The sequence below is a fragment of the Adiantum capillus-veneris genome, chromosome 16, assembly GCF_014529385.1.
Source record: "Adiantum capillus-veneris isolate H3 chromosome 16, ASM1452938v2, whole genome shotgun sequence".
In the NCBI taxonomy this organism is placed as follows: domain Eukaryota; kingdom Viridiplantae; phylum Streptophyta; class Polypodiopsida; order Polypodiales; family Pteridaceae; genus Adiantum; species Adiantum capillus-veneris.
The window spans coordinates 131,328,542-131,400,630 of record NC_140946.1 but is presented as its reverse complement, the minus strand read 5'-3'; the positions used below and the strand labels follow the sequence as shown (position 1 = coordinate 131,400,630).

General features: G+C 44.5%; 1 protein-coding gene across 1 annotated transcript; it reads right to left on the bottom strand.

Annotated features, from left to right (window-relative positions):
* Positions 1 to 12,681: 12,681 nt before the first annotated feature.
* LOC147439882 (uncharacterized) lies at positions 12,682 to 66,030 on the bottom strand. The gene is made up of 2 exons (XM_086485603.1): positions 65,152 to 66,030; positions 12,682 to 13,746 (listed from the first exon to the last, which is right to left on the bottom strand). The coding sequence occupies exons 1-2, from the start codon at positions 65,898 to 65,900 to the stop codon at positions 13,104 to 13,106; spliced, it is 1,392 nt and encodes a 463-aa protein (XP_086341729.1). The 5' UTR covers positions 65,901 to 66,030; the 3' UTR covers positions 12,682 to 13,103.
* Positions 66,031 to 72,089: the final 6,059 nt, after the last annotated feature.

Here is a 72,089-nt window from a genome sequence, read left to right as displayed (position 1 = left end):
TATAAGATATGCCCCTTTTCTATCGAAATATCACTCATTGGTGTCACGAATAGAGAGGGGTTATTGTTGATTCATGGTTGGTATTTTGAACTGGTAATGTATTTTAGATGCAATATTGCTAAGTCTTGTTGTTCCCGCTTCGATGGCAAAGCGTCCAACAATAATACAGAAGTGAGGACAGTAGGAGTGTCTATTTCATTTGTCTGTCGATCTAGTTTATCGCTATATATGTTAGGTATGCCGCCGTGCAGGAGGGACATATTTCTCGATTGTGAGCAAAGATGTCAGATTGCATGCTCCAATCTTTATACAATGCAGTAATTTTAAACCATGATCTAGCATATGGACGGTAAGCTAGTTTTAAGTTGGTTACAGTTTGCACCCTAGCTTATTGATACTTGGACTGTAATCTTCTAGGTCTTGAGAATTTCATACTAACACCTAGTACGAGAGAAATGAGGACATATGTAGTATGATATTAATTATTTCAACACCTAGTATGGTATCGATTATTTAGATCTAAAGTAAAGATGCACAAGGTGAATTCACTATTGTGATACACTACATGCATTCACTATTGTAATACATCACATGCATTGGCTAGCAACCGCATGTAAAGAGTTGCGTGTGTAACTAGCATGTGCAGAGATCGACATCAAGTGTATAGTCTTGAAAACGAGATCCAAATAAACCGAAGCAAAGGAAGTAATGCAAAAAATTCTAAAACAAGCAAATAGATAAAGCATAAATGTCTTGCAACAATAAATGAGGTGCTTTACTGACCTGCAATGTTGTACTGCTGCTTTTCGATTGTCCAATCTACAGGCAGATTTTTGAGTCGAGCTACAAAAAAACAATGTGAATAGTTAAACATATCGTCTTGCAATGAAATGTCATAGATTGAAAGTGCAAAGTATACAGTGCACGTCATACAGAGGTGCCATACAAAAGTATGGTGGAGAGTTGGCACTGTGGTCTCTCCAAAAAATTATAAGAAACGGAAGCCGTGCCCTGCCCCGTAGCATTTATGTGTTACGCCAAGCAAACGCATGCGCGTGGAAAATTGGATGTAGATAACGAACCTTGCAGTGTTGTCGAGCTGAAGTCATGCTTGCTATATGGTGTTTCTACCTCAACCGCTTGTTGCACAAAAGACCTTTGAGAAGATGTGAATAGATTATCACTGCCCCAAGGAAAAATGAGGGTTTGTGTTGGCTACAATACCAAACTGATGTTTGTCATCTGTGCAGCCATCTAAACTTGATCTGATAGCTGTTGCATACATGGACCTTTTCTCATAGGATCCGCCACCAAATCATGGTTATTAGCAAGAGAAGCTCTTTACATGCCGCAATATTGGCCATATTGTCTATAGAGTTTCTGCTATCCCACCCAATTGTTGAATGGCCAACAAACTGCTCCTGGAGGTTAATAGGTGTTGAGATATTGGTATGCTTGTCTCCAAAATTTCCATTACTCTGCAGTCCATGTTCGTCAGCTTCTCCAGCATCAAATCTCTTTGTATGGAAAATAGAATTAGCTTCTGCTTCTGCTCTTTGTCTATTCTTTTGATCATGATCAGCAGTGAGGCACCTACATGATTTACTACTTGACTTCCACTGCAATGTTGTTGCATCTCCTTGGAGCTACACATTAACCAACTCCCGCGGCAGCGGACACCATATTCTGCGTTAAATTGGTCATAAGAGATGTTTCTGTTTGTCTACAGATTGTTCCGAAATGCTTGCCTCATCAAATTTACAGATACGCTATCAACAGAGTTGGACGAGGAGTGCGACTGATGTCAACGGTTCATCAAACCATGACTTGCATTAGTGGAAATTTTCCCCAATGCCTTTCCCTCGACATTGAGCTATCTGCCACTAATCCCCTCACACACTTTGCTAAAAGTGCAAGCAGCTAGCACTGAAGCCACTGGCTTATAATTACTTGAGGATAACCATCAGAAGCTTTTGTATGATCGATCCTGCTAAGATTTTCTGCCCTCATGTCCACTTTAACGTTTACTCGTTCCATTTCTTCTGCCTCTGTTGTCTCCATCGCCAACAACCTGCAGATAGCATCAGTAGAAAAATGTGCTGAACAGGCTTGGGAAGGCAATGAGTGTTGGTGATCCAACTCCAGATTAGGCCAATTGATCATTGATTGAACTCTGATATCTTCTGTTTCAGTAGCACTAGAAGGCCGCGAGTCCTTTTGCAGAGCCAAGGCTTGGAGAGCTGAGTCCTCCTCCTTTACTTCTTGATTGTGGCGACCTTCAGAAAGGTAATATATGGAGGAACTACTGATTGAAGATGAGCTCGCTAATAGTGAGGACTTCATCAAGGCCTTCGGGCCGATAAGAGAGAAATCAGACGAGCCTTGGCGACTGCAGAGGCGAGTTGCAAAGCGACGACAGTCGTTGACGAGCAACAAGACAAAGTTCAGGACATTGCAAGGGAACCCATTGACGAGTAGAGCACAGGGAAAACTTGCAGGAAGCGAAGAGAACGAGAAGTGTCGATCAGTAAGAAGGGCTGAGAAAAAAGGAAGGCCAGAGGAATCGCTTACAAGCCACAACCACCTCCTTCTCTAGTTCAAAGTAGCATACTGATTGAGAAGCTCTTGAAGAGCAGTGTTGCTTTGCCTTTATCGAGACATCCACTTGATCAATCATGCTCTTCTCCTGCGCTTCATCGTTCTGGTTCTGGCTTGCAACTGCTTACTTGTTTATTTTATAGCAGCGCAGATAAAAAGCAGTGCGGATTGCAGTGTGGTGAAAAAAGCCTGCTGTTTTTGTTCTTTTTTTTTTTAATGATTGTATGGTCACGATTGAGAAAGTAATAATTGAGGATCTAGGGTCTGGATTGAGCCAAGTGGCTCAATTCCTTGGCCTTGTTTGGAAAAAAGAGCTTTGGCTCACCAAGTAAATATTGAATAAGTGCAGTGGGTAGCAAACTGTATTTTGACCATAGCTCTTTACTTGTGCATAATTTTTTGTGTAGCACATAAGAGAGAAAATGCTCAAAATGATGTGTTTAATCTTTGGTTCAAAGGGTTGGACTTGATTTATAGCAGTCTAGGAGATACAACCAAAATAGAGTCCCACACGTGAAACAAAAAGCGCTTTGTTTAGGTGCTTTGTCACACAAGATGCTAGATTTTAGCATAATTGGGTCATAGATTGTGGAGCCAGTTTCCATGTGATACCTCATAGAGAATGGTTCTCTACTTATGTACATACTCATAGTAAAATGAGCTTGGTAATGTCGATGAGCTTGAGATACATGGTGTTGGAGACATCAAGCTAGTTTTGCATAATGGCACAGAATTCATACTAAAAAATGTTAGACATATTCCCAAGTTAGCAAAGAGTTTTGGTCTGCTTGACAACTTGTGCTACACGACCACCTTTGGGAATGGTTCATGGACGACCAAGAAGGGGAATCTAATTATTCTAAGAGATCAAAAACATGGAACACTTTACTCTTTGTTTGTCTTGTGTCTAAAACTATATTGTATATCCATAGCCGAGGTACCGTGTACTAAGTTGTGGCATAGTTGGCTAGGCTAAAAGGGAATGAAAACCTTAGCACGTTTTGGTTACTTTCTTGTGTCAAGTTATTCCAACTTTTCTATGTGTGAGCATAGCATCTATGGTTTTAAAAACTAGGAACGCCTCATCGCCATTAAATAGGAAGCATTTGCAGCCACTAGAGCTTGTTCATAGCATTTGCAACCACTAGACCGTTTGCAGTTGATCAAGTACTTAGGAGGAGCTAGCTATTTTGTGACTTTCATAGATGATTCCACTAGGAAGGTATGGGTTTATCCTTTGCATCATAAGGATTAAGTATTCTCTAAGCATTGGTTAAAAAATCAACATAGTAAGAATACCAAAATTTTGAGACTGGTAATAGTGGATAGTATGTCTTTAAGGAGTTTAAGAATTTTTGTAGCAAGAGAGGAATTAAGAGGTAGCTTACTACTCTTTACACACCTAAATAGAATGGAGTTGCAGAAGAATGAATTGAACTATTTAGGAGCAAGTCATATCCATGCTTTCTATGGAAAATCAAACTCAAGATTTTTGGGTAGAGGCAATACTAACAACAATATATTTGAAGTACATAGTTTAAGGGGGATAGATTAGGCTTGCATTCGTGATGATGGTAATAGCATCATATGCAACCAACCAAACACAAGTAGGAAACTCGATGCACAAAGAGAGTAAGCACAAATTGGGTTGATAATTGAACTAGAAAGTGTCTCAGAGTACATCCACGTAGCACACTGCTCCATTTTCTTCATCACCAGATTCTTCAGTTATGTTTGACTTTATCTTTATCTTTTTTGTTTATCTTTATACAAACACCAATTAGACCCATGCTTATTTTTACCAAAATTCATAAAAGGATTGCTTTTGTAACATTTGTCGAACGTGTGGTTGGTTTGATTGTAGTGTTTGCACTTCTTCTTTTGTTGAGTTACTTGATGATGTAGCAACAAAATCTCCTCTTGAAGTCTTTGTATCTCAAATCTTCTTCTCGTTCTCTTGGAGCGAGTTGATGACATCCTTTTCTTTAAGTACGGCAATAATTTGATTGTAGTCTACATCAGGTATAGCTTTGAGTAGAATGTCTACTTGGTCTTCGCTTTCCATCATGCACTTTATGTATGCCAAATGGGTGCAAATGCTCTTCATTCTATTAACAAAAGAAAGGAGATCTTCTATTGGTTCCATGGTGAGACAATAGAGCTGCATTTTGAGAGAAATTTTGGTGTGTTTGGCTATGGCTCAAAAGTGTCTCTCAAGTGTGATCCATGTATCATGTGAAGTAGTGCATTTGTCTAAGTAGTGGATGTAATTCTCTCCTACAGTTGTGAGAAGAATTCCTAATTCTTTCTCATCTCGTGCTATGAATTGTACTTAAGACCGCCTGGTTTTGATTCTCTCTCTCTCCCCTAATTGATTGCCTGTGGACCACAATTGCTTCTTCATTAAATACCCCTTTGTTTTGATTTTCCAGGTATGGAACCCTTGGCCATCAAAACGGTGAGTGCTTCCTTGCCCATAGTGTATCCCAATGTGTTCTCTAGGGAAGGTCTTACCTCTTTGCTATAAGATAGTGTCTAATCTCCGTACAACTTGTGCACTATTCTACAACGGAATTTACAAAAATGAAAGAGTTTTGTGAAGCCACTCTTCACTTCCTGTGAAGTACCTTGTCACAAAGCTCATGGTAATGCTTTAAGGCTCAAACACTCCCTTGAATTAGGGCTTACAAGAGTTTAGTACTTTATGTGCACAAAAGGAAGGGGATTTCTTTTTGCAGATTTAGAGGCTATACAAAAGTGTGCTTCATTAGGAGTTTTACAAAACTATATATGTAGGTCCATGGGAACACTTGCTTGGGCGAGACTGGCTTGCAATAGAGACCGGGTGAAGGAACCCTTAATAGGGGTATACTTCAAAACAATGACCAGGTGAAGGCGCCCTTAATCGGAGTATACTTCAAAACCAAAAGTAGATGTAGTGATGATGCATGAACACCGCCAACAACAGACCCGCCCGTGTTAATGAATTGGATTGTATCTACTTTGAAGTCCACCCATGGCTCTAAACATAGACGCACAAATTGACCTCGCGACCCACGGTGCCAAAATAGGATGCTTTACTTAGACCATTTTTCCAAAGCTGTTTGCTTGTCTAGGGAGCCATTCACTATATATTATGAACTTCTTGTAGCACTGAGCCCAAGTGTAATGTGCTCAATTGAGCTCCAAAGAGAGCACAGGTCGACTCATTTGGAAGCTATGAGCATGCCCTATGTATATACACTCATTTTGCAGAGAAAGGTACCATGGATGATAACATGCTTGAGAAATTGAAGCACAAGTCTTTCTCTTTAAGCATTGTGGCAATTTGCCCAAAATCCGCATCAGGCTTAGCTTTGAGAAGCAGAGGAATTTTGTCTTCATTATCTATTGGGCATTTTATGTCTGTTAACTGCATGCAAACACTTTTGAATCTACTAACAAGAGATGATACATTTTCTCCGGGCTTCATAAGCAACCCATAGAGTTGCATTTTTAATGCAATTTTGGAAATAGCACCAAAATGTTGTTCTAAGTTGTTCCATGCCTCGTGTGCAATTTTGCAATCATCAAGATAATTCACAAAATTGTCATCAAGTGATGTGAGCAAAATGTTCATAGCTCTGGGTAGCTTTTTGAGTGCGAGAAGGTCTTAAGTGTAGATCTTGCAACTTCAACAAGGCCCCTCTTGCTCGAGCACCAGCAACATCAACGACCAAAACCAACAAAAAGACTATGGATAGAAGATCAACCAGTTCCCAATTAGCTCCCTATGCATGGGAGAAGTTCTCAAGGAAACCGTCTATTTGTTTGGCTCAAGATTGTGAAGCCAAAATCAAATGCACGAGTTGCTAGAGGACAAAGGCAAAGGAAAGCTTGACAAGGACATTAGTACCAGTACTCATTTAGTTGCCTTGATACCCACGAGGTACGATAATTATTGCTACAAATGTGATATGATGCTTTGTTTGTCTCGGGAGTTCGAAGCCAAAAGAAAAAGTGAAAATTCACAAAGAAACAATGGCAAAGGCAAGCTGGACAGAGATAATGGTGATGAATTGATAAAGCAAAAACTCACAAAGAAACAATGGCAAAGGCAAGCTGGACAGAGATAATGGTGATGAATTGATAAAGCAAAAACTCACAAAGAAACAATGGCAAAGGCAAGATGGACAGAGATAACGGTGATAAATATTTGATAGAGGAGGTCGGCATGGCACATGTGGTGGCGAGTCATGACCATAGTGGCCACGACACCCGATTTCTAGTCATGAAGCAGTTGCTGCCACTAGCTTCAACCAGAGAGAGGCTTGTGAGTGGCAGAGAGGGGCAAGCAATGCTCCCTATAAATAATTTGAACCATTGTGTTGGAGTTCAAGTTATCGGTGTTTGAACCCGTGGGTTGGAGTTCAAAGCACATGCATACGGCAGGGAACCAATCAGACGAATCTAAAATACTATGGATGAGTGCATCAATTTATTGTTGTTGCCTAGATTACGGATAGGATGTGTTCCAAAGTTCATTGTCTTGGATTATTTTGGACATGATGTGTTCACAGTTCACAAATAAGGATTCTTCGATGTTGTGTGATCTACAGTTCAATTTTCTAAAAGGCAACAAATGCTCAAGATGGCATTGTTCTAAGGTACAAAGTTGAGGGTCCAATAGTATGTTGTTGTTGAGGTGTCCATGGTAGCTTCTTCATCGACTTGGTCTCACCATTTATGTCCCCTATGAGCTACAGAGAGGGTGTTAAAGTTATGGCATCCCAAGTGAACTGCCCAGTGTGATCCCATTATTTATTTTGGCTTTTAGGTATTTATTTTACTTATTTGTCAAAGTCTAGGTAGGGCAATTTACTTAGATGGGCAACCCACTGTCCCCATTGTATAGTGTATCAGTTATTCCTTGTCAAGGTTTATTGGTTAAGGAGACTCTCTCTCTCTCTCTCTCTCTCTCTCTCTCTCTCTCTCTCTCTCTCTCTCTCTCTCATGCTTACTCTCCTTGGTCTCTACGCTTCCACATCGCCGACTTTGATAGCTCAACGCCTCACCTTGGCATTAGAAAGTGGCGGCCTGGCGGCCCGACTATAGTAGGCAAAGCCTATGGATGATGGCAGTTGACATGGTAGCAAGAGAATGTGGGGTTTTGATGGTCTACGTGCAACATGGATGATTGTGGGTTGGTAGGGCTGCATGGCCAAGTAGCCTCCTTGTTGAAGCATACTGATTTTTGGAGTTGCTTGCCATCGCATGCATTCCATAGGTGATTCCATTTATTCCAAGAGTTGGAGAAATTTGGCACTTGATAGCTTGTGGTTGCTTTTGGTAGGTTTGTGTACAGATCATTAGTCAAAAACCTGCGCATTTAAATTTTGAGCGCTAGTGTCCATGCGGCACTAGCAAAAGTCATTGATTCTACTGATCTGAAAATTTTTAATGGCCAAAAGCGCTCAAAATTTATCATCACTCGTCAAAAACTCGGGAGTGGTACTTCCTAGTAGCATGCAATAGTAAGTTGTGGGGCAATAGCCATACTTGTTGATAGTGATGACGTGTTGACAAGGCGCGTCTTGGCTTTTGTAGAGTGCAAGCTACCATAAAAAACAATAGCGCTGCGTGCATACCTTCTTGTTTTTTATTGAATGAACCCACCAACTATCCTTCTCTTTAATAAGAGTAGGGTCCCACACACAAAGGCTCTCACACACGCACAATTTATCAAGATAAATAGTAATGGCTAATAATGGACAAATTTGACAAAGGATGGATTTAATCAAACCTTGGAGGCTCAAAATTAAAGCATGAATAGTGTTATTAGCATGCATGCTTGAGCAATCAAAATGGGCTTTCATATTTCCAATAGACTTAAGTCAAAAATACGACCAAAACAAAGAAAAACTGATTTAATTATTGATACTTCTAATGCATCAATCACGATGCAAATATAAAAAAACGTTAAATTCTCTTTCTAATCAATTAATATGGGTAGTGGCACTCATAGCACATATCCAATTACCAAAGGACTTGAAAAGAAGAAAATTAACGATGTGATTAACACCATGATTAATATGCATTGCAAAGGGGTGTTAACTTAGCAATTGCAATGGATAATTAGAGGTAATTAGATTAGAAGATACTAATCTAGGTAATAGCACTGATACCAATTGTTAGTTTTGGTGATTTATTAGTGTGTCATTCATGGCATAAGGATGATTAAAGTAGGGTTAGCTTAGGGCTTGATTGGACACATAGTACAATAGAATATGGTTGTAAAATAGATTTGGACTTATTCGGCATAATATGTTTTGATATAGGCATATACAAAGGAGAAATATTTTGACACATAAGACATATATGTGATTGCTTATGCACAACAAAAGTGGCTATGCATTACACATGGATTGTAAGAGGTTCTTTACATGGGTTATTGACACATCACATTTTCAGGTGAAAGAGGTTGTTCTAACAATAGATGCAACAAAAGCCCGCATCCCACTCTGTATCTCAAGGCACATGAGTAAAAAACACTCACATGCAAGCAGTATGTCCAATCCCAACAAAGATATCTCTCTCAAAAGAACTCCAATACGCATATATCAATGCAGAAACCTCCCACCCAAACGAAGAACTAGCTTGGAAGCCTTGAATGTGGAAACTAACAAGCTCAAGCAAGTTGCAACAAATCGAGCAACAAAAATTGCAGAGCAGCACTGGTCATCCAAAAAACGGGCCAAGGAAAATCGGGATCTGCAAAAGGAGCGGTAAATCAAGGCTTGCAACAAGCAGTGTGGCCTGCTATAGCTGGAGTTTGAGTGAAGCAAGCAAGTCACGCGGCAGCACAATTGAAGATAGCGCTGGACTTTTAAAAGCTTTGCAAGGGTAGAGTGGAACAAGGGTAGCGTGGAATGGGGAAGAATGGCATCGTTGGAATCTATATCTTATCTATACTTCTACTAACATAATATGGCGGAGAGGACAACCCTTTACACGTGTCATTATCTGCGAGCTGAAGGCTATAAGCCAAAAGGGAGAGAAGCACGCGATAAAGAGGGGGAGCGAAAGAGAGAGAAAGAGAGAGAGAGAGAGAGAGAGAGAGGCCACCGAAGGCGGCTAGCCGTACTCGTAATAATAATGGGGGAAGGGATCCCGGGCCCCTCCCCCGACCAAGTGTCAAAGCAGGACAATGATCCGGTCAGTGTGGGCCTGCACCTCCCGGCTTGCGCGCTCGCGCGCGCACACACACACACACACACACACACAGAGGCGCGGCCGAAGGGCGCTGGCTAGACTAGTCTCTTTAATGTGGCAATGCGGTAGCGTCTCCAGAATCAAGCAAGAGTGGACACACGCACGCATGCACTCCTTGGCTGAGTATGTTGAACACATTTCAAAAAAGAAAATGAAGAGAATCTTGGACAGATTCTCCCTCTCTCTCTCTCTCTCTCTCTCTCTCTCTTTCGTGGTTGGAGCCGCGGAGGAAGGGGGAGCCGTTCTTTCTCTCTCTTTCTATTGTTGTGGCCGGCCCAGCTGGCTTCTCTCTCTCTCTCTCAGTTTGCATGCAGTGCTTCCTGTGACGACGTGGAGTTGGGCCTGGAAGAGGCAAGGGATGCACAGAGGGTTGATCCAGATTCTGGCAGCAACACAGCAACGTATGACCATTTATGGCATAGAGCAGGGACTACAAGCAGATCCAACACTTTTGCAGAGGCATGCACCGAGTAGCGATGGGGGAGCAGGTGGAGGCAATAACATGGGCATAGGAAGGTAGCGAACAAGATGGCGGCAAGGATCCCCAACGGGCAGAGTAGCAAGCATGCATGTACGGACAGTGGAGCGGAGGGCGCGACAATGGTAACGAGGGCTGCTAGTAGTCGATGGCAGAGAATCAAGCGAGGCTGGGAAGCGCTCGAGAAGGAAGACTAAGCTGTTTGGTTTTTTTTCTGGGGGGAATCTCAAAATTATTGAATTTTTTTTGAAGTAGCGCCAGTAGTAGTAGTAGGCTGAATATCAGCAAATGGAGATTTTTGTGTGTGAGAGCTTTGCACCGGCATTTTAGGCATCAGATTGGAGCGAGAGAGAGTCTCTCGGCTTCGCATCGATGGCTTCGGCATGGGAAGCCAGACATCGACATCTTCGTATCATCGCCTTCGGATTGCAGCTTCGACAAAGGAAGGCCACACCTCGACATCGGCGGCTCTGCCTGGCTACCTCTCTCACATCCTTCGGCTTCGACTCCGGCCTTATTGTACCTGGCACTCGTAAGTAGAGAGAGACAGATATTCTCTCTCCGGATCGACCTCCCTCGGCATCCTCAGCGTTAGCGACCTTTCCTAGCCTACCATTGGCACACTCCGACAATGTGGAGTCTTGCAGTGCGAGTATGTTTTTCGCCCTCACCAGCGTCTCTTGAAAGACCATATTCCTGAGCGCATCGCGAAGAGGTGGAGATTCGACACCGACATGACAAGTGGAGTGCGTTGGAGCTCCGCACACTCCGACAAATGTGCAGTCTTGCAGTGGGAGTATGTTTTTCGCTCTCACCGGGGGTCTCTTGAGAGACTAGATTCCTGAGCGCATCGCCGATAGGTGGAGATTCAACACCGACACGACAAATGGAGGGCGTTGGAGCATCAGCCGAGAACCATAGCATTTTGGATCAACATCGTATGTAGTACAAGAAACCACCACTCGTAAAATTCCATGTTTACTATTCCTGACGAAGGCTGATTTAGCATAGTGTGCATTGCATCTATAGAAAATCCTCAAGTAAGACACCAAGTGATTGGTGTGAACTAAAATCACCCTAGCATAGAACGAATCAATGGTAGGGAGCATTTCCAACAAGGCTACGACCAAGTGTTCCTAGTGGCTAAGCATTTGTGTGGGAGCATCAGGACCCAGGCTAAATTTTTAGCCCCTCAAGTAAATCTTGATCAGAATTTTGTACTCTCTCTCTCGAGTATTTGTGTATACAAGAATTTCAGAATAGTAGATTTTTGCATTAGTCAAATTTCAAATGAAAGGGAGAATAATCCATTGTAATAAAACTTACTGCAAATCATGGAGGGCAAAAACCAAAACATTTGAGGTCCTTGTTCAAGCTTGAAATATATTTGATTGTTAAGACAGCAATCAAGAGGAGAAGGTAAAGCTTACGGTCTCAAGCTGGTCGGGAATCCAGCTCCTTTGAAAGAAGAAAGAGCTTTGCCACTCTTACTAGAAGACCAGAAAGAAATCAAAGTCTTTCATGACCGAATTGATTCGCTTGAAGTTAATTAAGGTCGTGACGGGCATGTGAAGTTGAACTATTGTGCTAAATCAACACATAATCCATGTATTTGATTGACAATTCATGAAAAGGCTTGTGTCCTATCTATGCAGAGCTTTCAAGTTAACCTAACATATTTCGAAACGGGAGAATCCAAGTGGGGGAAAAGTGGGCCCGCTCCTTTCGAAACTCCCCACAAATTATTTTCTTTGGGGACTAGCGAGCTCTCGACTATACGCCTTACCAATATAATTGGGGATATGCTTGGGCCTTAATAGATGCCTTCCATTAAGGTGAAGACTCCTCGAGTTCTTACAAAGTTTTGTTTTACCTTGGTGGAAGATGTGACAACCAATGCAGCAATCTCTCTGTATCATCTGTCAAAGCATAATCTTCAATGCGGAAGCACACTATTTGGTCCCCATCATTAGAATCCCTAATACGACAACTGTTTTTTTAGCGGCATCATGATGCACAATGAGAATCTCCCTTGGCCTCCGTTGCTTTTGCAGGCGCTACCTAAGAGAGGGCTACATAATTGAGCAGCATCACTAGACAACCATGGGGGGTATGACTTCCCATCAAGCAATTGCAGACAGGATCCATAACATTGGAACTTATCAGAGACCCGCACATGGTCTATATGCATTCAACAGCGTATTCTCATACATTTGTGGTAGCTTGGCCTCCTTTTATATGCGCCCCCCGCCCCTCCTCCCAAATTGCTTTCACAGCAAGTTTCTATAATAGCACAAACAGAACCGTTTTTGAAGTTTACTATGTAGCTTGAAAACAGAAGTACAAGGAAGATGTAGTCACTGCATAAACTAACTCTTACCCACTAACGTAGCGTTACAAGGAAAGCAACTGTTCTTTTTTATGTCACAGGGCTCTGAACTTGTGTGTCCCAACTTTCCATTGAGAATGCAAGGCAGCATCTCAAAAGAGAAAACCCATAAACAAGTCACTGATCTAAGCTCATTACATCTCCAGTATGTCACACAGTTTGTCGGTGATACGAGTATCAGAAGGGTTTCACGTAAATTGACACCAGAATACAGCTGAGTCCATCCCGTGACCAGAAAATTGATCTGAACCTCATCTCTTGCTCCTCAAACCATGCATCTGAAGCACTTTGGAGAGCTACAAAAACTAGGCAGTCGTAAAACGATCAATTACTCGTTGCCCACAACCTTTCACACAAGTGGACCTGAATGGTCTTTGCCTTAGCCCATCATTCTGCCATGGCTGCACTACCATTGGCTTCTGGAATTTCATTGAACATAAACTGATCCTGATAATCCATCAAGAATTGAGTCGACCTTTTCACATCCATGAAAAGCTCATAAACCCTGCTCACATCTTGTATATCTACCTCCTTGCCTTTCCGCTTCTGGCATGCTAGTGCAGCAGCCGTGATCAAGTGAATGGCATAGCGGAGTGACGTTTCGTGCCCTATCTTTGTCAGAAGCAACTTTGCATCTTCTGACATTTCAACATCCTCCTCTTCGCACCTAATTTCCAAAATTTGACGAATTTCATCCTCAGTGTAGGGTTGTGTGGATATTATAAGCAGCCTGTCTAAAAGATCAATAGGCATCCCGTGAGGGCCCCTGTAGTTTGTTCCACGAATCCTTGTGATGCCCCTATTTGTAGCAACGACCAGAATAGGTGCCATTTCATTCTCAAGAGCACGATTCAGAAAAGAGAAGCACTCAATGTCTAGCATATGCACTTCATCTATAAACAGCACTCCAGGTATAATCTCAGCTTTGCCCTCTTCCCTCCATTCAGCCACTTTGCTATCAATCTGCTCCCGCACTTCAGAACGAATTTCTCCAGTGTCACCTGTAAATAAAGCCAAAAAGCCCTGCGTCCTGCAACAAAAATTATTGACAATCAATAGGAGCACAAATGAACCTTGAAAACTTTGCTAATAAAATGTATACAATAAACTCCAAAAATAAGGTAAATGTCAGGTGCAGCAGAGTAAGAGAATTAACAAGATCAGGCATCTTTCCTGTAACCTTGCGTTCATGTTGGTGGATTGTGTTATTGATTGTTATTTTCTGTTGATGAGATAATTTTTTTCTCAGAATGATTAGATAGAGAAATGTGTGTTAAAAGATATACACCTAGATGAATCCAGGATAAGCCCAGATTCGCCATTAAACACAAGTGCAGGGTATAGAGTCATGGTAGTCGAACTCCATGTCTCTCTTAAGTTCAAGAGTCAACAGTTTTTCAAGTTTCAAGCGTGTATATGCTGTTGATTCACCACCTCACCAGTGGCTTGCCGGCTACAGAGATATCAGAGCTTTAGGAGTCTTACCAAATGGCGAGCGAATATTTCCGAGCAAGGTAAAAACCGAGCAACTTTCCCCCAAACATAAAGCCATGCAAGGAAAGGTAAACACGCACACACACACAAAGCTCAAAAGGGTATAGTGAGAGAAAGAGATGAATATTACAATTGAGTGATTCTATAAGAGTGCTCATCATTATATGCTTGAGAGATGAGTCGTTATGTCTAAAAAGGAGAGAAAGAGAAAGAACAAGAGAGAGGGATAGTGTGGATTGAGAGAGCACAGATTGTGGAGACGGACACTATGTGGGTGGAAGGGAGAATGTGATCATGCTCCATATACGTACTCATTTCATTCAAATCTTTGATAAAGTCATGTCAGACAAAGACTAACCCTTTCTTCAATTACAAAGAGGTCCCTCAAAATAGAGAAAATTACTAAAAATATTCACAATAAAAGCACCATATAGCAAACATGATCGATGTATACTCTTAGTTTGCTCAAAGAAACATTAAAAAAACATGTTTATCTATATTTGCATTAATCACCATCAACTACATTATGTTTGTGATGTTGATCTTATGCATCATAATCAAGTGGCATACTCCACTAGGTGGAAATTTAACCTATTTTCATCCCCAATTTTTGTCTTTGCTACAACCTCATGTAAACGATGTGCCTTGAAGAGAAGACGGCCAGTTGCGTGCGTGAAAAGAGAGAGAGAGAGAGAGAGAGACAGAGAGAGGCGTACGTCATTTGCCTTGGCCTCATGATCCCAAGTATGTATGAAAGTAGAGATCAAATAAGCCCTATCTTTACAACTGATTTGATGAAAGGTACATCAAGACAGCAAGAGTAAGAAAATACAAGGCATATAATGAAGCAGGCTAGGTTTCTTCCACGAGTTGGATGAAACTCTTGCACCCCTAGAAGCCTATTTTAAAAATGCAAGGAGTGAGAGTCAGAGATGTTGCGAGTATTGCAAGGGTAGCGTAGCAACACATAGAGATACACTTAAGTTCAACTCTCCAATACCACAGTATCATTTAAAATCAGCATTTTTACAAAAACTATGTACTGAGTAGGTGCATAAGCACCTACCTGAATGTTGACCCAATTGTGTCCAAGGGGGCAACCTAGAGATTGGACGATGATTCCAGGCCTGAGGTTTGAGAGAGAGATTGGTATGAGGTTGTGAGGATGCTAGAGCTCCACCATTGGGTGATCTATTCCTTCATTCGCCTGTTGAAGGAAATAATGTCTATGTTGATCATGTGTGTCCATTTGTGTGTGGAGCGCTCGTATAGTGCTGCCAAGCCCTCGCAGAGCTCTCCAGAAACCTGCTGCCCACCAAGGAATACGAGCGTACTATTGTTTCCCACTGCCAAAAGCATTGTCAAGCCAACAAAACGTGAGTGAAGGTGGCTGGGCACGAATCCGAGCATGGACATGGAGTTGGAACAAGATAGTGACAACACTGACATGGAACTTGCATTGCTGGCCAAGCAGCTGCTGCATGGCACCAACCAGCAGTCCCGCCCACACTCCCTACCCGCCATCTTTGTGGGCGGCCAGCTCATAAACAGCCTGGACCGCACCATGGCCTGCCAATATGCAGATCTCGAGTGCTCTCATGTCACACAGTTTGCCCTCCACAGCAGAATATGATGTACCATAGTGGCAAAGCCAAGGTAGTTGAGAAGAAGACACTAATAGCAAATTGTCAACTTCTACGATGGCCATGCAAGCAGGTCACTGTCAAGAGAATCTGGACCACGAGGAAGTCCGCATTGTCTGGCTTGTATTCATGAACGGCAGAAGCAACTTCACCAACCGATTATTGCTGGATCAAAGGCTCATAGCGAGCGTGCATCTTGATCGATAATTATAAGCGTACTTTGGTATTTTACAAAGATCTAAAGACCTGGCCAATTTGCACCTCAGATTCGACTTTCACCATCCTTTGAAGAGCTTCCTGGGGCTATTTCTCACTAGAGGCTACTTGAGCATTCAAGAGGTAGGTGCCAAGTTTAGGAGCTACTTAGACGCATAGGGCTCTCGTAAAATGGTATAGACACTCCACCGTAGGGATGCACGGTGCCAATATATAGCAAATGGGAAGCTGTAACGCTTTAGGGAATCCTTACTTGTTTAGAGTCTCTCTCTCTCTCTCTCTCTCTCTCTCTCTCTCTCTCTCTCTCTCTCTCTGCCCCCCGCACCTGCCCCTGCCTGCAGCCCCGCGCGCCGCTGAGCCTCTCTCTGTGCTGCTCGCTGCCGCGCTGTGCTGCTGCCTGGCTTGCGCCCGGCCCCCCCGCCTCTGCCCTCGCGCCCGCCACCTTACACCCCCGCCTCTGCCCCGCGCGCCCGTCGTCCTGCACCCCCGCCGCCCTGCCCTGCTCGCGCGCTGCACGCTGCCCCCCAGCCTCTACGCGTAGCATGTCTCCCCCCCCTTTCCTACGTGTAGCATGTCTTCCCCCCCCCCCCCCCCCCACACCTCCCCCCCTTTTTTCTTTCATGCATAGGACATCCATCCTCTGCCCGTAGGACGTCTTTTTTTTTTTCTTTTTTCTTTTTTTTTTTTGACCCTGCCCCCGCCCCCACCACTTTTTAACTTTCGGGCCCCATAGGTCATTATGGCCTTTTGAGGACTTTAGTATAACATTTCATTTCATTTCTACCCCCCTCTCCTTCACTTTTGTTTTCGAGGCACGCGCGCGCGCACACACACAGCTGAACATATTGAGGGCACCGGGCCACACCACCTCGCGCTCCACCGCTCGTCGCGATCGCCGCGAGTGTGGGTGCACACATACATCCAGTGCCGCGGCCGCTACTAGAGTGGGTGCACACGCGCATCTAACCCCCTTGCGGACGGCGATCAAACATGAGGAAGACGAACGAAAAAGCCGACCCCCTAGAGGATGCCATTCGAAAATGCAAACGGAGACCATCAACAAGATGAACCGCAATCTCTGGGGCACAATAAACATTCTCGAAGGACGTGTGTTGATCCAAGAGAGTAAGATAAGCACGCTGGAAGACCGAGTGACGACCCAAGAGGAAGAGATCAAGTCACTCAAGAAAGAACTCGCCGAAGCCCGATCAAGAAACACACTGGAAGAGGGCGAACTAAAACCCTCAGTAATTGAAGAAATCAACACAATCAAGGAACAAGTACGGGCCATCAAAGAGGCAGAAGAACGGCACAAAGAAATGACGACTTCTTGGGTGGATGTTCTTACCAAAACCCAACAGAAGGCAGACGAAGCCGAGAAATGGATCAAGGTGGCCAAAAAAGGAAAAGACAAGGAGATAACGCCCACACGTCCACACCCAACAACATCATTAACCAGACACTAGAGAAGGAGCAGAGGAGAAGGGTGCGCGCTTTACATGTGAGAATTTGCGGTCTTAAAGACAAAGGCAATGTGGACGAAGAAGTAAAAGAACTCACAGCCTTGATGGGGATTCATGAGCCGACACACACAAGGGCATGGAGAGTGGGCAACATAAAGAAAAATGGAGGCAGTGGAGAAACCTCAAAAGAAAGAGCACTCATCCTCCGTTTTCCCTCCATGGAAGCAAAGAAGTCATTCTTGAAGAAAAGACCAACTCTTAAAGAGACTGGCATCTTTCTTGGGGACGATCTCACCCTCTCGCAGATCGCTCATATGCAGGAAGTAATGCCGGAGATTAGAGCGGCAAGGGAAAAGGCAAGATTGCTTTTTACCGAGACGGAAAAGTGGTAATACTTGAGCGACACTCCACATGACGGTGCGAGACTTATGCGACCACACTCAAAGTAGCTGCCTGGAACTGCAATGGATCTATGCGTCTTGATGTGGGTGCTTTTGAGGATAGCTTTACTGGAAGAGACATCATCTTCTACTCTGAGCACACCAGGCCCCTGAGCAATCCATGCCTCACATCAGTGGATATAGGTGGGAGACAGCCTACAGACAGGAGACACGCTCAGAGCACAGAGGGCGGGGCTCGGGAGGAGTGGCAGTGTTATTTAGAGAGGACCTGCAGCCATTGATACATATAGCCCGCACGGACGAGCAGGCTAGGTACATGTGGGTGAGACTGAAAGCAAAGACAGGCAGATACCTCTATCTAGCTATTTGTTACTTTCCCCCGAGTACATCAGTGTATGCACCACCCGAAGGACAGTCCCCTTTCTCTATTTTGGATGATGACATATGGGAGTTCTCTAGGGACGGTGACATTATCATCCTCGGGGACTTCAATGCTAGGACTGCCCATCACCAGGCAGTGTTTTATGATACTTCAGAGGAGATGCTAAGAGAGATAGATGTGGCAGAGACGGGCCTTTCCAGACTATCACACGATATGGAATATACTGAGTATGGGCGACACCTAGTAGACATGGGCACTGCACATGGATTGGCCATCTTGAACGGCCTACAGAGATTTCCTGCTGCGAGAGGCTTTACATGCTTCCCACACAGACATGGAGCCAGCACGGTGGACTATGTCATGGCACAACCGAATCTCATCTCTAGTATCGAGGATCTCACAGTTGGGCCCAGATCGATCGGGGTGGCGGTGGATCATGCTCTGGTGTCAATGACCATCTCCTTCCATTTCAGTGCAGCACACAGGCCACGAGTAGCAGTCCCTACTCGCTACACATTCACAAGGGAGACGGACTCTGTATACATGGACGGAATCTACAGACGCCTATGCACTAAGCACTCAGGGTGACCTCTGGAGGAGCTAACTACTATACTGACACAGACATTACATGAGGCAGCAGCTGAAGCATACCCACACACCCAGCCTGAGCAGAGCCGCCGATTTGGAAGCATGCCTCAGAACAGCTGGTACAATGAGGAGTGCCGCCAGACTAGAGCCAGACTTCAGAGGGAGGTGCTGTTGGGGGACGTCACTCACAGACAGTCACAGATGGACTTCCGACGCTTGATACGGCGGAAGAAGAGGGCTTTTTTGGCTAGACTCGAGCAAGATCTATATCAGCGATTCTTGAGTCAAGACTCGCGTGAGGCGTGGCGGCTCATTCATGAGCAGTCCCCCCCCCCCCCCCCCCCGCTATTTCCTCCACAGAGACCTGGGGTCAGTACGCATTATCTCTGTACACAGTACTTGGACAGCCGCCCCTCCCCAACCCCCCCGACCCATGCCCACATACATGTGTCTTTTTCACTGCTGAGATGGTGAAGAAAGCCATTGACAGGATGAAGACTGGGAGAGCATATAATCATGAGGGCCTAGTAGCTGAGCATTTCATGCATGCCAAAGACCTACTAGCAGAGCTTCTAGCAGTTATGTTTAACCGTGCCATGTGTGAGGGCCTACCGGACACTTGGAGCCTATCTACAATCGTACCTATCTTCAAATCAGGAGACCCCATGGAGCCTGGGAATTATCGCACTATTATGATTGGGCACACACTGGCACGGTTGTATGCATCCATTCTTGAGCAACAGCTGAGAAGATGGGCAGAGAGGGAAGGAATGCGTGCAACTGGGCAGGCAGGATTCAGGAGAGGCTTCTCTACTTTTGACCATATCCTAACACTCAGGGCCATCATCGAGGAAGGCAGATCTCATGGGAGACGGATCTATTGTAGCTTTGTGGACTTCCGCAAAGCTTTCGACACGGTACCCAGAGCTAGACTGATGCGCAGATTACAGGAAATGGGAGTACCCACAACTCATTTGGGGGATCATGGCATTGTACACATCAGTAGTAGGGCATATACACACCCCGGAGGGACTTTCTACACCGGTTCACTCCACTATTGGGGTGAAGCAGGGCTGCCCGCTCTCTCCCACTCTTTTCGGTATGTATGTGGATGAGATTTCTGACTACATTGACAGCGATGGGGATAAAGGTGCTCAGTTGGCAGGGACATGGATTCCACTTTTGTTATTAGCTGATGACATAGTGTTGATCTCCGAATCCCCAGAGGGAATGCAACGTCAATTGGATGCTCTGCATACGTTTGCCCACGAAAGTGGTTTGTCTGTCAACCTGGGTAAAACTAAGGTTATGGTGTTTAATACCACCCCACAGTGGATCAGGAGGTCAGCACCTACACTCACATACGGCCAGGAGACTGTGGAGTACACAGACGCTTACACTTACCTTGGAGTGGTTTTTAGCGGACCTACATTCTCGCTCAGAAGAGCAGCAGAATCCAGACTTACTAGAGCCCACGCAGCATTGGGTAGATTGGAGAGGATGTGTTCGTCGCAGGTTCAGTTTCAGGAGCCCCGGACGAAGCTCTGGCTCTTTGACACCTTGGTGGCTTCAGCATTGCTCTATGGAACCAAGATATGGGGACCTTCACTGGATCACCACGGGAGGACGGGTCGCTCAGACGGATGGGGGAACATGGAGAAACCTCTCGTCTCTATGATCTCGCGGCTCATTAGAGCCAAGGCATCAGTACCACGGGCCATTATCCGAGCAGAGCTAGCGGTCCCCCCCCCCCCCCACTTGTGGTGGAGGCGCTCACCAGATCAGTCTCCTTTATAAACCGCACATGGACACTTCCTAGAGACAGATATGCTCGCATAGCACTTGAAGCCTCTCGACAGTTAGCCATACAAGGAGATACGACATGCTGGTATGGGGAGATGACATCATGGTTTCAGGCACATGGGTTCAGCATAGACCGGCTGCCACCATTCCATTACTCATTGGATGCACCATCTCTCACCCTTACACAGTCAGAGATCACCAAGCTCATACGCCAAGACCTGACCCAGCTAGACACCAGAAGGACATGGATACAACCAGCACAAGAATTGGGCACGAAGATGGCTTTTTACAAAGACCACCTTCTCCAGCTTACGGAAGATGGTTTTGTGGCGAGACCCAGATACATGGATACCCACTTGTCTCATGGGATACGATGTGCTATTGGCCAGTTACGCACATCTTCTCACCAGTTGCGGATTGAGACGGGGAGATACAGCGGAGTACCAACAGAGGACAGGACATGCCCGTTGTGTAACATGGAACCTGAGACAGAGCTACACTATACATGTCGCTACCCCGTCTACTACGAGATACGAGGCCGCTTCCATTGCTTGTTCAGAGAAGGTTTTGGACCACTCTCAAGAGTCATGGGATACGAAGATTAGAGATGTCTGGGTTTGTTCTTGCTCGAGCTGCGCAGACACAGAGATAGCCTGATGAATGGCGAGGCTAGACAGTCTCAAAGACGGATCACAGACTTCTTCAGAGCAGACATGGGACAGCCGCAAGAGCCACTCCCACAGCAGAGCTCGCCCTCGTCTCATACCAAAGGCACACTGATTGATCGAGCGATTGAACTAGGGAAATCCAGGCGCCCGCGTGACTGCGAAGAACTACACAACATTGACGGAGGCTACGACAGAAAATTCGGAGCACACTGGCCAGGCATGCACAACGTCCGGTCAGACTACTAACCATGGAGGAAATTGATGAGATTCGCCAACGACCGATGCTAGATCTCTTGTGATTCAGCTATCCCAACAAGCCGCCCATTTTTTGCTTGGTCTTTTGCTTGGTTCACATCGATCAACTTAGGACCCCATAGTATATATCTTTGTTTTGTACTGTTGTTAGGTTATTTTGTTACTCTGACTTTGTATCAGATCCACCACTTTGTAACTTTCGGGTCTCATAGGTCATTATGGCCTTTTGAAGACGTTAATATAACATTTCATTTCTCTCTCTCTCTCTCAGATTCTGACAGAGACGCTCCATCAGAGACATATCCCCACAGCCAGCCTACACGCAGACGATCCGGGAGCATTTTTCAGAATAGTTGGTATGATGAGGAGTGTAGAGAGACGAGGATCGTATTACAGAGAGAGGTGCTCATGGGTGGCTAGGCTATATGCATCAATTCTTGAGCATGAGTTGAGTGGATGGGCAGAGAGAGAGGGCATACGGGCAACAGGACAGGCAGGGTTCAGGAGAGGTTTCTCCACTCTTGACCAAATTTTGACACTCAGAGCCATTATTGAGGAGGGTAGACACCATGGCAGGAGTATTTATTATAGCTTTGTGGATTTCCGCAAAGCCTTTGATACAATGCCACGAGCCAGACTCGCAGATTGCAAAACATGGGGGTGCCCACAGAGCTGATTTGGGGGATCTTAGCTTTATATAGGACAGTGGTAGGGCGGGTCCGCACTACTCAAGGCATGTCCGACATGGTGAAGTGGGGTGAAGCAGGGTTGTCCCCTATCTCCAACTCTCTTTGGGATATATGTAGATGAGTTTTCAGATTATGTACAGACAGAGGGTGATAGAGGTGCTCAGCTTGAAGGGACATGAATTCCATTGCTATTATATGCTGATGATATTGTGCTGATCTCAGACTCTCCAAAGGGGATGCAACATCATTTGGATGCATTGCACGTATTTGCACAGGACAGTGGATTGTCTGTGAACCTTGGTAAGACCAAGGTAATGGTGTTTAACAATACGGCGCAGTGGGTAAGGAGGTTTGCCCCCACTTTTACGTATGGTCGAGAGAATGTGCAGTACGCAGATACATATACTTATCTTGGGGCGGTTTTCAGTGGTCCAGTATTTTCCCTGAGGCATGCAACAGATACGAGATTGACCAGAGCCTATGCAGCATTGGGGAGACTTGAGAGGGAGAGGATATGTGCGCAGGTTTAGTTCCAGAAACCTCGGACAAAGCTTTGGCTCTTTGACACTTTGGTCACTTTGGCCATGCAGTACGGAGTGGAGATATGGGGCCCCTCAGTTGATCATCATAGCAGAGCTGGCAGTACTGATGGATGGAGATGTATGGAGAGGCCCTTGGTGTCTCGGATGATTAGGGCCAAGGCCTCAATACCACATGACATTGTTAGGGCGGAGCTCGCTGCTCCTCCATTGGTAGGGGAGGCACTCACTTGATCAGTTTCATTTATGCATAGCACCTGGGCTCTCCCTAGAGACAGATATGCTCGATTAGCACTAGAGTCTTCACAACAGCTCGCGTTGCAGGGAGATAGATCATGTTGGTATGCAGAGTGGCATCTTGGTTTCAGTTACATGGCTTTAGTATAGATCGGCTGCCCCCATTTCAGTACTCTCTGGATGCACCCTCCATCTCCCTCATCAAGGCAGAGATTTAGTTGGATGCGAAGAGGACATGGATACAGCCTACACATGAGTTGGGTACGAAGATGGATTTCTATAGAGAGCATCTTCTCCAGCTTACGGAGGATGGTTTTGTGATCAGACGAGGATACATGGATATTCATCTATCCTACGGGATACGATGTGCTATTGGTCAGATACGCACATCCTCACATCAGCTAGAGATCGAGACAGGCAGATTTAGATTAGTACCCGCTCAGTCCAAGATTTGTCAATTGTGCCAGATAGAGCCTGAGACAGAGCTACATTACATATGTCACTGCCCAATGTACTATGAGATACGAGGCCGCTTTCACTGTCTATTCAGAGAGGGTTTTGTACCACTTTCTAGAGTTATGAGATACCAGGATCGAAGAGGGGGACAATGAGAGATCCAACGATAGCGGTAGATTACAGATTTCTTTCAGCCACAAACAGAGGAGTTCGAGCAGCCCCCACAACATAGCAGCACTAGAGGCATACAGCTTGATCGTGCGATAAGCATAGTAACAGGGAATGGCCGTTTTCAGGTCTCCGTTCCCCGTTCCGATTCCAAGTTCCCGTTCCGAATCCCTGTTCCGTGTTTCAAACGTGAGTACTCGTAACAGGGAATGGCATTTTTTCCGCGTTCCCGTTCCGGTTTCCCGTTCCTGGTAACTATGGCGATAAGAGTTGGGGCAGTCCCGTCGCCCACGAATGAGGGGGCCCTCTCGACATTGACGCAGATTGCGACAAAGGATCCATACCATACCAACGCGACATAGGAGCCGACAAAGTGCTTACCTTGGAGGACATTAACCTCTATAGCGTTTTGGATACCGATGTATATGTACATGATGCCTCTACTGTTAGAGAGCTCCATTGTATCAACTCACCCCTTTGTATTCCCTTTGTATCAGTTTTCACCCCACCCCTACCCACTATTTTCTTTTCAATTCTTTGTACTTTTTGTACCCATACCTAGTATTAGATTCACCACATGTAACCGTTTGGTCTCATAGGTCATTTTGGCCTTTTGAAGACGTTAATATTACATTTCATTTCATTTCATCTCTCTCTCTCTCTCTCTCTCTCTCTCTCTCTCTCTCTCTCTCTCTCTCTCTCTCTCTTTTTTTTTTTTGGGAAAAATCAGGGCTGTATATTACTGAGTACAATATAATCCCCAGCGGATGCCAAAATAGCCTATCACGTGGGGTGTACAAGTTGAATGTAAGGGTGAGAGCCACTATAGTGACAACTCGACTAGAACAATCTCATGGTGGTCTGTGTGATGAGTGGAGGAGAAACCACCGAGGGGGGACATAATGCCATGTAATCTGGCCACCTGTAAGTGTGAAGAAGAGTGGAGATCAGGCCCAACGCCGAAGGAAGGCAAACCGACGAGCCTCGGCTGCTCGAGATGTACCTGAGGAAGAATCCCACTGCCAAATCAGGGTGTGAATGATGTCCAGCCAAATGGCAGTGAGGGTATCCTGAAGGAGCTCTGGAGCCGCACTGAGAATGTGAAGACAACGAGCTCTCCAAACATTCCATAGTGTAATGCTAGTGATGACTGAAAAAACTTCATCACGTGTCTGAGGATCCCCCTGCCAAGCAATCTGTGGTAACATAGCCAAAGTCCCTCGCCGATAACCAGTCGAGGTAAGCATAAGAGCTGGATCTGTGTCTGAGCCCTTGTAGAAAAGATGCGGTCCAGGCATCGGCATCAACCATGAGACAGATCCCCAAGTGAGAAATCCATGCTGAACACCAGCTCTGCTAAGTAAAAAGCAAACTGCTAGCCACACTACATGAGAATATGAGCATGACCAAAGACAGTGTAACAAACTTGGACACTCCAAGTCAAGAATCAACCGCGACGGCACCAAATAACCACTTCAAAACAATTCACAGATCACAATAGATTTGCACTGGCCCGGCGGAGTTCCGTGCCTAGAGATATTGGTCCCAAAGACTGGCGCCCCTTTCGGTATTTCTTTTTGTATTAATCAATCATCAAAGTACAAGAGAGCGGTTAGCGTTTCACTCTCAGACTCTCCGTCTAGATGCTCTGAGAAGTGAGGCCCTCACCACTAATTTGAAGGTTACAAGGGATGCCCAAAGGCAGAGCCCCAAAAGCTTTAAAAATCAAAGCATCAGTTCTCTCTCTTAGAGAGAGTCTCTTTTTTTTTATTAAAAAAAAGCAAGTTCTGTCTCTTTTATGCAAAAAGCAACGCCCAAAAGCTGCCAGCGCAAATTGTGGCGCAATTTCCGGAAAATCCGTACAACCCTGCCACGTGGCACTGGCGCCAGAAATTAGGGTTTCAGCCAGCATTTAGGGTTTCCAGAAATTAGGGTTTGCTGCGAATTAGGGTTTCTGGCAGTTTTTAGGGTTTGCAAGAACTTTAGGGTTTCTGGCAGAAATTAGGGTTTCTGCTGTCCGCCACGTCATCACTTTGTGACATACCCCCCTCTTGAAAGCATTGTAATCGACCGCGATTACGCCTGCAAAACCGACAAAAGCCATAAACCGTCTTAGCAGACACTGACTGTTAGTTACCTACGTACTAGGAACACACATCTAGCACATGTACAAAATCGACAGTCACATCACACGACATCACAGGACATCACCAGACATCACAAGACATCACATGACATTCAACATTCATTCGGATCTTAGACCATGATTTATCGGCAATGTAGCTAGCAATCACATCTAGGTCCAATCAGGACCTCATCGGTGTCCGATTGACTAACCCCTATTGCAACCATGTCTATTCAACATCAATCAGACCAAAATGCTGCAGTCATTTCGTCTATGAGTTCTTGCACTCACGAGAAGTCAAGAACAAATCAGTATCATAATCAAGAATTCCATTTCATAAAGTCATCCAGCAGAATACTGTCAGCTCTCAGTATCCCTGAAGCTCAAAGAGACATCAATGACTTTAGTATCAAAATCGAGGCATCTGTTGACAAAGAAGTGGAGTAACTCCCCTCTTGTGCATCCCACTGCACCAGATCTTCGGCCAAGCTGAATTCTGGGTTCCATTTGGAGTAGACTATGCTAAACCAAAAGCATCGAGGTAAAGTTTCACAATCTGAGGAGTATCTGCTAGGTCCTCCTCCTCCATCCACTTCGCATCAAGTGCAGGATAATTCTTGAACTTAACCAAGAACCGCCTTCGGACTTTACCCTTATTCTTCGTATCCTTATGTGCCAAAATCTGTTCAGGAACAAGGATCTCGTTTTCTTCCACTTCGGGTTGCTCATCAGGCTCCCCATCATCAGGCACATCACCTTTAAAAGGTTTCAAGAGATTCACATGAAATGCATTGTGAATCCTCCAAGTATCTGGCAGTTTCAATCGGAAGGAGACTTCATTAATCTTTTCAGTAATCTGGAAAGGGCCGTAGTATCGCATACTAAGCTTTGGAAAAAGCCTCTCCTTTCCCTTGTTCTTTCGTAGGCGTGCGCCTTCTCAAAACGTAAGAGCACCCAATCATCCTCCTTCAATTTCATGTCGCGACGATGGCGATCCGTTGCCTTTTTCTGTCGTTCTTGAGACTTCTGCAAAGTCTCGCGAACCTTGGCAAAAGCCGTATCCAGATCTCGCGTATATTCATCCGCTTCAAAGATCTTATCTTTCGTGCTCAGGAAGGGTGGAACCTTTGCAGCACCTTCAACAATCTCAAATGGCGCCTTCCCCGTCGACGAGTGTATCGTGTTATTGTAGGCAAATTCCACCAAAGGTAAATATCTTTCCCATTGAGTCTTCTGATCTGAGATATAAGACTTCAATAAATCTAGAACAACTGAATTGGCAATCTCGGATTGCCCATCAGTCTGCGGGTGGAACAATGACGAGAACTGCAACCGCGTGCCAATGTTCTCCCAAATTGCCTTCCAAAACAAACTCGTAAATCTGGGGTCTCTGTCGGAAACAATTGTCTCAGGCATGCCATGTAATCTGAAAATCTGGGCCACAAACAGTCTCGCTAAGTGATCCGGCTTGACTGTTTTCTTCACTGGAATGAAATGAGCCTGTTTGCTAGATCTGTCAATAACAATCCAGATACCATCGTGACCACTCTGTGTTCTCGGGAGATCAAAAATGAAATCCATCGCTATACTTTCCCAGGGGCGCGTGGGTATGGGTAAAGGCTGTAACAATCCCTGTGCTTTATGCCTGTTAAACTTGACCTTCTGGCATACCAAGCAACTGCGCACAAACTCTTCCACATCTTTCTTGAGTCTCGGCCAAAAGAAATATCTCTCTACCCCTTTCATGGTGGTAGCAATGCCGCGGTGACCCGTAAAAGGTGGACAATGGCATTCAGTCATAACCTTTTCCCTCAACGGCTGTGTAACGCACAACATAGTCTTTTTCATCAAGTAGCCTTCCCGAAGGGATTATCCAGCTACTATCTCCCCATCCCGTATCCGTGTGAAAATATCTGCAAAATCTGTATCTGTGGCATACTGATTGAAACCGGCCTGTTCAATCCAAAAAGGGCGGTAGACTTTACTTCAAACCTTGATTTAGCTTTCACCCATTATTAGTCGTCTATTTTACCTGTACTTTCAAGACACAACAAAGGGGAGAGGGATACAGGCTGCTAGATTGCACCTGTATGAGTAGACCGACACCAGATTGGCCCCTAACTTAGGCGCCCCTTTCGGTATTTCTTTATTGTTCAAAAGAGGGAATAAACGCTGTGGTTCCCTACAAGCTGCCCCGCACAAACTCGGCTGAATTTCCACTGTTCTAGCCTGATTTCGGCAACATAACTGTACTAGAACCCTTCACAGTCAGTATTCCCACGCATTGACTGACTTTCCCGACGCATACGGGCACTTTGCAAAACCTGGCGAGAATCTGCAGCACGCTGAATTCTCTGTTTTCAGCCCTGAAAACGCGCCAGATCACCTGTACAACGGTCCCCTTGCGTCCCCGAACCTCCTGGGGGTATTAGGGTCCGTTTAGGGCCAAAACCCTAAACCTGCAAAAATACACAGCAGGCTGTAATTCACTGTTTCGGGCTCCGTTTCGCGTGCCGGTCGCATCCGTAGCAAGTCCTCGAGCTCCCGCACTTGTAGGGCTACTTGCCCTTTGAATCGGACGAGATTTCTGGCGTGAAAGCTCTCCGAATTCACCTGTACCTGCGGGGGGATTAGCCGCTAGCTAATCCAGTACCTGTGCAAGAGGCTCTTGCCTCGGCAATCGCGCATGAACCCACACAACTGTACATTGGTCAAATGAAAAGCCCACTAGAGGGGCATAACATACTGCAAAAGGGGAGAGAGAGGGCAGTGCGTAGCGTGCAGGGCATCACTCCTGGCACCGCACTGTGCATAAGAGGGAAAGCAAGCACTCCATAGCTCTTAACCTGTGACAAAGACTTGCAAAATGAGCCTCCCAGCTATAAATCACGTTTTTGCCTTCTCTATAGGTAGTAAACTGGCCTCAGAGTGCCAAGTGTCACTCATTTGTGCATTTTCCCGCTTTAGACCCTCGGGTCTAAAAATATCTCACCTGCAGCCTCTGTTGACTTGGCCACAGAGTAACAAAATGATCCCCATGTCAAACTGCACGTAATGACGCGAAGACATTTTCAGGTCCCAAAATAGCAATTCCCTAAATTTTAGGAGATGCTGCCATTGTATCTTTCTAGGTCATCCGACCCTCTTTGTACACTGCGGCCACATCCAGAACTGAAATGTAGCCTCTGTAGCAAAGGATTCCACTTTGGCTAGTCAATGACCCCACTTGGCTAACCATAGTCCTTGTCCAACCTTAGTGCTCTCTTGCCCTCAGGCCTGGACTCCCTCTGGACAGTTCCACACTAGCTATGCAATGCAGGGCAGTTAGATTTCCCGAGGGGTGTTTCCAAAAAGTGAAAGTAAATAGATAATAAGAAAGAAATCAACAAAAAGGATAGATAGTAGTCACACGCTGGTGACATACCCCCCTCTTGAAATCTCAAACGTCCTCGTTTGCATCTATGTCGTTCATGCTCCTAGTCAACACTGATGTATTCAACACCTGTTGACACATGTACGACACATACATGCTCATTGTCAACCCTGGTGTATTCAACACCTCGTCGACTCATGTATTGCTTGCGTGTGAACCCTGTCCCAATGACATAGTGGTAGCTTCGTACTCTGCCATTGCTTTGAGTCACTAACTTTCCAATGACAAAATGGTAGCTGCACATTTTGCCACTGTCTTATAGTACACGTTGGATCCCGTAACACTTTCGAGCATACCCAAACCGATAGTTTAAGAATGCAGTTACACATGTACTCTTCAATAGAAGCAATCACTGTATCCTTGACAAACTGACAAGAAACACTCACTTCTATAGCACTAACCAACTTTTGGACATTCCATAAGAGCAATTGCCAAACTGACAATCTGTACAGCTCTAACATTCATGTAACAGGTATTTGATTTGAGCTCACTTTAAATACCATGTACATCATTTGTTTCAGAAGCCATTGTCACACTGACAATCCATGTAGCTTTGAAACTCAAGGGGTCAAGGTAGGTTGCAAATCGAAGGCTTCCAGGTAAAGTGATAACACAGTTGGTGACTCTGCAAGTTCACCTTCTTCCATCCACTTAGCATCCATTGGTGGATAGTTTCTGAACTTTACCAAGTAACGCCTAGCAACCTTGCCTTTCACTTTCCTTTCTTTGTGTGCCAAAATCTGTTCAGGGACCAAGATCTCGTCAAGTTCCTCGACTTCCGACAGATCTTCAGCTGGCATATCTTCTGGCACATCACCCACATAGGGTCTGAGAAGACTCACATGAAATGCATTGTGAATCTTCCAACTGTCAAGCAATTTCACCCTATATGCAACATCACTGATTATGTCGCATACTTGAAAAGGCCCATAGTAACGCATGCTGAGCTTTGGAAACAGTCTTTCCTTGCCCTTCATCTTCCTTAACCTTGCCTTTTCAAAGCGTAAAAGCACCCAATCACCAAGTGAATATACCACTTCACGACGGTGACGATCAGCTGCTTTCTTTTGCTTTGCCTGAGTCCTTTCTAAGGCCACTTTGACCTTCTTGTACATTTCATCCATGTCTTGAACATACTTATCTGCTTCAAATATCTTGTCCTTTGTATGCAGTATGGGAGGAACTTTCTTGCCACCTTCAACTATCTCAAAGGGTGCCTTGCCAGTTGATGAATGCACTGTATTATTGTATGCATACTCCACCAATGACAAATACTCCTCCCACTTTCCTTTATGCTCTGACACATAGCACTTCAGCAGATCTAGGACAGTAGAATTTGCCTCTTCTGACTGCCCATCTGTTTGAGGATGAAATGACGAAGAGAATTTGAGCGTGGTGCCCATATTCTCAAACAAGCCTCTCCAGAACAAACTTGTCATGCGTGGATCACGGTCGCTGACAATCGACTGTGGCATGCCATGATACTTGAAAATATTGCTCATAAACAAGCGTGCCATCTGATCTGGCTTTATCTTCTTCCTGACAGGAATAAAATGAGCCTGTTTGCTGAATCTGCAAATAATGGTCCAAATACCATCGTTTCCTGTCTGCGTTCTCGGAAGATCAAAGATAAAATCCATAGCAATACTTTCCCATGGTTTATCTGGAATAGGTAGTGGTTGCAATAACCCTGGTGCCTTTTGCCTGTCAAACTTGACCTTTTGGCATATTAGGCATTCTCGCACAAAGGCATCCACATCCCTTCTCAATGTAGGCCAATAGAAGAATGTCTCAACCGCTTTAACTGTAGCATCAATACCACGATGCCCTGCATACGGTGGGACATGACTCTCTTCCATAACTTTGCGTCGCAATGGCTTTGTGACACACAATCTTCCATGCATCATCATGAACCCGTCTTTAAGAAGATAGTGTTCATGACGTTGTCCATCCATTAGCTGCTCGAAGACCCTTGCAAAATCTTCATCATTTTCATACTGTTCTCTCATATCATCAAGTTCATGATGATAAGGAATTGACACAGCTGAAATTTGTGGCTTCCTTGACAAGGCATCAGCCACAACGTTCTTCTTGCCTTCTACATGCACAATCTGAAAATGGAACATGGACAAGATATTTGCCCATCGCATATGCTTCTCAGATAACTTTGTTTGTGTCAAGAAGTATCGCAAGGTCTGATGATCCGTTTGGACAACGAAATCTGCACCTAGCAGGTAGTGTTTCCAACTTAAGAGCGCATGAATCACAGCCAGTAACTCTTTCTCATAGACCTGCATGGTCATCTCTGGCCCTTGCAAAATTCTGCTCTCATAGGCTACTACCCTGCCATCTTGCATTAGCACTGCACCAATGCTACTACCGCAGGCATCACACTGGACCACAAATGACTTCCTAAGATCTAGCAACACAATGACTGGATCTGAAGTCATCTTTTCCTTTAAGAGATTAAAAGCTGAAATCTCTTTCTGTGTCCATCTAAAGGTGACTGCCTTCTTTTGAAGAGCATGTAAAGGTGAAGCAATCTCAGCGAAATTTCGGATAAACCTTCTGTAATAGGAGCATAGTCCCAAAAAGCTTCGGACATCATGCACCGTCTTCAAATTTGGCCATGACTTGATCGCTTCAACTTTTGCAGGATCCATTCTGACACCATCCTTTGAGACAATGTGTCCGAGAAAGTGAATCTCTTCCATAAAAAACTCACTTTTCTTTGCATTGATGAGCAACCTATGACTGCGTAGCTCTTTGAACACAATGGCCAAGTGATGCCTATGCTCCTCTTCATTCTTTGAGTAGACTATCATGTCATCAAAGAATGTACCAACAAACTGCTGGTGTGGACGGAAAATTCTGTCCATCATCCTATTGAACGTAGCAGGAGCATTTGTGAGACCAAAGGGCATCACTAAAAATTCGTAAAGGCCAAACGTCGTTCTAAAAGCAGTCTTGTGCACATCCTCTGATCTAATGCGGATCTGATGGTACCCACTCTTTAGATCTATCCTGCTAAACATAGCTGCTCCTTCTAATTTGTCCATAATATCATCAATTCTAGGTATAGGGAACCTATTCTTGATGGTATTCTTGTTCAGTGCACGGTAGTCGATGCACATACGCCATGAGCCATCCTTTTTCTGCACCAACAACACTGGAGAACAGAATGGACATGAACTGGGCTGAATCGGCCCCTTTTCTAACAACTCCTGTACTTGGCCCATTATCTCTTTCTGCTGAGCCGCACTAACCCTGTACGGAGGCTTATTTGGTGGGCTACTGCCTGGCACCAAATCTATCGCATGGTCCTCGGGTCTCTCTGGCGGTAATTGAGACGGTAATGAATCGGAAAAACAGTCACTATACTGTTGTAAAAACATTGACCTTTCTTTATCTAGCACAGATAAATTTGATTCATCACAATCTGACACTTCACGTGCAAAAACCAAGTACGCAAAAAGATGCTTTTTCATTACAGAAGTAATAGCAGAAGCTGATACAGTAGGAATAGACTCTCCTTGAAGCTTTACATCCAGAATGTGAGTCTTTCCCATGCTCTGTACAGTGATCTTTTTGTTGTAGGCATCCATGACTCCCTGTACACGAAACAACCAAGGAATACCTAACAACACATCACATCCGTCTAGTGGCATGATGTAAAATTCTTCAGCATCTACATAGGACTGGATATGTAGACGCAACTTTCCAATGATGGGCGTCACAGCCTCTGTATGGCCAGGACATGCCAAACCTACCTCTGCTGTATACCCCATCTCTTTAGGTCTGATTCCCAACTTTGAAGCCAATTCTGGGGAAATAAAGTTGGCTTTTGCACCTGGATCAAAGAAGATAAGCATTGTTTGATCCCTGACCTTTTCCCATGCTCTGCAAAGCTCACTTGCATCCGAATTTGGCTTATCGCCCACCATATCTGGCACTAGACTAGCCATGGGCTTCTTTCCTTTCTTGTCTTCCTTGTCATCAGAATCAGGTGGCCTTTTCTTTGTAGGACAGTTGTAAGCAATGTGGCCAGGCTGCTCACATATAAAGCATTTGTTCTCTGTCCTCAGGACCTTCTTTTGCTCTTCTGACTTGCGAGGAAAACGTCTTTTCCATTTCTTTGCTGGTCCTTTTTCTGATTCAGCCGTAGCTTTATCTTTCCCTGCGTTGGCTGACTCCTGAGTCCCTTTAGGAGCCTCATTGGGAACGTGCTTCTTGGCTGAATTTTTCTTGCCTGATCCTGCCTTGACGCCAGTGTTAAATTCACAATCTTCTCCCTTGAGCAAACCATTGCCAGTGTTTGCTACCTCGATGAGCTGCGTCAAAGTAGTGACTTTTGTCTTCGTGCAGTACTTTCTCAATCCTTTGGGTAGGCCACAACAGTATTTTTCAATCTGTTCTGTCAATGGCACAAACCTATAGGAAGTTACTGGAAGTAGAGCTTTCCAAAACTTCCGATTGTAATCATCTAGATTTCTGCAAGTGGCAGCATTTAGCTGGTGCCATTCTGTCATGACATCTGCTTCGAAATCATCAGATAACCATGCTGCTGCAAAAATCTGCTTAAAGTAAATCCATGTGGACGGAGCTTGCCCTTGAAGCAATAAAGTTGTCCACCATTGTCCCGCATTCCCTGTCAAGAAAGTGGCTGCCTTGCGGACCTTTGAAGCCTCTGTAAAGTTTCCCCCTGCATAGGCCTTGTCAAACTGCTGGAGGAATGAAAGAGCCTTCTTCCTGTCATCAAACCCTGTAAAGGTCGTGAATGTCACACCTTTGCCACCTTCTCTGTATGGAGTTGGCCTCTCCAACGGCGTTGAATTGTCATATGGAAGTGACTGAAACATGGGAACACTATTAGGGTTCATCTGTGTTCCTTGGCCGCTATTAACTTGACCTCGAAATGCCATATTTGGCTGCTGATTTGTAATTCCAGCCATACCAAAATTTGCCTGTGGCATCCCAAATTGGCCCTGAGTGCTCTGAAACCCTGGTTGCATACCCATGACACTGTACATGGGGTTAGGCATCATCGTTTGAGCACCCCCAAACACTGTTCCTGGCGTGTAAAACTGATTTCCAGGTGCATGACCAGCCATGCTCTGGAATACGGATCCACCTCCAAAATAGCCAGGGTGTACTGAAGGTGGTGGGAAGACTTGTTGCATAGCCTGTAGGTTGCTTCCATGCCCATTAGAACCAGCTATAGGCTGCTGAAAGGTGGCGGGCTGAACTGGTACAGCTTGAAAGACTGGCATCTCAGCCACCTGTTCTTGCACCTTAGGCATAGGTTGTGGAGACTGCATGTTCTCCGTCAAGTGTACAGGTGTTTCCATTGACTGTGCGGTATGAATCACCTGTGCTCGAGCCTTAACAGGCTTTTCAATATGATCCAGTGACCCAACTTGCTGAGACGGAACAAGAGGTTGCAGAAAGGCTAAAAACCTTGGGTTCTGCATTGCTTGTGTGAACATAGCCACAGCAGTAGCCAACTGGGTCCTGAATATATCATCATCTGTCTGTGGTGGTCTTGAGGACTCACCCACTTCATGTGTCTGTTGACCCTGTGAAGAGGAAACCTCTTCAGTCACATCATCTGGTCTGTCAGCCATAATTGCAATTCCCTGTGTCTGGTCTATGATCCACTGTGTCTTCAAGCCCAAAACTGACCAAGGCTCACTTCTATGGGAAAAAGTGATTTAGTCCCGTCGATGGAACCATGAAACCGGCCTGTTCAATCCAAAAAGGGCGGTAGACTTTACTTCAAACCTTGATTTAGCTTTCACCCATTATTAGTCGTCTATTTTACCTGTACTTTCAAGACACAACAAAGGGGAGAGGGATACAGGCTGCTAGATTGCACCTGTATGAGTAGACCGACACCAGATTGGCCCCTAACTTAGGCGCCCCTTTCGGTATTTCTTTATTGTTCAAAAGAGGGAATAAACGCTGTGGTTCCCTACAAGCTGCCCCGCACAAACTCGGCTGAATTTCCACTGTTCCAGCCTGATTTCAGCAGCATAACTGTACTAGAACCCTTCACAGTTAGTATTCCCACGCATTGACTGACTTTCCCGACGCATACGGGCACTTTGCAAAACCTGGCGAGAATCTGCAGCACGCTGAATTCTCTGTTTTCAGCCCTGAAAACGCGCCAGATCACCTGTACAACGGTCCCCTTGCGTCCCCGAAACTCCCTGGGGGTATTAGGGTCCGTTTAGGGCCAAAACCCTAAACCTGCAAAAATACACAGCAGGCTGTAATTCACTGTTTCGGGCTCCGTTTCGCGTGCCGGTCGCATCCGTAGCAAGTCCTCGAGCTCCCGCACTTGTAGGGCTACTTGCCCTTTGAATCGGACGAGATTTCTGGCGTGAAAGCTCTCCGAATTCACCTGTACCTGCGGGGGGATTAGCCGCTAGCTAATCCAGTACCTGTGCAAGAGGCTCTTGCCTCGGCAATCGCGCATGAACCCACACAACTGTACATTGGTCAAATGAAAAGCCCACTAGAGGGGCATAACATACTGCCAAAGGGGAGAGAGAGGGCAGTGCGTAGCGTGCAGGGCATCACTCCTGGCACCGCACTGTGCATAAGAGGGAAAGCAAGCACTCCATAGCTCTTAACCTGTGACAGAGACTTGCAAAATGAGCCTCCCAACTATAAATCACGTTTTTGCCTTCTCTATAGGTAGTAAACTGGCCTCAGAGTGCCAAGTGTCACTCATTTGTGCATTTTCCCGCTTTAGACCCTCGGGTCTAAAAATATCTCACCTGCAGCCTCTGTTGACTTGGCCACAGAGTAACAAAATGATCCCCATGTCAAACTGCACGTAATGACGCGAAGACATTTTCAGGTCCCAAAATAGCAATTCCCTAAATTTTAGGAGATGCTGCCATTGTATCTTTCTAGGTCATCCGACCCTCTTTGTACACTGCGGCCACATCCAGAACTGAAATGTAGCCTCTGTAGCAAAGGATTCCACTTTGGCTAGTCAATGACCCCACTTGGCTAACCATAATCCTTGTCCAACCTTAGTGCTCTCTTGCCCTCAGGCCTGGACTCCCTCTGGACAGTTCCACACTAGCTATGCAATGCAGGGCAGTTAGATTTCCCGAGGGGTGTTTCCAAAAAGTGAAAGTAAATAGATAATAAGAAAGAAATCAACAAAAAGGATAGATAGTAGTCACACGCTGGTGACATTGATCGACCATATCCTCGAAGCTCCTATGATGTATCGCGGAAATAGCCAGAACCAACGGTTTCCGAGACAAAGCATCTGCCACCACATTCTTCTGTCCCTGCACATGGACAATCTGGAAGTGGAACTGTGACAAGATGTTCGCCCACCGCATCTGTTTTTCCGAACGCTGCTTCTGTGACAAGTAGCGCAAACTCTGATGGTCTGTAAAGACAGTAAAATCCGCTCCGAGTACGTAATGCCGCCACTGAGTAAGAGCATGGATAACCGCCAAAAGCTCTTTCTCATAGATCTGTGCTATCATCTCCGGCCTAGAGAACAAACGGCTCTCGTAAGCTATGACATGGCCTTCTTGCATCAAGACCGCACCCAGACTACGACCACAAGCATCACAAAATACTTCAAATGACTTCTGCAAGTCCGGCAAAGTCAAAATAGGTCCCGTAGTCAATTTCTCTTTCAACGTCTGAAAGGCAGTCACCTCTGTGGGTCCCCACGAAAAAGGTATCCCTTTCTGTGTCAAGATATGCAAAGGGGAAGCAACCTCTGCAAACTTTTGTATGAGCCGCCTGTAGTACGAACACAGTCCCAAGAAGCTTTTAACTTCATGGACATTCTTCAAGTCGGGCCAATTACGGATAGTCTCTATCTTGGCCGGATCCATTTGCAATCCTGCGGCTGACACAATGTGTCCCAAAAAGTGTATCTCTGGTAGGAAAAATTCACTTTTCTTTGCATTAATCACTAACTTGTGATCTCATAATGCCTGAAAGACCTGGAGCAGATGATCTCTGTGTTCTGCCTCATTCTTGGAGAAAACAATGATGTCGTCAAAGAAAGTGCCAACAAATAGCTTGTACTCTCGAAAAATCCTATCCATCATCCGGTTAAATGTCGCAGGAGCATTGGTTAAGCCAAAAGGCATCACCAAAAACTCAAATAACCCAAAAGTCGTCCGAAAAGCTGTCTTGTAGACGTCTGCCGGCGCTATTCTGATCTGATGATATCCACACTTCAAGTCAATCCTGCTAAAGCATGAGGATCCCTGTAACCTGTCGAGTATATCATCGATCCTAGGAATCGGAAATCTGTTCTTGATGGTGATTTTGTTGAGAGCTCTATAATCGATGTACATTCTCCAAGATCTGTCTTTCTTCAAAACCAACAATACTGGAGAGCAATACGGTGAAGTACTAGGCTGGACAAGACCCTTTTCCAAGAGGTCTTTCACTTGGTTCATAATCTCTTCATTCTATGCTCGGCTCACACGGTAGGGTGGCCGGTTCGGTGGTGTACTACCAGGTATCAGATCAATGGTATGATCTTCAGGACGAGCAGGTGGTAACTCTCCTGACAGGCCTTCTGAGAAGCAATCGGCGTGAGAGTGTAGAAAATCTTGGCGTTCTTTATCAAGTTTAGACATATTTGTCCTATCATCATCACTCAACTCTTTCATAAAGATCGAGTAAACAAACAGACTGGATTTCATTAATTTTGAAATGGCCGAAGCCGATATAATAGGAACAGACTCGCCCTTCAGTTTAATATCAAGTACAATTGTTCTGCCCTTTTCTGTAGTCAAAGTCGCTTTTCTCTCCCGATAATCGACCACGGCGTTGTTCTTGTGGTACCAGGGAATCCCTAAGAGAACATCACAACCCTCCAAAGGCATTATGAAGAAGTCCTCATGCCCCAAATACCCCTGACAATGCAACCGAAGTTTGCCAATGACAGGTGTAATGGCTACGTCCCTGCCGGGTGCCGCTAGAACTACCTCTGCAAGTGGTCCCATCCGATCGGGAGTAATCTCGAGCCGCGCCGCCAATTCCGGTGAAATGAAGTTGGCCTTGGCTCCTCCATCAAAGAAAATCAGGGCCTCTTGATCTTTCACTTTGCCGCAAGCTCGGCAAAGTTCTGTACTCTCATCCATGGTGTCGGGATCAGTACCCACACAATCTAGAACCAGTCTTGTTTTCATCTTGCCTTTTCGTACACGGTCCTCAGCTGCTCTCGAACTCTAAGGCCTTTCGTCGTCCTTGTCATTTTGTTCTTTCTGTGCCTTTTTAGGGCACTTCGCGGAGATATGTCCAGTTTCCCCGCATCCAAAGCACTTCCCCTCCCTGATGTAGCGAGTCCGCTCCTGAGAAGTAAGTCTGGGTCGTGCATCCTTTTTCTCTGGGTTGCTCTTTCTTTTTCTACTTTCATTCCCAGAAGTCTGTCCGGTTCGTTGTGTCATGACCTCATCTGTGGGGTAGGTCAGACTGCCAGAGTGAATTGCAAAGCCCCGCTTCGCATGACTCATCAACTCCTGAATAGAAGCTGACTTCTGTTCCAAGCAGTGGTCTCGGATCTCTGTAGGTAGACCCAATGTAAACCGCTCAATCTGTTCTCTGAACGAGATCTTCTTGAATGAAGAGGCAGGTAGAAAAGAGTTCCAAAATCTTTCACAGTAAGAATTCACTGTATCGCTCTTGGTCATCCGGAGATGGTTCCAAGCAACTCGTATATCTCGCTCAAACTCTTGAGTCAACCAAGAAGAAATAAAAAGCCTCTTGAATTTCAGCTATGTAATTGGCACAGTCTTGCTTAATAGAAGCGTGGACCACCAAGTGCGAGCATTCCCCTTAAAATAAGAGGCAGCTCTCCGAATCTTGGAGTGCTCTGAAAAGCGTCCTCCCGCGAAAGCGATGTCAAACTACTGTATAAAAGACAAAGCCTTCGAAGCATCGGAGTATCCCGAAAAAGTATCAAACTTAAGTGCTTGGCCACCTTCCTTAAACTCTCGGACTTTCTTGCTTTTATCTTCGAGAAAGTCATACTGGTTGGCTTTGTAAAAATTCCTCTTGTTTGCATAAAAGTTTCCGTTGTGAGAGTCTGAACTGTCCGTAGACGAGTCCTCTGTAGAAGTGTCACTCACTGGGCGAGACCTAGATTTCCTTGCCTTTTTCTTGCCCTTTCCGAAGCGTTGTTTCTTGCTTCGCTTTTTGCTTTTCCTGTCTTCTTCGCTCGAGTCTGAAGAGCTAGAAGAATTGTAAGAAGAAGAAGAAGAACTGGGTAGGCCTTCAAACTTGACGCGCTTCTTCAGTTTCTTTGCTTTGTCGAATGTCGACTGACGACCCAAATATCCCGAGAAGTCGGTACCTTTGTTCTGCTTTTTGCCGTGCTTTTTGCCTTTCTTTTGCGCGTCGAAAAGCTGAGCAATCCGTGCATCAACCACGTTCTCCAGTTCCTTCTCCGTATATTTCTTGGCGGGTTTCGGGAGTGGTGTTGTGGTTCTCTGCCACTCCCTCTGTACCTCTTCCAAAGAGGTCTGGTTCATATATTTTGCCATCTTCGGGTCCTTGGCAAAATTGAGTATCATCTTTGTTGCATCGCCAATCAATTGACGACACCTCCATCTCTCTTTGCTCCGCCTGAGTAGGCCGAGGCGGGCCATACTCTCTGTCTGAATCTTCGTTGTGATCCCAGCCCACATCTCCAGAAGCAGAGGGAGTCGACTGATCATTGCCTGAAGCCATAGGTGCCGCGGAAAAAAAATTCGGGGATTGGATTTCCCGTAGAAGAGAAATTGGCCGTGCTCTGATACCACTATAACAAACTTGGACACTCCAAGTCAAGAATCAACCGCGACAGCACCAAATAACCACTTCAAAACAATTCACAGATCACAATAGATTTACACTGGCCCGGTGGAGTTCCGTGCCTAGAGATATTGGCCCCAAAGACTGGCGCCCCTTTCGGTATTTCTTTTTGTATTAATCAATCAACAAAGTACAAGAGAGCGGTTAGGGTTTCACTCTCAGACTCTGCGTCCAGATGCTCTGAGAAGTGAGGCCCTCACCACTAATTTAAAGGTTACAAGGGATGCCCAAAGGCAGAGCCCCAAAAGCTTTAAAAATCAAAGCATCAGTTCTCTCTCTTAGAGAGAGTCTTTTTTTTTTATTAAAAAAAAGCAAGTTCTCTCTCTTTTATGCAAAAAGCAACGCCCAAAAGCTGCCAGCGCAAATTGTGGGGCAATTTCTGGAAAATCCGTACAACCCTGCCACGTGGCACTGGCGCCAGAAATTAGGGTTTCAGCCAGCAGTTAGGGTTTCCAGAAATTAGGGTTTGCTGCGAATTAGGGTTTCTGGAAGTTTTTAGGGTTTGCAGGAATTTTAGGGTTTCTGGCAGAAATCCACGTCACCACTTTGTGACAGACAGTGTGCAGGTGACTCATGTAGTCGCAAAGGACAGCGAGTATATAACGGATCATGACCCATAGTAGCTAGCCAAGTCCCAACTGGAAGTCCTGCATATGCAATCATCCACATGAAAAAAGAAATACGACGAGCCGCATGTAAATCCCAGATGGCTGACCAAAACTGTTGTAGATAGGCATGGGAGAGACTTGAATGTAACCAGAAACGCATACGAGTGGGTTGCTCTGGGTGCTGTCTCATCAATGCTAATCTTCCAATTCTGACAGTGTACTCAAAGAATGATACACGTGCACCGGTGGGGTTAGAGTGAGGCCAATGCCACTCTCCTGGGTCCCAATAAAGTTGAGATAGGGCACGACCCTCCCACACCCAAAGCCTCAAAAGTGCGGCATCAGCGGAAGCGAAACGGGGGTCAACACAACGACGCTTCCCGCGGGAGCCAACTACTCGTATGGCCTCCCATCGAGCGCCGGGGTAGACAAGGTGCGGAGAGGTGGTATCATATGTCAATCTAGCATGAATCCCCTGAGAGTAGTCAGTATCAACTGTGAACAGCATGGTGTCTAAACGAACTAATAAGAGAGTGCTCTGAGCAAAGAGGCATTCCCGGCCATGTGAAACCATCAGCTACCCCCCAAGTAGGTATGTCATGACTGCCAACAAGTAACCCATAGGATTTATGCCAGTTAATGCGTGCACCACTGGCAATGCAAAAAACCTCCAGGGCCTCCCGCATGGCATCAAGAGCTGCTAGCAAATCTCTCTCTCTCTCTCTCTCTCTCTCTCTCTCTCTCTCTCTCTCTCTCAAGACTTCTCGTTTAAGATCTTTAAACAATTTTCTTTTTTTGCAAAATTTCAAAAATAATCCTAACATTTGTGAAAATTACAAAATACCCAAAGATTCGGAACATTTCAAAAATAACCTTGTATCAAATTGTGAAAATTACAAAATACCCATAGATTCGAAACATTCCGAAAATAACGTTGTATCAAATTAGGATGAATTTCAACATTTTTTGTACACCCTACGCTTTTTGCCAGTTCACTAAAATAAGCCAAGAAAGAGAGGTATTTGTGTCATAAAGTAATAAACCATTAAAGATTCTACAAGACCATACTAGTTATGTCGTCTTCTATTGAGGGAAAACCATTCTTCCTATGAAGAGTTGCCAAAGAAAAAGTCTTCAAATGTATCTGCAAGATTAACGTCAAGGGTATTTTGGAATTTTGGAAAATTTGTAATTGCAATTTGAGGATTACTACAAAATATGATAGAGAATTTTGGCCATTTTTTAGATATGAGAGATAATTTAAGTATTTTCCAAATTACTAGAAAAATAATGGTAGATCTGTTTTTTTGTTGTCTCTTTGTGTATCTATAAGTAGAAAATATATTGCATATTGTTGATTAATGATTTTAAACTTTTAGAAAATTTTCTGAACATGTCTATAAATAGAAAATGTCAAAGATTCTAGTTTGTTGTAATAATGATTAGTCTAGCTCCCACCCTCTCTGCCGTTTCTAATAATATCAAGGTGCTTAGCCTAACGTTGCCCGGGTTTCCATAAGCTCGGAAAAGTTTGCTCGGAAATATAGTTGTGTATCTATAAGTAGAAAATATATTGCATATTGTTGATTAATGATTTTAAACTTTTAGAAAATTTTCTGAACATGTCTATAAATAGAAAATGTCAAAGATTCTTGTCTGTTGTAATAATGATTAGTCTAGCTCCCACCCTCTATGCCGTTTCTAATAATATCAAGGTGCTTAGCCTAACGTTGCCCGGGTTTCCATAAGCTCGGAAAAGTTTGCTCGGAATGTGGATTTCCTCGAGCTTTAGCAGATTCTTCTTCTAAAGAGGATTTGATCCCACTTTTTGCAGCACATGCCATAGATTCTGACAGAATCTGACATAGAACACGACAGCAACACAAAATCTGAAGAGAGATTCCAAGCATGAATCAAAAGATAAAGCAGAGGCATCTCACAGAGAACCCGAAGAAGAGGAAGCCGTTCATGAAGAAGAGCATCAAGATGACGAAAAGCAGGCCGAGGAGGTTGAGTATGACGTTCAACCAACGAAACCAATTGAAGGAGGCAATCTAGCATTCAGAATTAGCCCCGGCTACTGCAAATTTCAAGAGAAAGTGGAGATGGCGACTTCTCGGCTTTCACCAAAGATCCTCTTTATGCCAACATATACAAAATCAGTAACGATGGTATACAGAAGTGGCAAAGTGTAGCCAGCCTTAAACTCAAATCTGCGATGAAGCTTAAAACACTAAAAATGGCACCTTCCTTAAGCAAGCAAAGTTTAAATTCTCCTATCATAGCAAAGGACATTCACAGGGAGATAGAGCATCAAGTGAGCAGACATATGAAGAGCTTGGGGGCGTTCGAAGAAAGAATTCAAGGATGGTGGTCGAGTGTCAAGTTTGATACTTTCTCCAAGTTCAAGGATACAAAGTGTTGTCTTTCATCGAGCAATTTGACACCACTTTCTCTAGAAGCACCTTTACAGAAAGCTTCTAGGAAGCAAAAAGCAGCTTCTCATCTTAAAGGGAAGGTAAAGACTTGGTCATCAACCCTACTGTTGCATGGCAAAGCACCTGGAAATTGGGTGGGGTTTAAGAGACTACTCCAAAATATGAAGCAAAGGCTTTGATGGCATGAAACCATCTCAAAATGATTGAGGATAAACTTTCAACTTACAATCGACGATTTTAGGACACGTATCCTCTTTTAGAAAGGTCTCTCTAAAAGAGCACATGGAACGCTATGTTGTCGTTTACCGAACAAGCTCCAAAGTTATTCAAGCCGGGGTCTAGCAGTGTAAAACAACTATCGACACATGTTCAAGACGGCTACTCACTTATTTGACATTTTAGTATCCAAAGCTTCAATGAAATAGACTTCCAAAGGGCAAGAAACCTGTACACAGGAAGAGTATATTGTCCCTTAGAGAGTGGAAGGCAAAAGATTTCAAGCAAGGGAAGTGTTACGGTTGTTAAGAAGTGGAACACATTTTGGCCAAGTGTCTTAAGGAGGAGGAAAGCCAAAGGATAAACCAAAAACTTCAAAAGCGTCAAATGAGCGTGTAGCTGAGAAGGGAAAGACTAAAGCATTACTTGTGCCAAATCTCATGGAGACGTCCAACAATCACAAGGCTGAGAGCACCAAACTCTGCGAAGTGTGGGGCAAAGTACAAGATCAAGAGGCCTTGATTTTCTTCGACATGGGAGTCAAGGCCAACTTTATCTCTTCAGAGACGGCAGCTTGTCTTGGAGCCAAGCCTGAGGATATGGAACCTATTGCTAAATGGTTTTTTAAGTAATTTCTATTTACAAAAATTAGGATATGTAAAAGTGAGGAACTGTAGATCTGTTGGAATTGATAAAAGCCATCAGGAACGGACAATTTTGACATGTCATATGATAGGTGACATTAAGCATCGTGAAGGAGTTGTATCGTTAATTCGGCGGAAGAGACCAAGAAGTGGGTATTCCTGATGCGTCGCATGATGGGTGACCAAAGCATCAGATAGGAAATATTCCATTGGTCTGGGAGGAAATCAAAACTAGATAAAGAATCACACGGAAAGACGCAGGCACAAGAAAAAAGATGGGCTCTAAGAAGCTTTTTTTCTAAAAGGAAGCGGTAAATTTTTTAATTCTTTCCTGGAAAGCAAATGTTTTTCCGCGAGGAAATCTATGTCTACATTGCATATGTGCATGAGGTTGCATCCAAGGATAGTGTTGTGTAGCACCAGTTTTAAGCTCACAGAGTTTTTTATTGAGTTTTTAACAAGTTCACATTCTTTTATTAAGTGATTGGCCGCCCACTCAATAAGTGGGCAACGACTTCATTAAAAAAAAGCAAGGCTTATTAAAAAAAACCAATGATGCCACTTACGGCTCAAAACAACGCAAGCCCTACTATTGCTGCGAGAAATCTGTCGACTATTCATGCCACCCTTCGGAGCCTATAAAAGCAACCTAGCGCCCCTGTAAGGCGCAACAGAAGTGAATGTTGATCTTGCTCAAAATGAGTGCTCCGAACTGTGCTAGGGTTCCTTTTACTTACGGAAGGAAGAGCCTTCCGTTCCTTTGGTGAGAGAGTGCAATGATCACAAACAAAGTCAATGCTATTGTGAATCAAGGTGCTAAGAGAGAGAGAGAGAGAGAGAGAGAGAGAGAGAGAGAAGCATACGACACCGGGCGGTTCTCAAACCCTCCTCCAAGGGCCCCCTCTCTATGGCGAGAGAGGTCTATGCTATTGATTGCACAAATCTGGTACAATGGTCTAGATGCAATGGACTTGCCGACGATGTCGACGACAATGATGACGACGACAAGGACGGGATGAAATCTAAAAATGCTAGGGCTGAAATCTGCAAACTCTGACTTTTTGTTGACACTGTGTCGGCGAGGATGGCGATGGCGATGACGCGACGACGATGCGCTGAAAACGTAAATGCTGAAATCTGCGGACAGCGGGCTGAATCTGAAAACGCTGGCTGACTCGACGGTACGGCGAGGATCTGCTGCGGGTAGGCAAGATCTACGAGGCTAATGGCTGAATCTGCGGTGTCTAAGTGCTGAAAACTGAAAACGCTGATGCACTGGGGCTGATCTGACGCCGTAACCTGCAAACGCTAGGCTAAGTGCTGCAAACTGAAAGCGCTAGGTGGTCTGTAGCAAAAACACCAAGGCTGATCTGCAACCTGAATGCTGAATCTGTTGGCTGGAAACGCTAGGGCCCCCTGCCGGTCTTGCTGAGAAAGTACACTGCAAGTTGCTGAAACTTCTTCTGCCTCTTCTTCCAAAAAGTGCTAGCGCTAGGTTTCTTTTATAGTAGCTTAGCAAATTTGCCCTACTCACTTTTCCAACAAAGTCACTTATTAAATAATAAGTGAAAAATGAGTAAATAGGGAAAATGGGTTATGTGCACTGTAAAATGCTCATGATAGGTACTGAATGTCATGTTGATGATCATGCTGTGTGCAACCAGAGGATATGCAACTACTCTAAGTGCCTGGACATGCACGGCTTGCGCACAGGCTCACAAAGGTGCCATAACACTTCCTAAGCTGACCTGAACCCTAGACCTGAGATATCTTGTCCACATGCACATAGGGTTAGATGTGCACGTGACATCCCCTCCTTTTCAAAGTGAGGTATTGGTACCGAGCTGTATGGCTTCCTTGTAATCTGCCCACAACTCTCGATAATCTGCAAAGAACTCTTCGTCGGCCCACTCTCATGTGTGGGTTGTGCGATACTTGAACTTCATGAAGGTCTGCAATGCTTGCTTCTTTGGACCGCGCCGAAAGCGACACAAAGTGATTTGTTACTGCTTCAATGCTCCAATTGCATGTATGGACGTGGATCTACCTTCATTGTCACAATTGTGACTATGTTGCAGTATTACATCTACTCCTAGTTGTAGATAGGCGAAGTGCCATGCCAAGGAGGACCCCTGTTCTCGAACGATCACAACCCTTCATCCAAAAGTCATACCTCTTTACCAACAGCCACACTCCTTCGACGACCAGTCATGTCCCTTCGACCAATGGTTGCGGCTCTTCATCGAATGGATGTGTCCATTCGCCTAAAGACATGTCTATTCGCCTAAAGGATGTGTCTCTTCGTGAAGGGTCATACCTTTTCATATGTACCTGTTCCTCTCCTATATAAGGAGCCCTTGTATCACACTTTCAATCAATCAAACACAGAGTCTTCTAAGTCTTGTTTCTAAGTTCAGTTCAAGTTTCTTAAGTCTTAATCATGAGTTTAAATACTTGATTAAGGATTAGCACCTAGAATCCTTACAATGGTATCAGAGCAAATTCTTTTCCCAGGACCAAAAGGTTGTGAGCCTCTCACCCTCGCCGCTACCCTCTCCCCCCTTCCCGAAGTTGCATGGAAGCAGAAGAAAGATGGAATTCCACTTCTTCGTTGATGGTATAAGATAACATGAATTTATATGTTCCAATTACATAAAATAAACGACAAAAGAGCTGTGTTGTGCGGCGTATCCGAAAACTCGCACCCCTTTGTCGGGTTACACCTCTTCATCCTGTGTGCTCGCACCCTTTTCTATGAAAGGACATGCCCTTGGCAGCCAAGTACCTCCTCGCATTCACACCCCTTCATGCGAAAAGATGTGCCTCTTGATGCTGGACTGCTGAATCAATGGGCTGCATATGCTGAAAACGCTGGGTTGAACATGCTGTCAACGTTGGGCGGATGTGTTGGGCTGAAATGGCACTGCAAATCTGAAACGCTGGCTGGGCTGCACCTCTTCATATACACCCCCTGTGCACACCTCTTCGGTTGCCAGAACGCTGCAATTCAGCCACGCTGCCCCTTCAATTCATTTGACGCAAGCTGCCTTTTCACGCCATGCTTGCCTTTTCGCTGGAGTATCTAAACAAGCAACAGCGTTGAACAACATCTTATTAAACTCACTTTTAATACATTAAGGTGACTGGCCAGCCCAATGTGAAAACTCCTTATAGGTGTACCTCTTCAAAATTAAACTTACGTAATCCAACAACATGGCACGCTGCTCTACCCCATCACTCAGCACTGGCCTAGTGCGTGCATATCCTGCGCGCGGTACATTTTCCAGCCATGTCCGACGAACCTCTTCTGTACATCTCGTACATTGACGAACTCTCAAAAGAGGTTCTCCCGGAAACCAGCCCGCACTTTGTTCCTGAGGTGCCTCTCCTGGCATCGGAACTAGAACCAAAGCCTCTCGCAGAACAAGTACCAGAACTTGTTCCCGCATTGGCACCCGCAACAGAGAGCCCTCTTCAAGAACCGGTTCCACATGTCACAAACTGCTGGCCGAGGGGCCTAAACCCTAAGAAGAACAAGTAGCAGAAGAAGAAGTCGTCCTACCAACTTATGGGGACCCCGTCCAATGGGGCCCCAAGTGACATAAAGGATCAAAAATAAAGCAGAACCCACACACACTGAAAATTGCGTAGATGCTGATGATGTGGCAAATTTTCGAAAAATCACGTTGGTTGATGACGTGGCATGTTGTACGGAATTCTGCGTTTTGCGTTGGCTGATGACATGGCAGGCTGTACGAATTTCCGTAAATTACGTTGATAGCTTTTGGCATTGTTTTTTGGACCAGAAGCTTTTGAGTTTGAAGGCTTTTCGCTATAAACTGCTTTTGGGGCCTAGGGCCTTTAAATATGAGGTTAGGGCTCATTCTTTGGCATGCTTCCACCGGCTTGTACTGTGTTGATGCAATATAAAGAAATACCGAAAGGGGCGCCAAGGTTTGGGGCCAATACTATCTGGGGTGGAATTCCGCCACTCCATGTCGCGTGTCGTCTCTCTCTTAGTTCTGTATTTATTGAAGTGCTAAAAGTCTGTTCAGTCTCTTCTTTTCTATTGGCACGTGGTGCTCGTCTTGTGACAGTGGTATCAAAGCATTAGGCGTGTGCTTTTTTGAAAGCATACCAGTCCTACAAAAGAGTAGACAGAGCTATTGGAGTTTTATTTGAGGTATCTTCGGCTCCAACCCGGACTTAATTGGAATTTTATTTGAGGTATCTTCGGCTCCCAACCAGACTTATTAGCCACTCCCACCCTTACTTCATCGCGCATCAGGCGCGCTCCCGTCTTCACCGCTCATGTCTTACAGGGCATAAGCCATTAAGATCACTTACAAGAGAAGGATCCAAGATTTGTTTCGAGCTACTGTTTTTCTCAGCGGCAGTGCCATGCAGATGTTGATAGCTACCAAGCAACATACTCCAAGTACTTGGCAAGCTTTCAAGAAAATTTTTGCCCGAAGTTATATGGTTTCTGACATCTTCCTTCGAAGTGCAACTTCTGGCAGAGTGGGGTATCCTGAAATGCTTGCCATGGAAAACCTAGCAGATTATATCTTGAAATTTCTCAACCTCTCTCAGTAGATGTCTCTTCTCGAGTTGATAACCTTGGAGGTTCAGTGCGATTGCTATCTTGGGACTACCATCGCCGCCAAAGAAACGCTGTCTGTCCAAGAGCTCATGGACCATGCTGTGCTCGGCTACGACCTTACGGAATGAACCTAACCCTAATTTTTGGTGCAGGTTGCAGGATGGAAAGTCAATCGATTTTTCGAGCTCGACCGATGTCGAGATTGCTTTTTAAGTTTGAAATTTGTTTGAGAACTTGTTTGGTGATCCTGCTTGAAATTTGTGTAAAAAGGATGGTATCTGTTTTGAACCTGTTTTGGTGCCGATTTGAAATGTTTGACTCTGGTTTTAATACTGGTTTCATTGATTGGTGATTTTACTCCCGGGTGGAGAAGTGAGAAATACTGTTTTGGTATTGTTTGAACCTCGGAACAACGCAGGCCGACGCCTGGGGAGCGTTGCGTTGTATGCTAGAAAACTTCTAAACGACGCAAGCCGATGCCTGAGGAGCGTTTGGTTGTATGCTTGAACCTCCAAGCGACGCAGACTGTGGTCTGGGGAGCGTTTGGTTGTACAGTCCTCTGAGCTCATGGCTCGGACCTTTTTAGGTTATTTGCGGAGGGAGTGACGAGGTAGTCGTTGAGTAGCTTCATACCGCAGACCGTTTGTCTCGGGGGAGTGCTCAGCGGCGCTGTTTGTTGTGTCTTGTAACATGCATATGTAAGCATTTGTGTTGCATTGTGATGTGCCAATTAATGAATATTCCTAATTGGATGAGATTGCCTGGGTATGTAATTTTAGTGCATCAAGACACCCATGGAAGATCAGTACGGTCTGGGTGTGATGACTAATTTTACTACGCCGGAATATCAAGAGTTCCGACCTGGACGAAAGGAGAAGCTAACTCCTTGATCAAAAGAGCCAAAAGGAGAAGCTAACTCCTTGATCAAAAGAGCCGAACGGAGAAGCTAACTCCTTGATAAAAAGAGAGCCAAAAGGAGAAGCTAACTCCTTAACAAAAAGAGCAAACGGAATGTCCCTCGGAATGACCCTCTGAAATTTTTGCGCTAACTTGAGTTGTTTTGCAAATATGCTATAATCGCGGACGATTACTCTCTTTCAAGAAGGGGAGATGTCACAAACTGCTGACGTGTCAAAGTCTAAAGAATGGAGCCAACTTACAGATGCCGGCCGAGGGGCCTAAACCCTAAGAAGAACGAGTAGCAGAAGAAGAAGAAGTCCTACCAACTTATGGGGACCCAAACTTATGGGGACCCAATCCGATGGGGCCCCAAGTGACATAAAGGATTAAAATAAAGCAGGACCCACACACACACTGAAAATTGCGTAGCTGTTGATGACATGGCAGATTTTTGAAAATCACGCTGACTGATGACATGGCATGCTGTACGGAACTCCGCGTTTTGCGTTGGCTGATGACGTGGCAGGCTGTACGGATTTCCGCAAATTACGCTGACAGCTTTTGGCATTGCTTTTTGAACCAGAAGCTTTTGACTTTGCAGGCTTTTCACTGTAAGCTGCTTTTGGGGCCTAGGGCCTTTAAATATGAGGTTAGGGCTCATTCTCTGGCATGCTTCTTGGAGAAGGTGCAGAGTCTGGAGTACCGGCTTGTACTATGTTGATGCAATATAAAGAAATACCGAAAGGGGCGCCAAGGTTTGGGGTCAATACTCTCTGGGGTGGAATTCCGCCACTCCGTGTCGCGTGTCGTCTCTCTCTCTCTCAGTTCTGTATTTATTGAAGTGCTAAAAGTCTGTTCAATCTGCTCTTTTCTATTGGCACGTGAGCCCATTATCCGCTCCAGAGGCCAACCCCATCTAGCAGGAGTATTGTGGGTATGTAACATATCATCACGCCACACAATTTTAATTACTCCTGCTGAGCAATCACATGGCCAGATCACAAAATGGCAATGACCATAATATGCTGGAGGACCGGATAGCAGTTTTCAAAGCACAGATGGCAACAATTTCAACAAGCCTCGCATCGATTCACACTCGCTTGGATCAGATGCAAATACAAACCTCTTCTCGAAGTCACCCAATTGCTTCTCGAACAATACATGCATCTTCTTCCAGATACAAAATAAAGCAGATACAAACTCTTGCAGCACGACTTTAGTCGCTGCAAATGAATCTTTGGACACAACTTGTTCTATTGATAAACTTTTACAGATAGATATACCTCCAAACACTACTCTGTCTCAGTCTACGACATCCCTTCAAAAGGATTTTACTGTTCTAGACAAACCAATGGAATATCTTACAGATTTACAACCAATGGTGATCACTCAACAGAAAACTCAAGTCAGTTTACCAATAATTTCACTCGAAGCAGATACAGATTCAATCATTTATTGGACAAAGCTCAAAGTTACAAAAGACTTTGACAAAGACACTAATCAAGTTGCAGATGTGATACTCATACTTTTGACAAAGATGAGACAAGTTACAGATATGATCAATTTTCAGTTTGGCAAAATAGTCATGGTCAATAACAGTGCCATGACATGTGACTTAACAGAAAGAGCTTTGGATGCAAAAGCACAACAATACATTTCCTTTTCCCGGAGTTTCTTCAACTACCCTAGGTTTTATTTAAAGAGGGAGGGAATGTCACGATTGTGACTATGTTGCAGTATTACATCTACTCCTAGTTGCAAATAGGTGAAGTGCCATGCCAAGGAGAACCCCTGTTCTCGAACAGCCACAACCCTTCGTCCAAAAGTCATACCTCTTCACCAACAGCCACACTCCTTCGACTACCAGTCATGTCCCTTCGACCAATGGTTGCGGCTCTTCATCGAATGGATGTGTCCATTCGCCTAAAGACATGTCTATTTGCCTAAAGGATGTGTCTCTTCGTGAAGGGTCATACCTTTTCATATGTACCTGTTCGTCTCCTATATAAGGAGCCCTTGCATCACACTTTCAATCAATCAAACATAGAGTATTCTGAGTCTTGTTTCTGAGTTCAGTTCAAGTTTCTTAAGTCTTAATCATGAGTTTAAATACTTAATTAAGGATTAGCACCTAGAATCTTTACATTCATCAAGAATCTCCGAGGAGGAAAATTCTTGAAACCACTTCCAACACAAAATCATTATCATACCCATTCCATGTCGAGTAACTGGTGTAACAGACTTGGACACTCCAAGTCAAGAATCAATCGCGGCAGCACCAAATAACCACTTCAAAACAATTCACATATCACAATAGATTTGCACTGGCCCGGCGGAGTTCCGTGCCTAGAGATATTGGCCCCAAAGACTGGCGCCCCTTTCCGTATTTCTTTATGTATTAAGTCAATGTCAAAGTACAAAGAGCGGTTAGGGTTTCACTCTCAGACTCTGCGTCCAGATGCTCTGAGAAGTGAGGCCTTCACCACATATTTAAATGTTACAAGGGATGCCCAAAAGCAGAGCCCCAAAAGCTTGAAAGCAAAAGCAGATTCTCTCTCTCGATGAGAGTAAAAATAAAGCATATTCTCTCTTTATCTCTCTTCCAATTTCCTTGCAAAGCCAAAAAGCAGGGATTTGCGTCGCTCAAAAAAAAAGAAAAAAAAAGCACAAAAAAAAATCCCATTTCCGGAAATTAGGGTTTCTGTTGTCGGTAGCCACGTCATCACTTTGTGACATACCCCCCTCTTGAAAGCATTGTAATCAACCGCGATTACGCTTGCAAAACTGACAAAAGCCATAAACCGTCTTAGCAGACACTGACTGTTAGTACCTACGTACTAGGGACACACATCTAGCACATGTACCAAATCGAAACTCACATCACATGACATTCAACATTCATTCGGATCTTAGACCATGATTTATCGGCAATGTAGCTAGCAATCACATCTAGGTCCAATCGGGACCTCATCAATGTCCTATTGACTAACCCTTATTGCAACCATGTCTATTCAAGATAAATCAGACCAAAATGCTGCAGTCATTTCGTCTATCAGTTCCTGCACTCAAAAGAAGTCAAGAACAAATCAGTATCATTATCAGGAATTCCATTTCATAAAGTCATCCCGCAGAATACTGTCAACTCTCAGTATCCCTGAAGCTCAAAGAGACATGAGTGACTTTAGTATCAAACTCAAGACATCTGTTGACAAAGAAGCGGAGCGACTCCCCTCTTGTGCATCCCACTGCACCAGATCTTCGACCAAGCTGAATTTCCGGGTTCCGTTTGGAGTAGACTATGCTAAACCAAAGCATCGAGGTGCACAAGGTCAACATTTTAGGCACAACTCACAAACATGTTACAACTTGAGTACCTGAGAGAGAATATCTAGAGCTAGCTTGCAAATTTGTGGAAGACCTGAACTTCCATAGTTCTGCCACTAACTGAGGCGAAGCTTGGTAGCCTCGAGTCTCACTGCAACACTCCTCATGAAAGTAGGACCCAAGTTGTTCATGAGGCTTGACATCTCACCATCTATGATCAGCTGCTCATCCTCACTAAACATGAGATTGAGTTACTCCGAACAAAGGGTCAGCAAGGCCATGTTTCCAAAAAGCTCGGGCTTCTTGTAGAAGGGATGGAATATAGCCGCCATTCCATGAATGGGACGACATATATACTGCCATCGACTATCTACAATAGTCGGAATGTCGTTCCGTCTGCAAGTTCAAAAAGAACAATCATTGAATCTGAGATTTAATGATTATTACCCCTCTAGAGATAAGACTGCACGTCTCAACGTGTCCTCTCATCTGCATGAAAAGATGCAATACTAGACCAAGGGTAGATCCCTCCATATCTGTCACACGTAAGAGAACAAAGAGAGGTTGAAGAGCCACGGCAAAGCTATGCACCTCTGTCACGTGACACATCCCAACCCTATGTGTCCGTGGACAAGCTACACTACAGCAGGGTTCAGTCAGTCAAGTCAAGTCTAGATTAGCAGTGATCTGGCACTTTTGTGAGTCTATTCGTAGACCGAGCATGCCCAGTCACTTAGCATAGATGCATATCCTCTCCGGTTGCACACAACATGATCATCGGAATTCCCATAAGAATCCATTAGCATCAGTTAGGGGAATTTTCCAGTACATTTAGCCTATTTTCCTATTTATTGGGATTTTCACTTATTATTTTTAAGTGACTTTCCTACAAAAGTAGGTAGGGCAATTTTGCTAAGTTAATATATAAGCAAACCCAAGTTAGCACTTTCTGGAGGAAGAGGCAGCAAGAGCACCTTGCTCAACAGGCAACTTCTCAACAAGACCAACCCCCGCGACTACTCTGGCGTTTTCTCCACAGAAGACCTAGCGTTTTTGCATCAGATCAGCCTTGGCAATTTGTGCACAGCAGATCAGCCCCGACGTCATCACGACACAGCAGATCAGCCTAGCGTTTTTGCATTTGCAGAACCCCGGCGACAGAAGGACCAATTTCAGCCCCTGGCGGTTTTGGCTTTCAACAACAAATTAAGACCGGCATTATTCACCTAAAGTGTAGCAGATTCAGCCCGTAAAGACCATCAGTTTTCAGCCCTAAGAAACCTCATTTTTCAGCCAAGAAAACGCAACCAAAACAGTCATTTTCAGCCACCAAAACAATCCCGAAATTCAGCGATTAGAAGATCTCAGATTTCAGCAATCGTCGTCGTCATCGTCGTCGTCGTCGTCATCATAGACCAAGTTGCATAGTCCATTGCATACGCATTGTACACCTTTGTGCAATCAAAGAATAGACCACTCTCATCGGCCTTCGGAGGAGGGTTTTTCAACCTCTCCGGTGTCGTATCTCCTTCTCTCAATCTCATTCATTTGCAAGCACAACATCCACTCTCTTTGTTCGTGACCACAGCACTCTACAAGACGGAAAGCTCTCTCTTTCCCTAAAGAACTAAAAGGAACCTTGAGCAATAAAGATCACTAATCTTGAGAAAATACAACATTCATTCCGCTACACCTTACATTGGTATCAGAGCTTTGGAAGTGTTTTGCATTACTCAAGGGAAGAACCACAAGAACCACAAGAATTTTTTTGCTTGTTGTGATCGCACGAACCCAAGTTTACTTGGGCGTGGCGATTCCTAATCATGTTTTGTTGAAGAGTGACAGGAATCCCAAGAAAGAAGGGCTTGTCCAGCCTCCCCTTGTGTCTCTTTTCACTCATTGAGAGCGGACCGCGCACTTAGCGGCCGGCCAATCGACATGAGGTGGGAAAAAGCAACCTTGGTGTGAGCGCAAGGCCGCCAAGGGGTGCGCCCGCAGAAAAGGGTAGAACTCCGGTGAAGAGAAGATCCTTCTCCAACGCGATTTGCAAGCGAAAAAAAACCTCAAGAACCCAAGAACCTCAAGAACCCTAGATTCTCACGAATCAAGGACCTCAAGAACCTCAAGACCCGCAAGAACCCAAGTTCCTCGTGGACTTAAGAATCCAAGACCCCAAGAACCCACAATAACCCACGATTGTAGAATGGTCATCACTCGAAGCGGAATGGATACTTCGCTTGGAGGTGATGAGCATGAGAGAGGCGAAGAAGAATGTTTCCCACCAGGAGGTTTTTCCGACCCTCCCCCTTTCCCGTCTACGACAAAGTTTGCACTAACTCCTATGGAGGCTTTGCAGCAATTTTTTCTGAAACAGAAGTTAGAATGAGAAGTAAGAAATGCAGAAAGAAAAGCAGAAAGAAAGCGTGAACACGAAGAAAGAATGGCAGCCATAAAGCATGAGTACAAAGAAAGGAAAGTCGCTTTGTCTTTTCTCAAGTGCCGGCACCGATGCACGAAATTCGGGAAAAGGAGACTCTCTCCGTTTCTAATTCTCCACAGCATGACACACAGGATTTGCATGATTGTGTGAAGCATGATGATGATGATTTGATTGATAATGATTTGCATGATGATGAGAAGCATGATGAATTGAATGATTATGAGAAGCATGATGAATTGAATGACAATGATTTGCATGATGATTTGAATGACAAGCATGATGATTTGAATGACAATGATAAGCATGATGATTTGGATGCCAATGATTTGCATAATGATTTGGATGACAATGACAAGCATGATGATTTGCATGATCAAGATGTGATTTCTCACAAGCATGATGATTTACATGAAGATGATGTGATTGTTCACAAGGATGATGTGTTAGTTGATGCTTTTTCTAGCGAAGCTAACCTCGTTGTAGATTCGATCAATCACCAAGAATCGATCTTGGCTTTCGAGTTGAGGTCCACAAATCCCCCACAAGAAGATTCAATAGATCCCGAAGAAGCGATCTTGGCTCTCCAGCCTTGGTCCAAAGAACCATCACAGGAAGTATTATGTGTTCGCATGATTGATACGCACGCATTGTTCGAGTGTTTCATTCGTGAAGGTTTCCTGTATTTTAGTCAGCATCGTTATGTGATCCCTTTTCCTATGCATGACATATTGTATGTTGAGCACGTTTCTCTCATGGATGAGCACGGATGTATGCGGATTGTTCATGAAAAGTTGACAAGTTTGTATGTTAGGAAGGCGCATTCCATGTCTCTTCCTTGGCATGACAAAGTTTCCGAAAGAGCACATGATAGTATGAGCACCAAGCATGGGCATTTCCATTGTGATTTGCCACAGTTGATTGTTTTCGATCAAACAGAAAAGATTCGACCGCATTGTTTGCATGTGTTTGATGAACGGGTTGTCACTCCGTCTCTATGTTCATCTACATTGCATGCATAGTCTTTACAGAAGAAAAGATTTTTTTCCTTCACTTTACATGGAATGGGTATGTTCATGGTTTTGTGTTGGAGATGCTTTCAGGAATTTTCACCCATGGAGATTCTTGAAGACGAAAGAAGCAGGACTCTAGATGAAGTTGACGCAAGAAAGGAGATTCAAAAGACTATGTCGCTTTCGGCGCGGCCCAAAGAAGCAAGCGTTGCAGACCTTTATGAAGTTCAAGTATCGCACGACCCACACAGCAGAGTGGGCCAGCGAAGAGTCCCTTCCAAGATTCCGGATGTTGTTGGCGATCTCCCTCGACGCCATACAGTTCGGTACCAGTACCTCACTTTGAAAAAGGAGGGGATATCACGTGACACATCCCAACCCTATGTGTCCGTGGACAAGCTACACTACAGCAGGGTTCAATCAGTCAAGTCAAGTCTAGATTAGCAGTGATCTGGCACTTTTGTGAGTCTATTCGTAGACCGTGCATGCCCAGTCACTTAGCATAGATGCATATCCTCCGGTTGCACACAGCATGATCATCGGAATTCCCATCAGAATCCATTAACATCAGTTAGGGGAATTTTCCAGTGCATTTAGCCTATTTTCCTATTTATTGGGATTTTCACTTATTATTTTTAAGTGACTTTCCTACAAAAGTAGGTAGGGCAATTTTGCTAAGTTAATATATAAGCAAACCCAAGTTAGCACTTTCTGGCGGAAGAGGTAGCAGGAGCACCTTGCTCAACAGGCAACTTCTCACCAAGACCAACCCCCGTGACTACTCTGGCGTTTTCTCCACAGAAGACCTAGCGTTTTTGCATCGGATCAGCCTTGGCGATTTGTGCACAGCAGATCAGCCCCGGCGTCATCACGACACAGCAGATCAGCCTAGTGTTTTTGCATTTGGAGAACCCCGGCGACAGAAGGACCAATTTCAGCCCCTGGCGTTTTTGGATTTCAGCAGCAAATTAAGACCGGCATTATTCACCTAAAGTGTAGCAGATTCAGCCCGTAAAGACCATCAGTTTTCAGCCCTAAGAAACCTCATTTTTCAGCCAAGAAAACGCAGCCAAAACAGTCATTTTCAGCCACCGAAACAGTCCCGAAATTCAGCGATTAGAAGATCTCACATTTCAGCCATCGTCGTCGTCATCGTCGTCACCGTCGTCGTCATCGGCATAGACCAAGTTGCATAGTCCATTGCATACGCATTGTACACCTTTGTGCAATCAAAGAATAGACCACTCTCGTCGGCCTTCGGAGGAGGGTTCTACAACCTCTCAGGTGTCGTATCTCTTTCTCTCCTTCTCTCAGTCTCATTCATTTGCACGCACAACATCCACTCTCTTTGTTCGTGACCACAGCCCTCTACAAGACGGAAAGCTCTCTTTCCCTAAAGAACTAAAAGGAACCTTGAGCAATAAAGATCACTAATCTTGAGAAAATACAACATTCATTCCGCTGCACCTTACAACCTCTGTCCAGAAGGCTTCATCTAGAACCTTCCTTTGAATGGCCTTGGTAGGCTCCTGTCCTGCATGGCGGATTAGGCACCACTTTGGATCCACAACAGTCTCCAAAAGTGGGTCCATCAACCTGTACAGTCTCTGAAAAACAAGGTACATGTATGCAAACCTGGTCTTCGAGGGCCACACCATATCCAATGTGTTGTGGCTCCTGAAGATCGCTAGAGCTTGGTGCTTCTTGCGGAAAAAAGCGGTAATCCTCGTTGCCTCAGACACAATAGGCTGAACCCACGGCAATTTCCCTATGTCCTCCATGAGTAAGCCTAGGCAATGGGCGGCACATGGAGTCCACACAATGCGAGGGAAATCCCTCTCTACCATATCACCCATGGCACTGGGGCCCCATCGGACGGGGTCCCCATAAGTTTGTAGGACTTCTTCTTCTGTTACTTGTTCTCTTAGGGTTTAGGCCCCTCTGCCGGCATGTGTGTGCTTGGAAATTGGAAGAAGAGGTGGACAGGTTGATGGTGTTTGCTTGGAATCTTGTGTTGAATATTTTAAGCGGTCGATCTCCCCCTCTTCTCCCAACACTTTCTAAGATACATTCTTCTCTTTTTAAACTCCCATTTTATAAAGCTCCGCACATCCAAATAGGAGTGTCTTTGTTCGACCAAGATGGAAGCTTAGTTTCAGCTGAAGAGATTGAATCAAATTTTTGTATGGGAATTTTTATGACATCTCTATAAGTGTGATCCTTTAGATTAACCCTAGTTATTGATCCCACTTGCTTCAAGTACAGATAATTGTTCCCCCAATCTTGAATGAGTTGTACTTGTTGCATGAAAGGTCTTCCCAATATGATTTCGTAATTGAGTTTCTTTCCAAAGTCTACTATGGAAAAAGTGTGTTGATATTCAATCCACAGGAATTAACTATCACTTTTTCAAGCAGTCCTAATGGTCTTTCAATGTGTCCATCAGCCAATTGCAATTTCATTCAAGTTTGTCTAATGGCTGGTTGTCCCCAGGATTCCCATATTGCTTTCATGGCTATGGCTATGCCTACCCCATTATCCAGTATTGCCATGGTTTCTATGTCAATTTGCAAGTTGGCTCCATTCTTCAGGGCTTTTGACACGTCAGCAGTTTGTTACAGCTAGCATTATGGATAACAACCTGCACAAGTAGCCAAACAATGTACATTGAAATAGCAGAGATAGAACAAAAAACACAAGGAGAAGAGATGCCGGCAGCCAAATGGGGAGATTGAATTTACCTGCACCACATTCTCCTTTCCCACCTCACGAATGGCCTGACGAATATGTTTGTAGATGAACTCTGTATTGATCTTCTCACCTGCCTTTCCGGCATCCACGGCTCTCAGAAAGTACATACCAAGGCAAGATGAGACTAGAATGTTGATGATGTGGCGTCTTCATACATCACTCCATCCATCAGAAATGATAGAACACCCAAAAGTCTGCCACCCAGCTTTTACTGGAGTGACTGCTCTGTCAATGACTGCTTTCTGCTCATCTAGCATACTTGTACGCATCTTGTTGTAACCCAAGCCAATCCACGACTCCGTGGGGCCAACCTGAGAAATGGCTCTGACCATCCTACCTCATCATGCCCTGCTACACGAGCTCTTTTCCTACTAGTGCCGACACTGGAGGGCATGGTAGTCTGAGAGCCAGAACCCATCCCTCCATCTCCTGGATTGTCACCAAGGTCCCTAAGTAATGCATCTTGCAAGGCATCCTGTGAAATCGAAGACCCCCTCGAAGGTGCACTCGATGCTGAGGAAAAATGCTCTCGAATTAGGTTTTCCTTGATTAGAGGTGGAATCTTCTCACAACCATCGCAATGATTTGTAGTACCTATCCATGTAAGATGCTTGAGAACACGAGTAATAGTACTTGTCTTGCTTTCCTCACAGTATTTGCACTGCCACTGACGAGTACCCGACCCTTGCTAACCCGACGTAGTAACTATTTTGATCACGTGGGTGTGCGTGTCCCACACTAGGTTGGGTTTTCGAGGCATCTTACTGATCACTTGCAAGAGAGGAGCACTCATTGGTCAACTGCACCTTGCACAATACCTGCAAGTTCTAACCAGAAGCTCTCAATAATCAGCCGCAAAAGCGAAAATAGACTTAATGCCTGAAATAGGGCTGAAAATTTTATTTTTATTAAAAACACTGGTACCAACCTATCCATTTATAAGGTATCGTACGATACAGCTATATGGTACGGATACAATCCGTAGGTACGTACGGATGCAACCTTGAGAAACATAAAGTCGCCAATGAACACTCCTCCCGCAAAGCCCAACAAGGTCCGGGGCGGGAGATATTCAACGACTCCCTCATCACTCCTCCCGCATAACCTAAAAAGGTCCGGGCCGGGAGATATAGAGGCCCTTTACAACCAAACGTCCCCCAGACCGCAACCTGCGTCGTTTGGAGGTGCTGAGAGTAACCACTGCTCAGACTTCTTAATACTCCTCCCGTATAACCATCCACGTCCGGGCCGGGAGTCATAACAACAATTATTTTACAAGCATACAACCAAACGCTCCCCAGGCATCGGCTTGCGTTGTTCGAAGGTTTTCTAGCATACAATGGAACGCTCCCATACATCGGCCTGCGTCGTTCCGAGGTTTTCAAACATACAACAAAACGCTCCCCAGGCATCGGCCTGCGTCGTTCCGAGGTTCAAATAATACCAAAACAATATTTCACTTCTCCACCTGGGAGTAAAATCACCAAATAATGAAACCAATATTAAAACCAGAGTCAAACAATTCAAATCGGCACCAAGACAGGTTCAAAACAGATACTATCTATTTCAAACAAATGCCAACAGGATCACCAAACAAGTTCTCAAACAGATTTCAAACTTAAAAAGCAATCTCGACATCAGTCGAGCTCGAAAAGTCGTTTGACTTTCCATCCTGAAACCTGCACCAAATTAGGGTTAGGTTCATTCCATAAGGTCGTAGCCGAGCATAGCATGGTCCATCAGCTCTTGGACAAACAGTGTTTCTTTGGTGGCGATGGTAGTCCCAAGATAGCAATTGCACTCAACCTCCAAGGTTATCAGCTCGAGAAGAGACATCTACTGAGAGATGTCGAGAAGTTTTAAGATATAATCTGCTAGGGTTTCCATGGCAAGCATTTCAAGATTCCCCACTCTGCCAGAAGTTGCACTCCGCAAGAAGATGTCAGAAACCTTATAGCTTTGGGCAAAAAATTTCTTGAAAGCTTGCCAAGCCCTTGAAAGTGCGCGGCTTGGTAGCTATAGACATCAAGATCTGCATGGTACTGCTTTTGAGAAAAACAATGACTCGAAACAAATCTTGGATCCTTCTTTTGCAAGTGATCTTTTTGGCTTATGCCCTGTAAGACATGAGTGGTGAAGACGGGAGCACGCCCGATGCGCGATGAAGTAAGGGTGGGAGTGGCTAATAAGTCCAAGGTCGGAGCACGAAGCTCAAATTTCCAATGAACTTTGGAAGTACGATCTTGCTCTGTCTGCTCTTTGGTAGGACCAGTATGCTTTCAGAAAAGCACACGCCTGATGCTCTGATACCATTGTCACAAGATGGGCACCACCTGCCAATAGAAAAGAACAGACAGAACAGACTTTTAGCACTTCAATAACAGCTGAGCTGAGAGAGAGAGAGAGAGAGAGAGAGAGAGAGACGACAAGCGACAGGGAGTGGTGGAATTCCACCCCAGAGGGTATTGGCCCCAAACCTTGGCGCCCCTTTCGGTATTTCTTTATATTGCATCAACACAGTACAAGCCGGTACTCTAGACTCTGCACCTTCTCCAAGAAGCATGCCCGAGAATGAGCCCTTAGCACATATTTAAAGGCCCTTGGCCTATGAAAAGCCTTCAAAGTCAAAAGCTTCTAGTCTAAAAGCAATGCTAAAAAGCTGTCTGCGTAAATCACAGAATTCCGTACAAATGCCACGTCAACAATCAACGCAAAACGCGGAAATCCATACAGCCTACCACGTCAGCACTATCAACGTAATTTTCGAAAATCTGCCACGTCATCAGATTTTTTTGGCACAAGTCTTTCTTTGTGAGTCCTGCTTTATTTTAATCCTTTGTCACTTGGGGCCTCATCGGACGGGGTCCCCATAAGTTGATAGAACTTCTTCTTCTGTTACTTGTTCTTCTTAGGGTTTAGGCCCCTCGGCCGGCATCTGTAAGTTGGCTCCATTCTTCAGGGCTTTGACACGTCAGTAGTTCGTGACATATGTTCATCATTCAACTCTTTCAAAAAGATCGAGTAAACAAACAAACTGGATTTCATTAATTTCGAAACGGCCGAAGCCGATACAATAGGGACAGACTCGCCCTTCAGTTTCACATCAAGTACAATGTTTCAACCCTTTTCAGTAGTCAATGTGGCTTTCTTCGCCCGATAATCGACCAAGGCGTTGTTCTTATGGTACCAAGGGACTCCCAGGAGGACATCACAACCTTCTAAGGACATTATGTAGAAGTCCTCGTGCCCCAAATACCCCTAACAATGCAACCAAAGTTTGCCAATGACAGGTGTAATGGCCACGTCCATGCCGGGTGCCGCTAGAACTGCCTCTGCTTGTAGTCCCAACTGATCGAGTGTAATCTAGAGCCGCGCTGCCAGTTCAGGTGAAATGAAGTTGGCCTTAGCTCTTCCATCAAAGAAAATCAGGACTTCTTGATCTTTCACTTTGCCCCAAGCTCGGCAAAGTTCTGTACTTTCATCAATCGTGTTTGGGTCAGTACCCATGCAATCTGGAACCAGTCCTACTTTCATCATGCCTTTTCGTCCACGTACTCAGCTGCTCTCGAACTCTCTCGCCTATCTTCATTCTGTTCTTGTCATGCCTTTTTAGAGCACTTCGCAGAGACGTGCCCATGTTCCCCACATCCGAAACACTTCCCCTCTTTGATGTAGTTGGCCCTCTCCCAAAGAGTGAGTCGAGGTCGTGAATCCTTATCTTTCTTTTCTTGGAGGCTCTTTTTCTTTCTACTTTCATTATTAGAAGTCTGTTCGGTTCTCTGAGTCAAGATCTCAGATGTGGGGTAAGTCAGATTGCCTGAATGTATGGCAAAACCCCGTTTCGCATGACCCATCAATTCTTGAATAGAATCTGACTTTTGTTCTAAGCAGTGATCTCGGATCTCTGTAGGAAGTCCGCAGCAAAACCGCTCAATTTGTTCTTTTTACGAGATCTTCTTAAAAGAAGAAGCTGGTAGAAAAGAGCTCCAAAATCTCTTGCAATAAGAGTCCAGAGAATCTCTCATTGGTCATTTGAAGATGATTCCAAGCGGTTCGTATATCTCGTTCGCACTCCTGAGTCAGCCAAGAAGAAATAAAAAGCCTTTTGAATTTCAACCATTTAACCGGAGCTTCCTTGTTCAGTAGAAGGGTGGACCACCATGTTCGAGCATTTCCCTTGAAGAAAGACGTAGCCCTTCGAATCTTCGAGTGCTCTGAGTAATGCCCTCCAAAGAAAGCTATGTCAAACTGCTATATGAAGGCCAAAGCCCTCGAAGCATCTCGAAATCCAGAAAAAGTGTCAAACTTAATTGACTGTCCTCCTTCTTTAAATTCTCTAACTTTCTTGCTTTCATCTTCGAGGAAGTCATACTGGTTGGCTTTATAGAAATGCTTCTTCTTTGCGTAAAATCTGTGATCATCGGAGTCCGAACTATTTGAGGATGAGTCCTCTGTAGAACTGTCAAAAACTGGGCGAAACTTAGGCTTCTTTGCCTTTTACTTTCCCTTTTCGAAGCTTTGCTTTTTGCTGCGCTTTTTTCGTTTCCTTTCTTCTTTGCTCGAGTCAGAAGAGCTAGAAGAACTATAAGAAGAAGAAGAAGAAGAATTGGGTAGTTCTTCAAATCGTACATGTTTCTTCTGCTTTCTTACCGAGGCAAAAGTAGATGGACGACCCAAATAACCTGGAAAGTCGGTTCCTTTCTTCTACTTTTTGTCGTGCTTTTTGGCTTTGTTGTTCGCGTCCAAAAACTGACTGATCCGGGTATCAACCACCTCTTCCAATTCTTGCTCTGTAAACATCCTCGGAGCAGGAGGTTTCTTGAGTGCCGGTTTGATAGGTGGCTCTGTGGCCTTTTGCCACTGGGTGTGCACTTCTTCGAAGAATTGCTGAGTCAAAAATTTTGTAAATTTCGAATCCTTCGAAATGTTAAAACATCATCTTTGTCGCGTCATCAACCACTTGTCGACATTCCATCTCTTCAATTTCTGCCTAAGTAGGCCGACGTGGGCCGTACTCTTCATGCGAATCTTCTTCATGATCTCTTCCCACATCCCCAAGTGCAGAGCGAGAAAAGGATCGGATTTCCCAGTAAAAGAGAAATCGGCCGCACTCTAATACCACTATAACAAACTTGGACACTCCAAGTCAAGATTCTACCACGACACAGCAGAGATTCACTTCAAAAACGGTTACCAATTCACACTTGAGTCGACACGGTCCGACGTAGTTCCGTGCCTAAAGATATTGGCCCCAAAGATTGGCACCCCTTTCGGCATTTCTTTTTGTATTAATTTGTGTTCAAAGTGCAAGAGAGTGGGTAGGTGCTCACTCTCAAACTCTGCAACCAGATGCTCTGGGAAGTGAGGGCCTAACCACTTATTTATTACTTACAAGGGATGCCCAAAAGGAGAGCCCCAAAAGCATTCATCTTTTAAAATCTTTCAAAATAAACAAACTGGCTCAAAAAGCTGTCAAATTCAGTCAGCGTAATTTCCGGAAGTCCGTACGCTTTGCCATGTCAGCAAGTCAATGCAAAAAGCGGGATTTCCGTACAACAGCCCACATCAACACTTTCAGCGGGATTTTTGTACAGCTGCCACGTCACTGTTGCATATCAGGGTGTGTGTCCGGGTTTGCTGGCCCACTCTGTGAGTGTGTCCAGGGCCATGCTACGTCACCCATTTGTGACAATATTTCATCCACAATTTAGTCTATATAGAAGACCAGCAAGCAAAAAACTTGTGGTGATTCCAAAACAAAGCAACAGCCGGGCTAGCTTGCCATAATGCATATGCAGGGCTAGACTAGCCATACAAGCATGCAATGCACCCTGAGTGCATATGATGAACAAACCTTAAGCAACTCATCCCTTGCAATGCTACTAGACGACATACAATAAGAAGGCTCAGCAATGCGATCCAGAAGTGGCAGCCTAACTAAAGTAGAGAATACATCTCAAGGATGCATCCTAGAAGCACTCATCTGAGCCCAACATCTCAAAGTTGTTGCTTTAGTTTCTGTCTTCAAAGCAATCAAGATAACAACCTTATGAAGAGATATTGCTCCAAAAAGATCTGGAAAGATGTTACCTGCTATTGATGACATCAATCTCATGGAGAGTTACAACATGGACAACTTCCTTCCTTTTCTGCAACTCCCCATCAGGACATTGAACAAAACGTGTCTGTGGGCCCATAGCATCATAGTCTCGTGACCTAGCAAAAGACCTTCCAAGTTTGCTGATCTTCCCTGAAGCTTTATCAATAGCAATAACATCCCCACTCTGAACTTTCTCTTTCCCAAGTGCTTCAATCATCTTGGTGCCAAGGTCATACACAGTTTCCATATCTGTAGTTTTCAAGGTCAGCTTCCCTGTTTTAGAAGCTGCACCCGCAACAGCAGGCCTGTCAACCTGAATCTCAACAACTTCACCTTCCAAAATCTCTGTCTCTTCCTTGATGCGAACACCAATAGCTGAGCGGAATGCCTGTGTGAGAGCCTCTGTCTTGCCCATCTCCAAAGAAAAGATTTCACTGCCAGCCATCATGGAAAATGGGGTTTCGTCACCAAGAGCTTTGGCCATACCCATGGCTATGGCAGTCTTCCCTGTACCTGGTTGTCCTGCTAAGAGCACAGCCCGGCCTGCAATCTTGCCATCTTTGATCATTTGAAGGATGATGCCTGCTGCTTTTCTTGCAGATTTCTGTCCGACCATGCCTTGGGAAACATTGCGAGCTTCAAGAGCATCATCGAGGCCCAAGCCCCTAATATGAGAATGAGCACCAATTCGTTCTATTCTGGTAAGGTCCTTTATTTCAGGTAGCTTGAGGTCTACCATGGCTGTCGGCACGGAAGCCGGAGCGGGGAGAGGGATGACGGTTGCAAAACCTTCTAGTTTTAACCAAGAACGACCTAGACTGATCACTAAAGAATGTTGGGACAGTCTTAGGCTGGGTTCAGGCGGGTTGGAAAGAAGGTTTATGGGTGGAGGCATCCCAAAAAGGCAATTTCTGCCGCCCTTTTGTTCCCCGAGCGTGGCGGGAGCAACCACCGCCCCCGGCCGGGTTTCATAGAGATGGTAGAAGACATCTAACTTCGGGAAAGTTCACACACTAGCTCCAAGTTTGAGTATCTGTTAACCAACGGCACTCCTAATCATTTGATTATAAAAAACAACTAAAAGGTTTCCTATTGGCCCAAAAAATTAAAAGGTATTCCTAATTCAAAGATTCCCTCAACAACAACCAAAATGGTGTGCTAGTTTATATCACACAACAAGGGGCAATGATGAAGCACGTGGATTTGCAACAGTATCAGTTGGACGTGAAGACGGACACAAAATTGAGAGAGAGAGAGAGAGAGAGAGTGCAAGGACACTCTTAAGAAAATAAAACTCTAAAGGGAAAATAAAGGAGAAGAGAAACACAAATATGCCAATGTGAAGTAGACCACCTCTTTATATGGACACAAAAAGTCTTTTGACTTTGCACCTTCATCTGTCTTTTCATTTCCTAAACTCGCCCTTCACTTACGCACTTAATAAGTTTTGAAAGACTTTTTATTTTTCTGAGATTGGGGAGACCTAATCATTTGATTCTAAAAAACAATTGAAATGGTATTCCTAATGGCTTCAAAAAAATTAAAAGACTAAAACTCAAAGATTCCTGTAGGAAAACTCACAACAATGATCCCGAGCACGATGAGTAGCACGCGTGTTTCATGGCCTACAAGTTAAAATTAATGCTCTATGTAGCAGGCGTTGCATCTTTGCTTCATTCTCTCTCTCTAGCTCTCACAACACAAGCGTGAAGAAGCTTGTCATTCACAGTGATAGAAATAGCGTGCTATTCCGTGCGATAGAAATAGCCTATTATGAAAAGCACCACTTTTGGGGAGGCCTTGCGAGAGAGAAGGATAGAAAGCGTCAAGAGACCTCATGAGTGAGAGAGAGAGAGAGAGAGAGAGAGAGAGAGAGAGAGAGAGAGAGAGAGAGATCCAGATGATGGTTATGTTACCATACACACTTAGGACCGCGGGGGCATTTTTTTGTAATGGAATTTGCCTATTCAATTTGAGAGTAGCGGAATTTAATGAGAGTACTTTCAAGAAATGATTTTGTGAGCATAGCGGGTAGACATAATTGAAGATAGCAACATAATCATAGCAATTAGTTAACTTGGCATAGACAATACTTTGCAAGAGAGAGAATTTAGAGAACATGACAACAGTTGAGAACCAGATTTATGTGGAGCCGGTCCCCCCTCCAATAGGCATTTGTATTATGATTTCTCCCATAAAGAGAGACTTGTTACAATACATTCTTTGTGTTCCTTGTGACCTAGGTGAAGCAATGAAGATGGAAAGCTTCATGCATCACCATCATAGCATAACATAAACTTGAAGAAAGCTTTAACTATACCAAGCCTCAGTCCCAAGACCTCAAACACCTTCGAAGGTGGAGAGAGCTAGCAGGGAATGAGGGTAGGGAAGAGGAAGAAGAAACATTTCATACGAGAAAGAACTAGTTCCTCACTTATCATAACTCTTGTGCTAGCATACATAATAGCATAGTAATGAAGAAGAAGGAGATGACAAGCTCAAGCATTGAAGCATGGCTCTCGGTTGGATTTGCACTCCATAGCCAAAAGTGTTGGTGTAGGCTCTCAACCTCTACTTGCTTGGAGAAGGAGAGGGAGCTCATGCACTTTGCCTAGTACACAATGAGAGTGTTTGTGTGTGTGTGTGGGTGAGTATACCCCCTAAGCAACCCCCTAGCTTGCATGGTCGACCCCCCCTTGTAGCTCATGATGGAAGCTCATTGGACCCCTCCAGGCCTAGCCAATCACAAGCAGGAGCCATTACAAGCAACAAGGGTAGCCTTGGGACAAGTGTTCCCCTTTCCCCTTTGAGAGAGAGGACTTGATAAATGAAAAATCAATTAATTAAATATCCTAAATTATCATTGGACCCCTTGGGTGGCCAACCAATAGGCTTCAAGCACACCATGAGGGCAACATGAGGAGGAACTTGACAAGTGTCCCTTTTGCTATCTTTGAACCATGCATCCCTTGTGTGGGTCTTCTCTCTCATTCCCCCCCATGTAGGGCTCGCCCCCCTCCTTGTAGGGATGCTTTTGACTTTGGATGAGCAAGCACCTTAGTCACCAAGCATGACCAAGCACTTGGACTAGGGGGTGTTCCCACAAGCATCTCAGGCAAGCATGTCAAGGCACCTCAAGCACCTTAATCAAGCGGAAAGTCAAGCACCTCAAGCATGGAGCCAGTCAAGCACCTCAAGCATCTTAATCAAGCACCTCAAGCATGACAAGCACCTCAAGCACGACAAGCACCTCTAGCTTGGGCCGGGTTCCCACCTCAAGCTCAGCCCTAGCTTACCTAAGGTCAAAGGACTTTTACACACATTATTGGAGGTCTTCAATGAAGCTAACCTTAAGGTCTTATGCTCCATTGGTTAGCATTGCTCTTTGATAGACCATCTCTCATTTGGGCCCCTTTACCATTGGCCCCGTGTTGAGATAGATCTATAAGCTATATTTATACCTTAACACTTGTTCCCGATTATTCTCCCACATTAAGTGATCAATTTAATATGAGAAAATCATTTGGGTTGGTTACATATTAGATTTTATGACATTACCTCTCTCTTGAAATCATAGTCGTCCTCGACTATGAGGTAGAAGAGATAAAGTCTTAGTCATTAGTCAATTTTACTTAGCGGGTAGAGGATCCCTTATTACCCTACGACATCTTTCCAAGATGGATGACTAATCCATTTGGTGCTTGGGAGACATAGCTGCCGCAAGCATGTCTGCTCTTTAGTCCATTGCATTCTCCCAAAGTAGAGTGACAAATTCTACTTGGTGTTTGAGAGACGTCGTCATCACAAACATGATTTCAAGCATGCATATTAGTTAAATTTGTGCACAATTAAAAAGATAACTAGCCTTATAAGACAAAAACATGAGTCGTTTAAAAGAAATTTGTACATTTGCTTACTCTAATGTAGCATTGTAAGCATTGACAAGGTTCATACTATCCTTAAGTTGTACTCCTTGCATCCATCTAGCATATTCAAAAGGATAATTTTTGAACTTAATAAGATACCGTCGGATAATCTTACCATGTCGTAGTACCTTATCTTCATGCCGAAGGATAGCTTCGGGTTGTAGCACCTCTTCTTGGTCTTCAACTTCGGGAGGGTCTTCAATAATTGGTTCAGTTGGTGGCTCTCCCTTGTAGGGCTTAAGTAGGCTTACATGAAAGGCATTGTGTATGAGCCAATGGTTGGGCAACTTAAGTTGATAAGCCGTCTCATTGATGGACTTTAAGATTTGGAAAGGACCATAGTATCTTTTTGCTAATTTAGCATAATACTTTTCATGGCCCGTAGGATTTTTGCCCGTTGTTTGCCTTAATCGAGCCTTAGGAAACTTGAGTAATACCCAATCATTTTCCTTGAACATTAAAGATCTTCTATGCTTGTCAACAGCAGCTTTTTGTCTTTGTTGAGAGATGGATATAGCCTCCTTAATCTTTTGAAAAGATTCTTGTAGGTCACAGCTATACTCATCAGCGGTGAAGATCTTCCCATGTACTTTGAGTAGCAAGGGACTTTTTGGTCTTCCCTCAATGATCTCAAAAGGTGCTTTTCCCGTAGAAGTATGTACAGTATTATTGTAGGCATACTCTACAAGAGGTAAGTACGTTTCCCATTGTGAGCGTTGATCTACTTCAGTAACATAAGTCTTGAGTAGATCGAGTATCGTAAGATTGGCTATCTCACTTTGGCCATCCGTTTGTGGGTGGTAGACCGAAGAGAAATTCAATCTTGTTCCTAGATTTTCAAAGAGACCTTTCCAGAAATTACTGGTCATTCTAGGATCTCTATCTAACACGATGGATGTGGGTAATCCATGGTGCTTGAAAATGTGAGATATGAAGGAGTTGCCATTTGATGTGCCTTAATAGTCTTTTTGACAGGAATAAAATGTGCTTGCTTGCTAAACCTGTCGACTATTGTCCATATTCTAGTATTCCCATGGATAGACTTGGGTAATCCAAAGATGAAATCCATGGATATACTCTCCCATGGTGAATTTGGAATAGGCAATGGCTGGAGTAATCCAGGTTGCTTCCCTCTATCATACTTGGTCTTTTGGCATACTACACATTTTGAAACATACACTTGTATGTCCACTTTCATGGTAGGCCAATAGAAATACGTCTCTACTCCTCGGAGAGTAGGTTGAATACCTTTATGCCCCGCATATGGAGGAGCATGGGATTCATACATAACTTTCTCACGAAGGGAATGGGTAACACATAGCCTATTGACGTGGAGAAGATAACCATCCTGCAAGGTGAATGGTTCCTCTTTCTTCCCCAAAGCAAGGGCTGACATTATGTCTCTAAAATCAGGGTCAGTAGCATACTCATCTATCATAAAGGATAGATCATTGTGAGTAGCTATAGACACCGCATTAACTTTTGGTCGTCGTGAAAGTGCATTGGCTACTTGATTGTGTTTACCAGCTATGTGAGCAATATGAAAATTAAATTGCGAAAAAAAATTTGCCCACCTCATTTGTTTTGTCGAAAAGCTTGGTTTGCGTCATGAAATACTTGAGACTTTGATGGTCAATTCGTAGAATAAATGTAGTCCCCAATAGGTAGTGCTTCCATGTGTCTAGGGCATGTAGAACAGCTAAAAGCTCTTTCTCATAAATGCCCAAGACTCGTTCATCGATATTGAGCCATCGGCTCTTATATGCTATGGCATGCCCTTCTTGAAGCAAAACTGCTCCAAGGCAATCACCACAAGCATCACATTGGACCTCAAATGGCTTTGAGAGATCCGGAAGCACTAGGACTGGTTGGGAAGTAAGCTTCTCTTTGAGCTTTTCAAAAGCATTTTGCTCCTTTGCAGTCCATACATACTTAACGTTCTTTTTAGTTAAGTCATGTAGTGGTCCTGCTACTTGAGAAAATTTTGCTATGAAGCGTCTATAGTATGCGCACATACCAATAAAGCTTCTTAGCTCATGTAGATTTCTTGGGGTAGGCCATGATTTTATTACCTCTAACTTTGATGGATCCATACGGATACCATCATGAGAGATAATATGACCTAAGTATTGAATCTCTTGAAGGAAGAATTCGCTTTTCTTTTGGTTGAGAAAAAGCTTGTTCTCCCTCAAGGCTTGAAAAATTACTTGGAGATGTTGCTTATGTTCCTCCAAAGACTTGGAGTAGATGATGATATCATCAAACAACACTCCAGTCAATTTGCGATAAAGTAAAAATTTTCTCCATGAGACGATTGAACGTGGCTGGTGCATTAGTCAAACCAAAAGGCACGACTAGATATTCATAAAGACCAAATGTTGTGCGAAACGCGGTCTTTGGAATATCTTCATCCACTATCCTTATTTGATGATAGCCAGTCTTAAGGTCTATCCTACTAAAGTAGGTAGAGCCTTGTAGCTTATCAAACAGATCTTCTACCCGAGGTACGGAAAATCTGTTTTTGATAGTGATATGGTTTAGTGCTCGATAGTCCACACACATACGGTATGTACCATCTTTCTTTTGCACTAAAAGGACTGGAGAACAAAAGGGAGAGGAACTAGGCCTCACCATCCCTTTGTCTACCAATTCATGTACTTGCCTCATGATCTCCTCTTGTTGAGCTTGTGAAACTCAATAAGGAGGTTTGTTAGGCGGTGAGCTTCCTGGAAGGAGCTCAATGTGATGGTCATCATCCCCTCGTTTTGGAGGTAAGTCCATAGGGATATCATCGATGAACACATCTTGGAATCCTTTGAGAAAATTAGACAAATCTAACTCTTCTTGATTCCTACCATTTACATTTGATGAAACATTATTATCTTTTAGAGACTCTTTGACAAAAATCATGTACGTAGAAACTGAGCTCTTCATTGACTTATCAAAAGAAAGAGGATTTACAAGTGGAATAGTGCGACCACGCTCACTAGCATCTATATACA

Bases quoted from the DNA above. Each gene is read 5' to 3' on its own strand.
- LOC147439882 (XM_086485603.1), bottom strand. From the start codon at position 65,900: ATGGTAGACCTCAAGCTACCTGAAATAAAGGACCTTACCAGAATAGAA. The intron at 13,747-65,151 runs GTAACATCTTTC...TTTTTGTTGCAG, and splicing joins ATTGATGTCATCAATAGCAG to GACGCAGGGCTTTTTGGCTT.